Raw genomic sequence first — 72089 nt, forward strand, 5'->3', positions numbered from 1 at the left:
GACCTCAATGGTATTGGACGAAAACGATATATTGATACTGTGGATTATTGACAGCATTGGCTAGCATTTAATTTTTTCATTTCAGAAATATTTTACAGTGCCTTGACATACATTCTTTTAATTTCTCGGCAAAGCTTTTTGGGTTTTTTTTTAATTAAGGATAATTGTTGTTAGTGTTTCAAGTATCATTCCTGAAAATGCTCTTGTGCCCAAAGGGGTGGGGGGACACTTGCACAGAAGCACACAACCAGATGCACATCTGGATGCGAATTTGCGTTGTGCTTTACAGTGTTCATCAAGTCCCCACTGAACTGCTTGGATCTACTTTTTGAAGTCAAAGGATATATGCCACACTGTTCTGGGCCCCAGTAGATTTTCATTGTGACTTATTGCTCATAACTAGCACTGGATTAGAGCCTGTTTTGTAACCTGACTCCAGGTTTGGAATGATGTGGATATTTCATTGTATGTATTAGCCACTGATTAATATCATTGGCCTTGTTTCAGTCCCCTGCTTTTCCAGATAGGGCTAACAATCACAATCAGTGTAGACAATAGTGAGACAGATGGACCAATGGTCTGACTCCATGTAAGGCAGGTTCTTATTACCTACCAGGCTAAGTTTAAGGTGCTGATTCTGGTGTATAAAGCTCTATACAGCTTGGGACTGGGATACCTAAAAGATTGTCTCATTCCTTATATATCCAGTAGATCACCGCGCTCTGCAGAACAGGGCCTCCTTCAGAGACCATCTTATCTGGAGGTCAATTCCATACAATATAATTATAAGGTGTTTACTGTTGTGGCACCTACCTTTTGGAATTCCCTCCTTTTAAATATTAGACAGGCCCTGTCTCTGTTGTCTTTTTGGTGACTACTGATTACCTTCCTCTTTCAAAGAGCCTTTAAAATGGAGACACACACCCCCAGTCTGCATCTGTATTGCAGTTGTTTTAGATGTTTTTAATGGTTTTATTGCTTATGTGTTTACAAAGGGTGGGATAGAAATTTAATAAATAATGATGATGATTATAATGATGCTCCTAAATCAGAAAAGTGAAAGCTACTGGGACTGCAAAATGAATTGTGGTGCCATAGCCTGTTCTTTGAAATGGCATGTAGCATATTATATAATCGTTTATTTTGAAAAGGAAACACATTCTATTTTAGCTCTGCATCGTCCCACTTCTTTCATTTTTGATGGTGACAGTACTCATCGTTGTTTCAGAAACTAGGAGGAAATAGGTTGCAAAAAAAGAACAACTCTCAGATTAAGAGAAACACATGGGTCCTGCTGAGAAATCATGTTTTTAACTATAGGATGAAAAAAAAAAGAGTTTGCTTTTTTAGATGATTTGCTAAAAATACCTGATTTTTTTCTTCCCCCAAGCAAGCATTTTCTGCTCATTGCCTGTTGTTAATTTCCCAAGGCCCCCAAATAACAAGTCTAATGTAAGGTCAAAAGTGATGCTGAAGGGCTAATAAAAACTCTTTGGTAACGCTATACTTGGTGTATAATGAAAATGAGTCATTATTTCAAGGTCAAGCAACTATAAAAGCTTGTTAAACTGTGCAAAGTACTTAAGCATTTGGCCATTTGGTCTTATGTTAAGCAGGAGAATTGTAACATGATGGAAGAGTCATGCCTTTTTAATGCCCGGTGAATTGCTGCTTCTGGATATAAGGTGGATGGGTTATAAAGACTTTTGCAACCTACGCTTATTTGGGCATTTGCTTTTGTCTATCATGCTATGCAATGAATGGCTGGATCAGGAAGAAATCACAGAGAACATGAAGAGATGACACACATATGCTGTCACACAATATGTTATTTCTGAGTAGCTTCCAGTTTATTGTCACAACCTCCTCTGGGTGCCTACTTCGAGGGAAGCTCGGAGGATGGAAACAAGGGAGAGGGCCTTCTCAGTGGTGGCCCCCAAATTATGGAATGATCTCTTTGACGAAGTGCGCCTAGCGCCAACACTGTTATCTTTTTGGTGCCAGGTCAAGCCTTTCCTCTTCTCCCAGGCATTTTAGCATGTGTTTTTAAATAGTTTTTTAAAAAAATTAAGCATTGTGTTTTTAAATTTTTTGTGTTTTAAAATTTGTATATTTGTTTTTAATGTTTTTAATTGTTATAAACTGCCCAGAGAGCTTTGGCTATGGGGCAGTATATAAATGTAATAAATAAATAAACCAGGCAGGTGACGCTGAACTTTTTGTTTCTTGTTCAGTTTTATTGTCTTGTGAAATTTTACTCTGCTGTTTCTGTATCTATATTTCCTGTTCACTGTTTTGATATTTTTCTTATGATTGAGTGGTCTACAAATGTGTACATATAAATAGGTCTTTACAGCTGAGTGGGATTTAAGGTGTGTATGTGTTTTCCTGGCCCAAATTCAACACTTTGATTTATTTTTATTTACCTTATTATTACATATATATAACACCTTTCCCAACCCTAAGGAGCTCAAGATGGCATACATGGTTCTCCTCCTGATTCCATCTTCACAACAACCTTATGAGGTAGGTTAGACTGAGAGACAGTGATTGGCCCAAGGTACCCAGCTTCATGGCTGGGTTGGTATTTGAGACCTCAGCTGTGTGCACACGAACCTGTTTGTAGCTGGACATACAATGAGCAATGGATAATGCAACGAACTTTTATTTTTGGAATGAAACCAGTTTCTCAAGAAGCGCTTTTCAGGGGCAAAAAATATGCAATAGTTCTAGATTGGGTGTGGACTACATGGGGAAAAACACTCAGTCTTCATTGATTCTAGAATAAAATGTCATGCGTACGCAGCCCTGGTCTCCCAGGTCCTAGTCCAGCATTTCAAACCATTATACCACTGGCTTACCATGCTACTTGCTGGTATTCTTGAAGACACCACATTTACTGTACATGGAAACAGGAAACCCAGAGCTACTGTCCTTCCCGCAGATTTACCTGGAGAGGTAAGCACATGCTTCTCGGTCTTGGCATGGAGGTGTAAGGGTAGCAGTGCTTAAGGGTTGGCACTCCCTGTGCATGTCCCATATTGGAAGTGCCTGGTTGCTGGAGAGCGACAGATGAACATTGGGAGCATAGAAGACAATCCTTGCAGATGGCCTGGGAACTACAACAAAATGTCCTAGGAAATAAATAAAGAGATCCTCAATTTACTTTTACTCCATGGTTCAGAAGTTTATGGGATTCAGTACCAGCTACAGTACAAGGTCAGATATAAAGACCTAACCTAGGAGCTGCTGCAGCAACATCCTTTATCACTATAGTGCCTCTGTTCATTTCTTCAGAGATGAGGAACCTGTGGCCCTCCAGATGTTGGACTCCATCTGCCCCAGACAGCCTGCCCAATGGTGTAGTCCTGGGGGACCACAAAATATCTCAAGGACCACAGCATTCCCACCTTTGGCTTTCCAGCACACTTGTGAACAGGAATCATTCCTATGGCCCTAAGGAACTGGTGCCAATCTGCATTACACTGAGTGCTGCATTTTCAATTGATCCATAAGGACTGAAATGGTACTAGTCCTCAAGATTTCCAGTTTGAACTGAATGTTTAGCTGAAAAGAAAAATAGTATTTTCCCCCCATCTCTTATGTAAGGAGTCCAATCTATGACTCACCATATACATCTTAAAGATCATTATTACATTCTTTTAAACAAATGAGCTGTAATTAGACTCATCTTATATAGAAAGAGTCTGCAGTTTCACTTAAGTATACACAGCAAAGTGTTTCCTATAAAAAACTGAACCCTTTAAAAAGAAAGAAAAGAAGTTATACTCCCACATGGTTTGTTTTAAAAATATCTTTAAATACTATTAAAGAACAATCATTGTGTACATTTATTTCATATGACTGGGAAGCCGAAACTGTCAATGTTTCATATTCTTCTTGCAACTACAACAAAGGTACAGACAACTCCAGTAATAACATAACAAAACAGAACATTTGCCTTTCATGATGTCTTTTCCAATTAAACCTCCAGCAGTGAGGTACCTTTTCTTTCCTGGCAACTATGAATGTGATTCCATTGGAATTTCCCCCCATTTCTGGGATGGTGTGCTAGAGTCAAACTAGAAGAAATTCATCTCACAAAAGCTGATACAATGCATGGAGAACCTCAGTTCAACAATGCACTTTGGAAGATGAGAAGGTGAGTAAAATGTTTATTATATATAGTCATAAGAACATAAGAGCCCTGTTGGATCAGCTGAAGGCCCATCCAGTCCAGCATCCTGTTCACGCAGTAGTCAACCACATGCCTGTTTGAAGCACAAAAGGAACCCAGCAAGCTGCCTTATACTGAATCAGATCCTTGATCCACCTAGCTCAGTATTGTCTTCACTGACTGGCAGTGGCTCTCCAAGTTTTTGGACAGAGGACATTCCCAGCCCTATTTACTACAGGGCCAAGTTCAAGGTTCTAGTTTTGGTGTACAAAGCCCTATACAGCTTGGGACCAGGATACCTGAAAGACCATCTTATCCCTTATATACCCAGCCAATCACTGTGCTCTGCAGGTGAGGGCCTCCTGCAGATACCATCTTATCAGGAGGCCCATTCTGCACAACATAGGAAATGGACCTTTAGTGTGGCGGCACCTACTCTGTGGAATTCTCTCCCCTTAAATACTAGACAGGTGCCATCTCTGTTGTCTTTTTGGCGCCTGTTGAAGACTTTCCTCTTTCAACAAGCCTTTTAAGTTGAGACCTTATCCCAGTCTGCATCTGTGTTGGAATTGCTTTTTAATATGTTCTTAAATCTTTTAAAAATGTTTTTAATCTTAGATGTTTTGAAAGCTTAAGTAATGTTTTTGAAGATGTTTTGTTTTAATGTGTTTTAAAGTTTGTTTTTATGATGTTTTAACGTTTTTGATGCTTTTGTTTGTCGCCCTGGGCTCCTACTGGGAGGAAGGGCAGGATATAAATCAAATAATAATGATAATAATAATATATCCGGAGATGCCAGGGATTGAACCTAGGACCTTCTGCATGCAAAGCAGATACGCTACCGCTGAGCGATGACCCCTCTGCAGATTGTGAGTGCAACAGCGCTCTCCCCACTTGTGATTTCCAGCAACTGTCCATTGGATTTCATCTCTCTCATTATTTGGAACATACTCTCTATGGATCAAATTAGATGCGACGTTTGTCACAGAAGCTGCTGTTGTTTAACAGATTATGATTATGATTCCACTTGGGGGGGGCTGTGTTGACTATTGATGCTTTATTTTATTTTATTTTGAAAAAATCAATAGTCACCACAGGGCTCCCCATTTAGAACCATAATCACAGCATGGGGGGTGGGGGCTTTAACCATTTACCCGTCGTGATCCTGATTGGAATTGCCCCCATGCTTACCATTTTGCTTATGAGGGAAGCTCTCATTGACGTCAATGGGAGCTTTCTTTCCATTGTGTGTGATTCCGATCAGGAGTGTGGTGGGGGCAAAGGGGCAAAGCCCCACCTCCATTCCACAGTTCCAATCCAGTTTCTCACACCCAAATCCCAGCTGTTGGTTAAAAGAAAACCAAGTATGCAAACTATATGACAAATCCCACATCTAATTTGGCCGTATACCAGTGTAAATTTATATTATGAGGTCCTTGAGGCAGAGACATTTCTTTTTCTCTCATTACTCTCCAAAGTGTCAAGCCTATATTTTCAAACATACTGGGATCACTACTTTCAGTGCATATCTGTCCATGATGGCAATCTAGGTAGTAGACTCATGGACTTATGTGCTTTTAGACGGTACCTTGGGGCCAATTTTAGCGCTGCAAGTGTTAAGTTGGAAATGTAGATTGTGATGGTTATTGTTATTTAACTCTTGTAAATTGTTTTTTGTTAATCGTATTGCTTTATTGTTTTATTCATGTATTCTTATATTGTAATTTGATATTTGTGTCTCCTGTAAGCCGCCTTGAGGGCCTTGGGCCGAAAGGCGGGGTATAAATAAATAATAATAATAATCTCCATATTCCACTCTTTGGCTTAACAGGACATAAAGAAGTGACGAAGATCCAAATATGTCATTTTCCCAAGTTCAGTCACCTAGTAGAGAAGGTCAGTTCTCCACATTTCCTCATCAATTTGTGATTTTTTCAAGTCCTCATGAAAATTCATCAGTATTTTAGTGTGAATTTCTGCTAATATATTTATTTCTGTATGCAGTTTTGACTGATATGCACATTTCTGCAAAGCAGTTTGCCTAATGTAATGCATGTTGTATGTTAATTCTCAGGAATGTATCCATTTGTATTGTTGCATGTTAATTCTCAGGAATGTATCCATTTTTATGCACACTTTAGTATATGCATCATTGTGCACCTTACCCGGCTGGAGAACCACATTGCAAAATTCGGAGAAGTGCAAATTTTGAAGGATGGTTGGTTTTCAGTTCGCATATTGTTTTAGAATTAGGCCAGTTCACCTTTAAATGCAAACTGAACTGAATTTCTCCTAGTTGAGACCAAAGTGAAATGAGACTGTATCCCAGAACTCTCTGCGCTGTTACAACAGATCCTGGAACACACTCTCAGTTCGAGCAAGAGCACGGGAACATAGGAAGCTGTCTTATATCAAGTCAATTGATTAGTTTAGTATTGTCTACACTGACTGGCAGAGGCACTCCAGGGTTTCAGACAGGAGTCCTTCCTAGCCATATTTGGAGATGCCAGGGACTGAACCTGGAACCTTTTGCATGCAAAGCATGTCCTCTGCCACAGAGCTACAGCTCTTCCCCTACCACATACTCACATGGTGGGTCCTTATCCCAGGCATCTGCCAAGTCTGCCTTATCAGAGAGCTTGTCCCTCATCTAATTTGTAGTTCAATGGAAACTCTAACGCTTCTGGGGATTTCTGATAGGCCTTTGAAACCATTTAGTCAAAACAGGAAAAGCCAACAAGGGAAGAGAAATTATTTTAAGGATATCCTAATTATATTATCGGGTATCATCTGGTTCTTAATGATACTTCAAAGTTATACCCTGCCTGAGTTTTGCTGAGTGCTTTGGAGGAGGAAAAAATCTAGTGGAATATCTGAAGAGTTCATTCTTCAATTAATGAGTGCTTCACCTTGGCCTGTCTGAACTTGCACAATCTGACCAGTATTTCATTTACAATAACAGCAATGTTTTGGGGGTTGTTTGGTGTGTTTTTTCCCTTTTCATTTTGATCCTGAAAATCTGTAGCCATGTCATCAGTCCCCTTTTTAATTATACCATATTCTTTACATCTGTCCTGCTAAATAACTCTAATTGAAATAGCACCGGCGTGAATTTTTGTAATGTTCCCCCCAAGACATCCCGAAAGTGACTCACACGAGAAAACAGACTGAAGTCACAGCTGGAAGCACGTCAAGGATCATTTCCATTTTTACATGATTAATTTGAATTTAATATCTTAAATCAAAACCTGATTAATTTAAATAAAATTTTGATGGTGCCCTGCTTCTAATATACATTGCAGTAATTAGATTGGGCTTAATGTGATTTTTTTTTTACATAATTAAAAAAAAAGAGCAAGTCAAGTGTAACAATGCAGTGTGTGTACAATGCTTTGAAGTGGGGGCTAAGAAATGATGGCTCCAGACGTTACTTAGCTTCAGAAAGGGTCATAAATGAGAAGATATGCTAAAGATCGAGATAAAACACACACACACACCAGTCACAGGTCAAATGGAATAAAGTAAGGCTCACATGTGCATTCTATACTTGTGAAGTATATACTGCTTATGGGCTTCTGGTTGGCCATTGTGAGAACAGGATACTGAACTAGATAGGCCTTTGGCCTGATCCAGAAGTTCTTTTTTCTGTTCTTAGGTGGCAAATAAGGGTATGCTTGCTTGCTTATTTGTTTGTTTGCTTATTTGTTTGTTTGTTTGTTTGTATACCACCCCATAGCCGAAGCTCTCTGGGTGGTTTACAGAAACTAAAAACATTAAAAACAAATATAAAAATTTAAAACAGATCTTTTAAAAACAATTTAAAACACAATTTAAAACAATTTAAAAACACATGCTAAAATGCCTGGAAGAGGAGGAAAGTGTTGACCTGGCGCCGAAAAGATAACAGTGATGGCGCCAGGTGCACCATGTCAGGGAGATCATTCCATAATTTGGGGGCCACCACTGAGAAGGCCCTCTCCCCTGTTGCCACCCTCCGAGCTTCCCTTGGAATAGACACCCGGAGGAGGGCCTTTGGTCTTGAACATAGTGTATGGGTGGGTTCGTATCGGGAGAGGCGTTCCATCAGGTATAGTGGTGCCAAGCCATGTAAGGCTTTATAGGTCGAAACCAGCACCTTGAATTGAGCTCAGAAACATACAGGCAGCCAGAATCGGTTTTATATGTTCAGACCGTTTGGTCCCTGTTACCAGTCTGGCTGCTGCATTTTGCACAAGCTACAGTTTCTGAACTGTCTTCAAAGGCAGCCCCACATAGAGTGTATTGCAGTAATCTAACTTGGAGATTACCAGAGTATGGACAACTGAAGCCAGGTTATCCTTGTCCAGATAAGGGCACAGCTGGGCCACCAACTGAAGTTGGTAGAAGGCACTCCGTGCCACCAAGGCTACCTGAGCCTCAAGTGACAGAGATGGTTCTAGGAGAACCCCCAAGCTATGAACCTGCTTCTTCAGGGGGAGTGCAACCCCATCCAGGACAGGTTGGACATCCACCATCTGGTCAGAAGAACCACCCACTAGCGGCATCTCAGTCTTGTCTGGATTGAGCCTCAGTTTATTAGCCCTCATCCAGTCCATTGTCACAGCCAGGCACCCGTTCAGCACATTGACAGCCTCACCTGAAGAAGATGAAAAGGAGAAATAGAGCTGTGTGTCATCAGCGTACTGATGGCAACGCACTCCAAAGCTCCGAATGACTGAACCCAACGGTTTCATGTAGATGTTGAACAGAACTGACCCCTGCAGAACCCCATACTGGAGAGTCCAGGGTGCCGAGCAATGTTCCCCAAGCACCACCTTCTGGAGCCGACCTGCCAAGTAGGAGCGGAACCACCACCATGCAGTCCCTCCCACTCCCAACACAGCCAGTCTTCCCAGAAGGATACCATGGTCAATGGTATCGAAAGCCGCTGACAGATCAAGAAGAATCAACAGAGTCACACACACCCGTCTCTCTCCCGACAAAGGTCATCATACAGGGCGACCAAGGCTGTTTCCGTGCCAACACCAGGCCTTAAACCCGACTGAAATGGATCCAGATAATCGGTCTCATCCAAGAGTGTCTGGAGCCGGCCAGCAACCACTCGTTCCAGGACCTTGCCCAGGAATGGAACATTTGCTACTGGCCTATAATTAAGATTTTCTGGGTCCAAGGAGGGTCTCTTCAAGAGTGGTCTTACTACTGCCTCTTTCAGGCAGCCAGGGACCACCCGCTCTCGCAGAGAGGCATTAATCACTTCCCTGGCCCAGCCGGCCGTTCCATCCCTGCTAGCTTTTATTAGCCAAGAAGGGCAAGGATCCAGCACAGAAGTGGTTGCACGAACCTGTCCAAGCACCTTGTCAATGTCCTCAAGCTGTACCAACTGAAACTCAGCCAAGAAATCAGAACAAGGCTGAGCTCTGGATACCCCGCTTGATTCACCTGTTATAACACTGGAGTCTAAGTCCTGGGGGATGCTAAAGATTTTAGCCTGGAAGTGCCTAGCAAATTCATTACACTTGGCTTCAGATGGTTCTACCATGTCCCTGAGCCCAGAGTGTAATAGCCCCTGGACAATTCTGAAGAGCTCCGCTGGGCAGCAGAGTGATGATTTGATAGTGGCAGCAAATTATTGTTTTTTTTGCTACCCTCACTGCCCCTAAATACAGCTTACCATAGGCACTTACCAGTGCATAATTGCATCCACTAGGAGTTCGTCTCCATCTGCACTCAAGCCATCTCCTATATTGTTTCATCGCTCTCAGCTCTGGGGTATACCACAGAGCCGTATGAGCTCTACACAGGAGAGGGAGCTCAGGAGCAATCATGTCAACTGCCCAGGTCATTTCTGTATTCCACAGTTCAACAAGGGTTTCAATGGGAGTGCCAGCCCTATCAGCCGGAAAACTTCCCAGAGCCCTTTGGAAACCATCCGGATCCATTAGTCTCTGGGGGCAGACCAACTTAATAGGTCCCCCACCCTTGCAGAGGGGAAAAGCCGCTGTAAATCTAAACTTCAGCAAGCAGTGATCTGTCCATGACAGAGGGACTGATGCAAGGCCCCCCACACTCAGATCACCAACTCCAAGTCCAGTTGCAAAAACGAAATCTAGAGTATGCCCTGCTACATGTGTTGGTCCAATGGCATATTGGGACAGTCCCATGGTTGTCATGGAGACCATGAAATCCTGAGCCACCCCGGATAAGGTGGCCTCAGCATGGATGTTGACATCCCCCAGAACCAACAGTCTGGGGGATCTCAACAGTACACCGGAGACCACCTCCATCAGCTCAGCTAGGGAGTCTGTTGGGCAGCGGGGTGGGCGGTACACCAACAGAATCCCCAGTCTGTTCCGCTGACCCAACATAAGGTGCAAACACTCCAGACCAGTAGTCACATGAACAGGGTGCTTGCAGAGGGAGATGGAGCTCCTATCAACCACAGCAGCCCCCCTCCTCGGACCTCAGGTCTACCCTGATGCTGGACCAGGTACCCTGGCGGGCATAGGTGGGAGAGGCTGACTTCCCCCTGCTCACCCTCCCAGGTCTCAGTTATACATGCCAGATCGGCTGCCTCATCCACAATTAAATCGTGAATGAGGGAGATCTTATTATGCACTGATCTGGCGTTTAGGAACAGCATCTGGAGGTCTGAGAGCTGGCTGATAGGGCAACTAACAAACCTGTGGGTATGGGGAGGACCGGAACAAGGCACAGTCATTAAGTGTCTGGGCCGCATTCCCCTTACCTGACAAGTCCTCCTCACATCGCCATATCTCCCTCTACCCGTCACTACACTAATTGGGGCCCCCTCAGGTCTCCCCACTTGGCTCTGAGTCCTCTCTCCCAGGCACATGACTCAAGACCCGCAAAAAGCCAGGCAATCTGCAAGGCAGCAGCCACCTCAGCCAGCCAGCTTATGTATCTCCTCCAGGGAAGGGACAGGTGGAAGAAATCAGCCACAGCTGGCTGAGTACCTGGGGCCTGGTCCTGCAAGGCGTGACACCTGCCGAACAGAAGTCCAACAGGGAGAGGGTGGTGGTGGTGGTGGTAGCCGAGCAGCAAGCCAGCAGGCAGGCAGGTAGGCTGGCAGACAGCAGCAGCAAACGGCTCTCCTTCCCTGGACAGCAATGGTCTCCTTCCTCCTGCAGGCACTGGGTCTCCAGTAGGAGAGATTCTCCAGTTTTAAACTGAACCAGAGACACAGGAGAAGTTCACTCAACCAAGAAAGTGTGGGGTGCTAAAGAGTTGTGGATCACCTCGGCGCTCACCAAGGATGTGAGGAGATGATGTGAGGAATCATATGCAAAAGGCCATTTGCTGTGGTAGGCTAGACTATAACTAGAGAGATAGGAATTAATACTATCTGTTAGGGGTGCAGTCGCTGTTTGTATGGGCCAAATAACAAGTTGAATCAGGGTGATTTGGCATGTTGTCCCCCTCCCTGAGTCAAAATGTGATATCAAGGCACATACCCCTCTGGAATCAGATCAGGGCCCCCACAAAGTATTGTAACACTTTTTTAATAATACTTTTCTGCACCGTATAGCTCTGTTTTCCTACATCTCTATTTTCTCTAGATCCATGGATTTTGTAAGAAGTGAGGCATCATCTTCACTTTTTGCCTGCAGAGCACTGAAGAGCTCTAGGGGTTTGGTTGGCTGGTTGGCTATTGATGCATGGGATTTTTTATTTTTTTTAAAAAAGCTTCATTTAAGCTTTTTCAAAAATCCTATATTGCTCTGTTTTAACAAAACTAAACACCTCCCAGTGCTTTTCAGAACTCTGCAAGCAATATTGTAGACAGCCTCATGGTGTGGGGCCTATAAGAGGAAACAAACAAGCACTGGAAAGACCAGTGTGAAGCTATGGAGCTTTTGTAAAAAAGGTACAAGCAAGAATACACACCACTAAGTCACCTCTTAATTATTTTAAAGTAAGAAAGAGCAAAAGGAAACCCCGTTCTCCCCTTGAAAATATGAAACTAATATGGATTTTGGAATTTTAATTGGCCTAATAAAGGTATTGTTCTAATACAGATTATGGAGGAAAGTAAATCACTTTTCTTCCTCTGCAAAAGCCCCTAGACCTGCAATCTGGTAGCCTTAATCCACTCTGGAGGGGCTCCTGTCCCTGCAAATTTCATCCAGATTACCCAGAATAGTTAATAGGGGATGCAAGAGCTACATCTATACAGAATACAGAATACAGAACCTGAATTACAGATCCAAGAGAAGAAAGCAAAAAGGGATTCAAAAAGAAATCCAAAGTTTCAAAAATTCACAAACGCAAAGTGAATCACCCCTACTGTCTGTGCTAAAGTAATTCCTTTCGCTTCTTTCCTATATTTTTCACAGGTATTCTCCATCATTTTGTTGACCATTGAACCACACTGTCACTGAGTGTTTTTCCATCAAGTCTGAAAGTGTGGAAATCTGTAGCTAAGAGAAGTTATGTCTTTGCCCAGTCTGGGAATGGATAGCCAAGGCCGTTGTCATGGCAGCATCAAGATAGACTGGGAGAGTTCTAGCAGTTATCTGTGTTGAGCTGTGTCTTCTGTGTAATGTCTTTGAACTGAGAACTTCTCTCCTAGAGGGGGGGATCTTAAAGCCTTAAGCCATAATGTCTTAATAAAAGACTCTTAACCTGATCTAATGCATCTGATAAGTTTCTTGAGCAATTTAACTCCAACGTAACATATGCTGTTTCACGCAACAACGCACACACTTCAACAGGGGTTATGGGCCCAGATCCACAGCGCATTACACGGGAGTAAGTTGCTGGTCTGAACGGCAGACGGAGTTCCAGAGGGCAGCTTGATTGATTGTACCAGACAGAGGTGAGCAACATGGCTGTAAACCTGTCTGGGGGAGGCTTGCCAATGGAAAGATTGACGGAAAAGAATTATGGCAGCTGGAAGCCGAGGATGCGGGCTTTGCTGATAAAAGAGGATTTATGGGACATTATAGATGGACCACCTCCGGCGGTACTGACCGCGGCCTGGTCGCGTAGAGATCAGAAGGCGCAGGCTTTTATACTTCTGGCTCTATCTGACTCTCAACTGCTACACGTGAGAGATGTTACAAACGCCAAACAGATGTGGGACATGTTGGAAGGCATTCATGTGCAACAGACTGCGGGATCTAGATTGTGTTTGGCACGGAAGCTTTACCAGATGCGCTTCACGGGTGAGTGCGAAATGAGTGAGCATCTCACGGAATTCAGACGTTTGTTTGCTGAGCTGACGGACCGAGGCGTCGAACACTCTGAACTTCAGAAGACCTATTTGATCCTGGCTTCACTCGATGGGACTTGGAATAATATGGTCATGGCTTTCGAAGCCATGCCTGATGGAGGTCTGAACGTTGCGTTTATTGAGGAAAAGCTGACCCAGGAATGGCAGCGGAGACAAGAGGCGAAAAGTGCTGAGGAAAAGCAAAGAGCCAAGCTGAAAGAAGAAAGCAGCAGCAGACAGGAAAACAAGCAAGAACAGCAACGGCTGAAGGCTTGTTATGCCTGTGGGGCTCGTGGGCATCTCCAGAAAGACTGTGCAGTCAAGCGAAACTCCAGGGACGGAGGCTTGAAGCAGGGAAGTGTGAACTTTGTTTGTAAACAGAAGTCTCAAGATTTAGCACCTGTTAACTGGATTGTTGACAGCGGGGCAAGCCATATATTAATTAAAGACAGGAGTTTGTTTTACACGTCTACAAATGAGCAGGACTTTGTTTTACTTGCGGATGGATCGCAGAAGAGCATGGAAGCCCGAGGACTGGTGAGATTTGATAAACCGGGAATACTTTCAGAATGTTTGTTTGTTCCAGAATTAGATCATAACATGTTGTCTGTGAGAAAACTGGTGAGTTGTCAATTTTCAGTCTTGTTTGACAGAGGAAAATGTTTTGTGCAGAGAAGAGGCAAAGTTGTCTGCCAGGGATTCATGACACAGGGGCAGTTTAGAATGACCATGGGTGTGAAATGTGCTGATGCTTTGAGTTTAATGGGGCGGAAAGGGAATGGCCGCCAGAGCTGTAAAAAGACAGCTGTAAAAGGCACACAGTCAGTATTTACTGCTCACATGGAATCTTCATGTAATGCAATCAGGTTAATGCCTAAGAGAGTGCAAAGCAGCCAGGTACACATTCCACAGAGAAAAAGAAGAGTCAAGCTTGCACCCAGAGAACAACAAGAATTTGTTTGGTGTCCAGAAACACAGCAGTTAATTCTGAGCAGAAGCATTAAAGTCTCAGAAAAACCTTGGGATCAAAGGGAAACAGTCATTCTTACAGGGTCAGATGACACACAATCACAAATATTTAAGCCAAATCCAGACATAAAGGTGGAGGGCACACATATTCCTCTCAGGGATGCGTTAAATGAGCTCATTTGTGGGAAACGAAGATCAAAGAAACGTAAGGCTGAGGAAATGGAATCTCCTGCTCAGGCTGTGCCAAGCACAAGCACAGATGGGGGGGCAGAGAGAGCAGAAACCCTAGTGCCATTAAGACGTTCTACAAGAGTAAACATAGGGAAACCGCCAGAAAGATATACTGTGGGGGTAATTACCAGTCCTGGAATGCATAAACTGGTGGACATGGATCCTGACACTTTGTATTTGACATGTGTACAGCCAAAGTTTGATTGAATAAAGTTTTAGCTAAATGTGCAGAGATGTTCTGAACTGTACTGAAATGTAAGCTGTATTGCAAGATGTATTGTAGAAATGTATTATTGTAATTGTTGTAATGAATTACAGACATGATGGGAAAAAGGGGGGGTTGTTGACCATTGAACCACACTGTCACTGAGTGTTTTTCCATCAAGTCTGAAAGTGTGGAAATCTGTAGCTAAGAGAAGTTATGTCTTTGCCCAGTCTGGGAACGGATAGCCAAGGCCGTTGTCATGGCAGCATCAAGATAGACTGGGAGAGTTCTAGCAGTTATCTGTGTTGAGCTGTGTCTTCTGTGTAATGTCTTTGAACTGAGAACTTCTCTCCTAGAGGGGGGGATCTTAAAGCCTTAAGCCATAATGTCTTAATAAAAGACTCTTAACCTGATCTAATGCATCTGAGAAGTTTCTTGAGCAACTTAACTCCAACGTAACGTATGCTGTTTCACGCAACAACGCACACACTTCAACACATTTAACACGTGAATCTACTGTTATCATGCGTATATAACTTGCATGTATCTCCTCACATCATCTTAAACACAATGCCAGTGTGATGCAACACACAAGAGCCAGTGTGGTATAGTGATTAGAGTGTCTAACTGTGACCTCACTGGGTGACTTTTGGCCAGTCTCTTTCTCTCAACCTAACCTATCTCACAGGGTTGTTGTGAAGATAAAATCAGGAGAAGAACCACCATGCTTGTACGCCACCTTGAGTTCCTTGGAAGAAAGGTCGGATATAAATGTGGTAGCAAATAAATATTAAATGCTTGTTAATGGACATTGTACACACATTCAGCTGCCAGTCCAGAGTACAGAAATGGCATATTCACACACAGGTGAACCAAACCCTTCTGCCCTTAAAGTTTAGGAATCCTGCATCCTACTACTCTTTTGGCCAGCAAAGCTAAAGAAAATGTCTGTAGACCTCTGTGACCTTTTGCAAGGAAAATGTGTAAATCTCAGTAAAATTAATGAGTTGGGTTTTGACTACCCAGTCCTTCACATCCTATCGCTGATGGATCTTGTTGACAGAAGCCAGACAACTTGAATATAAATTCCAAGAAAGCCACTTATTTATAATTCATCACACACACCCATAAAAAAGCCACGTTTCATCTGACAGTCAAGACTCATGACAATAAAGGGTGTAATTTCCCCACCACCACCAACTCTAAATTTAGGTTTTCCCCTGTACAAAGTCTACATTTTTGTCTAAAAATAGCTGCTATCTTTGGGGGGGGCACTTTGGCACTAACATTGTTGTTCCATAGTTAAAGTCAAAACAAAATTAATCAGGAAGGGTTATCTATAATGAATCACTATTTATTTCTGGGGAGGAAAGGAAGGGGGGGATACCTTTCACAGCAGCTGAACGAAAGTACTTTCATGGAGTTACATTAAACTATGGCCTCTAAGGAGAAGATTACAGATCTTCCGTATTCAGCAACATGAATGGAAACTCTTAGGAGCTTGTCTAACTTACTCCCCCCACCCTCCAACTCCTTTTGCCCCAAAGCAGCAGGGATTGCTTTTTGTATAGGCAATGATGTAGATGGCTAATTGAAAGTAAGCAGTGGTGAGCAGTTTCCTCGGTAAAATATTACCAAGACAATCTTATCTGAGTTTACAGAGTCATTTCCAATTTGTAAATGCTGTATTCATTTCTAGCAGATAAAACACCTTTAAAAAAATCCTACACTGGGCCAGTGCATGGATTGCTGTTATAACTACACATTGCCCATTTCCCCTTCCTCACCCTCTTCTTATCACTTGCATAAACTATAGACTCACGATTGAATAATTCTGCTGCAAAAATATATATATCTCCCATCATTTTGCAAATAAAATTAATGATTTTTTCCTGAATCCTGATAACTTGCCACAGTTGCAGTTGTTACTAGTTATCTGCCCTACTGAGAATCATCCTCCTTCAGGGCCTACAATTCTTTTAAGAACATCACCTTTGCAAATTCATCCCTTACCTATAATATCCACCGCCACCCTCAACATCCCAGCTTTTGCTCCTCCATTATAATAGATGTAAATTAATGTTTTGCCATTGTTTGTTGCTGTAATCATAGAGGCAAGTATATGCTTCTAACAGCTATCTTATTTTCAATTTGCAAAGCATACTGTGCTTAATCCCATGTGGCAGCCTGTGGTTCTAGATATGAATTTTAAAAGGTAATTAGACCAACTCAGGAGGCTCTCTCTGAAACAGAGAAAGCAGACTCCTGCCAGGTCCAGGGGGGTCTCTTAGAGGTCCCAGGCTACTTTCAGTTCTCATCCGAGCTTATTACTCTTCTCCACTGTGCCAAACAGCTTATTTGGTCATGAAAATTTAAATCATGTTGGTACTAGAAATATTATTTTAAGACTTAAAAAAGGGTCACAGAGTTGCCATGATTCTTGTTTTGTACTTTGGGTGGCTCGCCCAAAGTCTGATCTTGCACACACACAATGATATTTTGTACAAATAGCTGGTAAAGGTGATGTCCATTCATAAACACCACAATGGATCTCCAGCAGCTGCTAGTAAGCGTGCAAATATCAAGCAAATAATCATCTAATCAGCTAAGTAAATGGCAACATCCTTGGGGAAATGATCTGTGTTTTAAGTAAAGCTCAATATATATGATGGAATGTCATTGGTATTATTGAAAACCACTACTGTTATTGTATGTGCATTTGAATAAGGGTCAGAAATGTGGCATTTGCTAGCATTTCCTAAGACTTTATGAAGCGAATGGCAAATTTTAGAAAATTCGGACATTTACCAGTTTATTTATTTATTTATTGTATTTATATACCGCCCCATAGCCGAAGCTCTCTGGGCGGTTTACAGTAACTAAAAACATTAAAAACAAATATACAAATTTAAAACACATCTTTTAAAAACAATTTAAAACACATTCTAAAATGCCTGGGAGAAGAGGAAAGCCTTGACCTGGCACCGAAAAGATAACTGTGTTGGCACCAGGTGCACCTCATCAGGGAGATCATTCCATAATTTGGGGGCCACCACTGAGAAGGCCCTCTCCCTTGTTGCCAGACTCCCAGCTTCCCTCGCAGTAGGCACCCAGAGGATGGCCTTTGATGTTGAGCATAGTGTATGGGTGGGTTCGTATCAGGAGAGACATTCCATCAGGTATTGTGGTCCCAAGCCATGTAAGGCTTTATAGGTTAAAACCAGCACCTTGAATTGAACTTGGAAACATACAGGCAGCCAATGCAAGCAGGCACTTAATCCCAAAGCAAAACAATTCCTGATAGCAAATTACTAAATACAATTCATTTACTGGTAAAAGATGACATTTGCCACTGCTAGTTTCACCATTGTAAACTGCTGAGAGGTTCTTTTGTAAACCACTTAGAAATGCTATTTACAATAAAGTGGTATATAAATTATGTTGAATTTTTTAAAAAAGTATTTTGTATTTTGGAACCTCCTGACATAATTTGCTGACATTTACTAGTAAATCCAAACATCAACTGAGTGATTAAATTTTGTATTCCCATCATTTATTGATGACAGTTATAAATGGGACCAGCCAGTTCACAGTAGGGCTGGGATCCACTTGTTGGAGCTGATCTGATCTACTTCTTCAGGCCATTCTGTTCCATGTTGTTTTCTGCTATCTCCTGCTTTACACAGTTTGATTCCCCTCCCATGATAACATTATTGCCAAGGTAATTTTTAATGTTCCCACAGCGGCAGGGAGAGCAGCTGAAAGAGAGAGAGAGAGAGAGAGAGAGAGAGAGAGAAGTATCAAAAATTAAATGAGTGGGGAGGGAAAAGGAAAGAAAATCTTTAGAGGACGATCTTGTGGTTTGGGGATCCTGGTCTTCCTAGGATGGTGGAAGGCCATTTAACGGGTTAATACTACAGAGATTAAAAAGCAAATTTAGAAAGGCTCCTCAACTTGGCCACTAACTCAATGCCCATGTTAAGATTTTCTAGGCTTGCTTTTGAATCTCTGTAGCATTAACCATTTAAATGCTGTACCTACAAGTTGGGGATTTTTTTCCTAGCTGAGAGGCTAGGCTTGGCTTGCTCCTTCCCCGCTTGGAGCTTGGATTGCTTGGATTATTCGAGTTGAAGATGGCACACACAATGAGAAAAACCTGCATAAATGACTGCTGTGTTGTGAGTAAAATCAACTTTGTTGTCAGATAGATTTTTTAAAATAATCTGGTGTTGGGGGAAACTACTGAAGTTCACATCAAACATGATCACTTCGCCAAGATAGTAAACTTGGGGATTGCTGAAAAATCTGGTACCAAATGCAACTTCAGTGGAATTCTCCCCATCCCAAGTTCACAGAGACTTTGGTGCAGGGAACAAACAACAGAGAAAGTTTATTGCCTTCATTCCTTGTTTTAAGCTTCATAGTCATATCTAGCCACAACTGGAATCAATTGTGCTTATTTCCCATGATACCAGGAATGGTCAGTGAGGAGGAACACCACTGTGAACTTCGTCTCCCAGCAGCTGTGGTTTGGGGCATGGTGGTGGTGAGGTTGGGGGCAGTCTGGGCACACTGGTGGGCACACTGGATTGGCTCTGCTTGTGCACCTGCAGTTCTTTAACCTTGCTACTGCTCTGTTCCAACCCTGCAACCTCCTGGTACATGGCAGCAACATTGCTGCTAGGGGAACCAGTCTGTTACACCCTTCCCCACTCCTGCATGACATGTATGTAAATGCAAAAAAACAAGTCTGTTGTGCAGTCCTTTCTTAGTTTTACTAGTATGTCTCAAGAAATACTCTCAGTGTGTGTGTGCGTGTGTGTTTTAAATTATCATCATAGTTTATTTGTATGCCACCTTTCCATAGTAGTCTATGATCAAGGAGGCTCACAACATGAAAAAAGTTACATGTCACTGTTACACTACAAAATCCAATAATCAAGCAATAACTTTTTAAAAAAACATCTCATTAAGAAATATACCATAAATTGAAATAGTACCCTTATAATTCATAAAAAGGTTCAACAATAAAATACAAAAATATAATAGCAAAAATAACTGACCTCCAAAATTAGATTTTGGCCCAAACAAAAGCCCCTAAACAATATCCCATAGCAGGGCCGGCTCCAGACATGCTGGGGCTCTTGGGCACCAGCTCGCCCCGGGCCCTGGTGCGCATGTGTGCTCACACACACATGCACGCGTGCACACACACACGCACCTACCTGTTCATTGGCTCCATCTCTCCTGTCTTTTGCGGCTGTGTGGGCTGCTACACATGTGCATCACTGCCATCAATCAAGATGGCACCGGAGACTTCGGCCCCTTAGGGAAACCTCAAACACCATCTTGGTTAATGGCATTCCTGCGCACGCAGCCCACTCAGCCTCAAAAGATAGGGGAGATGGGTGGGCAGAAGAAACTCCCTCTCTGCAATCTGCGGCAGCTACTCTGCCACGAATCGCAGAAAAGGAGCGCTACTCCTCCTCCATCCTATTGAGAGGCCCCTCAGAGGCCTCTGTGGCTCCAGGGGCCCTCGGCCAGGGCCTGACCTGGCCTCCCTTTGGGACCAGCCCTGCCCCATAGTCAAGATGTGTCTGGCATCTTCAGATAGTAGCAGCTTTTATAGCTACAGTCACTTTAGGGCCTCACCTTCTCAGGCAGGTGAAAAGAGGCTAGCAATCAGGGAGAGGGTCTTGCAGCAGTAACAGTCAAGGTGATCTCTGGTATAGTCTGGTTGTTCTAGTTTCATTATCCTCATTTCTATACTCATAAATACTTGCACTTGCCAGTATGGGGGTATTTTGAAAATTTACTGCCATCTTTTACAAAGCACACACTTTTTAGAGGCAGGAAAACTACCTCAATCCTTCCATTCTTGGGATGGCCAACAGATGCTTGCACAAATCTATAACATTTTATGGTGCCATACAGGGGTTCCCAAACTGTGGTCTGCAAACCACCAGTGGTCAGTGAGCTTCATTGAAGTGGTGCGTGGCATGTGGATTTGTGGCTGAAGATGGGAGATGGCACATCCATTGCATTCAATATTCATAAATATTCATATTGATTTTTAATTGTGTTTTATTGATTTCTTTCAGACTTTGTATTTTATTGTATTGTATTTTGATTTCTATGGAAAAGTACAATACGTAAGAAATAAAAGAGGGAATAAAAATATAATTGAAAATCATACAGCATCTAAGACAGCATAGTACAACTTTTACAACAAGCAGGAAAAAAACCATTACGTGATCCTCCAAGACCCTCAGCAATTTGCAAGTGTTCCATGGTGGGAAAAGTTTGGGAACCACCAATGTAATATTATAACCACAAGATTTACCTGAGTGCTAAAAAAGACAAGCAACAGCAACATCCCATTCTGATGGAGCAAACAAATCCATAAGAAGAGAGTGTTCCTCTCTGTGTTGCTCGTATGTGTGCATGCAATATTAATGCATCTTGGTGTACGGTAAAGAGCCAGCGACGCAGTCCTGGGATCGCTTATTCATAACGCTGTAATACTGCAGTTATTCTGCCTAGCTCTTGCTTCACAGTGCTACTAGAATTCTTTTAGTAAAGCAATACCCAGTTGTGCCAATAGAGTAAAAAGGGCTTGTCACTGTTTCCTGTGTAAAACTGCTTCCTTATGGGTTTTCAGACCAGGGCTTTTCATATCCAAAATAGTCTGGAGCAGTCATCCAGAACTTGAGTGCAGATTTGGATTGTCTACACTCCTGCATCAACAAACAAAGCATCTTGCTTGACTTCCAAGGAAAGGCAAGACGTGGTTTCCCTAGTACGTGCAGCGATCTTTGAACTTTATTTGAACTTAACATTATTGTCCGGCATATTGAAAACAACTTACAGACTGGCCAACTACCTGTCCATAGACCACGGAACAAGCAGTATATAAATATTTTGCATAAATAAATATATGTGTGCAGTCATGTTGTTAGGGGGTGGCCCCAAGAGAATCAAGTCCTGGGACTTTGGGGCTGGGCTAGACTCTGCATCACCTGCACCTTTTTGTTTTATTCATTTGCCTTGCTTTGCTTACAGGGCTGCTGGGCACACTCCAAAGCACAGTGCTGATGAGAGCCCCAGCTAGCCGCCATCTTAATTTGCTCAGAGACCTAAATTTGCATCTGTATCAGCATTACTATGTTCTGATCTGCACAGTAATCTTAACTGATGAAAGCATTTTTGTTTTGTTGTCATTTGTGGATATTTTGTCACTATGATAACATGTGAACTGGATCCTTGAATTTTGCCAGTTGTTTATTTTCAGTTATATTTTGGATTATTATAGGATGACAGCGGACATGGTGGTACATTTGTCATTTCTATGGTTATAAACCACCTTGGGTACAGTAATGTAAAAAGGTGGTGTACAAATTAGAAATGAAATGAAATGAAAAATGAAAGTGTGAATCAAGTCAGTTCATATCTGAATTAGCACAGAAAAAATTCCTCAAGCATCCCTAGTTGTCCCCTAAAGACAGGGCCTAGCCTATCAGGGATGATGTATTCTCAGGTCTCAATGCCCTCTTCAGTCATTGAAGGGAAATAGAGAAGTGAATCAGGAAAATCTGGCTTTTCTTGAATTTCTTGACTCTTTCACCTTCACTTCATCTTTTAATCCATTTTATCAAATCCATGGCTACTCAGCCTGTGGCAGCCAAAACACTAGGAATTTATGGCATGCGTAGGCAGGGATAGGACAGCACATAGCTTCAGATATACACTCTTGCCTGCCTTTTCTCCAGCACTGCACACCTTCTTCCAGCTCAGCAGACAAGATACTTCACGGCACACAGCAGAGTTGCACATATACTCTAGTGCACACTGATACAGCAAGATGTCATGTTTTGAACTTTACTTGCTGTACATTTGTTACCAAACAAGATCTAAACAAATCAAAATCTATGTGACTTTAGAGGTTGTTATCCTCAAGTATCTGAAGTTTTAACATGCTTGAGAGAGGAGGTCTAGAGATATTACCCAGAAGAAAGCCAGAATAATTCCTGATTAACTAGTGATTGCACTGTATGTCCTCCAGCCAAGCATCTCACAAGGATGAAATGTTATCTGGTAAGCTCCCAGCTGATTGTCAGTTCCCACACACGTAACAGTTGAATTTGGTTTCAATTAGTAATCATGTTGCTTGTTATTTGAGCTAAAATGTAGCCATAAAGTACATGGCTTGGGTGGTATTATGGTTTTAATTCTTCTAACTAAAATGGAAGGAAGACAACTAAATTTTCTGAAAGGGTATTGGAAAGCTTGATGTTACTGAAGAAGGTAGGGCTTGATCTATCCAGGTCATATGGTAACATCAATAAAAAGATGTCAAGGTTTGAGGTCTGACATCTTCTTTAGCAGCTTGAGAAATGGAGAAGGATCAAGGGTGGGAAGAGACCAAACTATGTTTATTGTAAAAAAGTGAAACTTTATGAAACTATCATTTTTTAAAAAAACCAAAATAAACAACAATACATTAGGGACTGTCTAAGTACCATAAGGCCTTCTGGAGAAATCTTTCCCCAAAATTAATCCAAGACAGCTCCCAAAATTACAGTAATCATACTTGCTGCACTAAAAACCTTGGTTTTTTAGTATACTAACTGTTTAGAAATAATATGCATGTGTCTTGTTTACTCTTGTATGTTACTTCATTGAAAACAGTTAAAATTACTAGTTCTAGATATATATCATGTCTGGATGATGAGAAAGCCTTGGGTAGGGACGGAAAGATATGTCAATTTCTATTCTCTGAGTTCTAATTTTTCCAATCAGAAATTCAGTTCTCTACATTTCTGTAGTGTCTTGCAATTAAAAAAAAATCCTCAGAAAAATTCTTCAGCATTTTAGTGAAAATTTCTCTGAATAAACATATTTTTATGCAGTTTTGACAAATGTACACATTTTTGCAAGCATTTTTCTTAGTCTTGTACCAATCCTGTACCATTTGCATTTAAATGTGAACTGAATCGAACTTCTCCACCATCCCTAGCCTCAGACTGGTACAAATCTTTAGCCCAGGGACTCTGTGTGCATGCATTCATATGTGCACACACACAAACACACACACAACTAGTAGTGCAGTGCAGACTCAGCAAGAATAACTCAGAACTGCATATCAAATTCAACATGCCTGCCCTGTAACGTGTAGGATCATTTCCCCCCATGTCATCATCATATGTTGCATGTCCCTACCCTACTGGCAGCAGCCAATGGCGTAGGACAAGGGCAGGGTAAGTATAAGTAAGCCAATAGAATGGGAAGGAGAGCTCAGTATGGAGATGCCATTTTTGGCAGTGGCCCCATGTGGTGTGTAATGTGTAGTTCTGCTTGTCGTGCTCCACAGTTGTAGCTCAACACCTCACTGACAAAGTGCATGCCTTCTATTTAAGGAGCTATGCCATTTTTCATTTAAAAAAAGCATCTCTGGTAACAAAGGTGGGAACTACTTTTTCCTATAACCCTGTAGCCTGCCCTGGATCACAAGCAAAGCATGGCTTACATCAAAGATGCAGAACCCTTTCCAGCTTCATAGGCAGCCTTCTCGGGGTGGCATGCCTGCAGTAGGCAGAGCCAGAAACAAAAATTGTTGGAGCAACAGTTAGCACAGTTCAACGACACATCCCAGCCAAGGAACAAGCACTCAAGGAGGGCCTAAGAAGAAAGGCTGTGGTTTGGGGAGGTGGCATTGCCTGGGGAGAGTCCGAAGGGCTGGATAGATAGGCCTGGAGGGCCACCTTAGAGCCCTGGGCCTAAGGTTCCCACTCCTGGCGTACAGCGTATCAATAAAAAATAGCACTGTACAGTCACATTTGAGGATGTCCACCTTGAGATACAGTGAAAAGCAAATTCATGCTTGATCTTTATTCTTGGGCCATTTGCTTACTCTACTAAGAATTGAGCTTTAAAAAAAAAAAGATAATAAGCACAAGACAACATCCGTTCTCATTTTGATTTCCTGGAAGGTAAGTGCGGTTAGGCAGATGGTCCTTTTTTTGTTTCGTTTTACCAAACCTAGTGATCAAATGTACATAATACCGACAGTGTACACACATCTATGTGCCCTGATGTTATAAATTTTACTTCCAGGTGCTGCTGCTAATATATGGGACTTTCTCCCTTGTTTATTTCTTCCTAACACCTTGCTCCAGTTCAGATTATGAATTATCCCTGTGGTTACTATAACTTACTACAAGTGGTAATGATTACCTACTACTGGTAGTAATAATATTACTATGAGTGGTGAAGATTTTGTTAACATCTAGAGCATGCTAGGCAATACACAGATAACAGGAATGACTTAGATCTGGTGAAGGTTCTTGCCTGGATGACAGCAGTCTCTACATGATTGATGTGCAGGAGTGTCCTCTTCCTTGCACTGCCCACATTTATTTATTAAATTTATATACCACCCTTCGTCAAGAGATAGTTTACACATAAAACATAACAAACAATATATGTCAATATTTAACATCATGCAATACAAAAAAAGTACAGCAGTTATAATAAGAAGAAATTCATAATAAAATATAAAGTCATACAACATAAGTTATTACTCACTTTTCCCAGGTACAGCTATAAAACTTATATATAACAGCAACAACCAAAAAAATAAGAGAGGGGGAAATTGGGAGCAGGATATATAACCATACAAAAACAATGTACAAGTATACAATCTACTCTATACAAAAGTAGCTCTTAATTCCTCGCTTCCGCCCCCACAGAAAATGACAGACGCTTCCAACTCTCACCTGAGAGCTTTCATTTCCTCTCCCTGGGAGATCTCCACTTCCTTGCCTCTCACACAGGGTCATTCCTCCCTCTGCCACTTTGATGTGGGTGAAGCCTTTGCCCCCCCCCATGGCATCCCAGAAAAGTCACCACTGCAGTGACCCCTCACTTTCATTGGCACATCACTGGACAGCCTGCCACCTGCAGCATGACCATCTTTTCCCTGTCTTGAAAAGTACTCTCATGGTGGATAGAGTCACAAAGTGCCATAGAATAGTAGAGTTCGAAGGGGCCTATAACACCACAGAGTCCAACCTGCTGCTCAATGCACGAATCCAACTTAAAGCAACTGCCTGCCGTTATGCAGCAGCAGCTAATCAACACATGAGGCACCCAATTGCACAGACACCTGATTTGTCCAAGGCCCTCTCTTATTCGAAGGGAGAAAGCAAAAAGAACAGCTATGGAATTTCCTGCCACAAGATGTGGTGACAACCCCAACTTGGAAGTCTTTAAGAGGGGATTCGACAAATGCAAGGAGAATGAAACTCAATGGCTACAAGACACAATGGCTATATGCTGTCTCCAGGATCAAAGGCAGCATGCCTTTGAATACCAGTTACTGTGGAAAAGCAGCAGGAGATGATATTGCCTTCTTTTGATTAGCCTCTATGAGAAACAGGATGTTGGACTAGATAGGCCTTTAGACTAATCCAGCAGGAGTCTACTTATGTTCTTCATTGCACAAATCAGGTGCCCATGTCAAGCACCCTCCTGTGTCCTGCATGGCACTGTCTTCTTGATGGTGGTGATGGGTCAACATCAGTTAATGCTGGAGCTGGACAAAAACATCTGCTCAGAGGGTCTACAATCTATGGATGCAATCCAAAGAAGTTACGTATGTCACTGTAGCCTCACTATCTCCACCCTGTAGTTGTACAGTCTAGTTGTACAATGGTGCAGTCATGCGCATGCACATTGCCATGAGCAGGCCTGACAGTTTGCACAGAGAAACAGACAAATCAGCTTGGAATGTATTTTGCAAGTGTTGTCAGACCTTTCTGTTTTGTGTAGCTACTGGTAAACTTCTGATTGGACTTAAAGAAAGTAATTGGATTTTATTTTTATTTATTTTTAAAAAAGGCTCCCAAAGTTGCTTAAAATTAAAATCCATACATAGGCATTGCAACATAACTAGGAATCCATCAGGGCATTAATGCCATTTTTATGCAGCCCAGATTCCTGGCTCTTTTCTCTAGAAACTGTGGATGGACTTGGGGATTTGCTGATGGCACATCTAATTTTGTTTTGTGCTTCTTAACGCTGCAGTCTTGGGGTTTGAGAAGGGAAAAAAGTCAGGTCCAAGTAAATAAAGGATCTCAGATTCCAGAAAAGCATCTGACAGGTGTGGCAAAATCTCAGAGAAAAAACGCTCATTTTCTCCAAATATGAAAAAGAAAAGATGGGAACTGAGGCAAATGAATAGAAACTCCAAAGCAGCCATTTCACTACCTCAGATGGCAACTTTGCTAAAGTATGACTTTTCTGTATATCCAGCTCTGCTGCAAGGCTTCTGCCCCATGCTTTGACTGTACAGGCAGAGCTCCAGAAAAAGAGAGAGATTTGGGCTGTTGCTACATGCTGAAGACAGGAAGTGAGGCTGAGGTGCGGAAAGGGCAAGAAAAGCATTTGACAGAGGAGGGGCTTGTCAGAAGAAGTTTCTGCTAATTAGCAATGGGAGAGAAATTTGATCTGTTCACATATAAAGCTGAAACTATCAAATTAGCACTTTGTGAAACAACATGAGGACCAAAACACAGCCCTCCTTTGAAATTCGCACTTTTGAAATTCCAGATTTTCCAATGCAGTTCTCCAATGAAATGGGAAACGGAGAGTAAGGGGGAACATTACAGAGTTGTATAAAATTATGCACAAGGTGGAGACAGTGGATAGAGATAATTTTTTAAATCTCTTGCACCAGGATAGAACCTTTTCCTGTCCATGGGAGCCCCAGAGATCAAGATTGTTTGTTCCTTTTTTCCACTTGATTTATTTCCCATATTCCTATTCCCAGTGGAGGCCGGTGACTCCAATGTGAGCGGGGCAGTGGATCTGTTCAGACCTTGGACAGCTCCTCGAACATTTGGACTAAAACCCAGAACAGATTCACTGCCCCACTCACATTGGAGCCACCAGGCTCTGCTGCACATTCTACTTTTCCCATCCATATATGCATGCCCCGAGTGGATTACAGTTCAAATGCCTAAATATACAGTTCAAACTTCCTTAAATACACAGTAAACTACATCAGCAATCACATTAAAAAGGACCAGATCAATCTCTGCTTGTTCTTCAGGCAATAGGAATGTATTAGCAGTGTGATCTTGTATGTGCCTACTTAGAAGTAGACCCTTTTATTATTGATTGATTGATTGATTAGATTTATATCCCGCCCTTTCTCCCAGCAGAAGCCCACTTTGGAATGCAATGGGGCTTACTCTGGAGTAAGGATGGGGAAGAAATCAATTCCCTTTGCATTTTAATACACAGCCACACTGCCCAACCCAATATGCATACCGAAACATAGTTCAACTTTTTTAGCACTGCAGCTCTCCAACCAAAGAATGCATATGAAGATCTGTAAATGAGTAAAAAGAAAAAAGTGCATATATTAGTGAAAATAACATACAAAATGCATTCTGTTAGGGGGAAATTGCGTGCAAAATTTCATATATTAGGAGAAATGCACATGACAATGCATTCAAATTTTCATATGGAATCCACAGACATATGCAGACATGGGACAAACTTAAGACTGGAAACATGAGAAACTGAAATTAATAGATTTACTCCCAGGTAAGTGTTGTACAGAGTTGCGGCCCAAATTATCTGCCAGCAAACAAAACCCTTTCTGAACAGCTTGGTTTACCCTCCTTTGAAGGACAGAAAAGGACTGGTTTGGTAGATGTTCGGAGGGAGCTCCATAGCTGTGCTACTGCCATTACTGAAAACAAATATTCTGCTTTATAAGCCTTTGCCGTCTCATATTCGACTAAGGAAGTTGGGAGAAGGATCCCAGGTCCAGCAAAGCTGGGGGTATCTGTTGATGTTTACTGGAGTTTTATGAGAAAATAGCTGCTGAACAAATATACACAGATCTCCGTGGCAGTTCTTAAACTTGTTGAAATGGACAGACCTGAACATCCTGCAGCACTGGAATGCTAGAAACCTCACATCTGATTTTCCTTTCTCTTAAAAGGTTCTACTTTATCATGCAAAATCATTTTTTCTTTCTTTGGTGAACAGACCCAGACTACCACTGTTCTTTGCTGCTGGAGCTAATGTAGATATCAAGCCAGTAATGGCTTTCATCATGTGCCGTTAAGACTTCAGATTCAATTTTTATTTTACTGTGCTAGCACACAATATCTCACAGCATAGTTCTGGGTTGTCTCCATAGGTATGAAAGGAGTTAAAGAATAAGGAAAAGCATCCTCATTTCCTCTCCTGACTTTATTTTGTATTACAAACAACAGCAATAAGCCTCTAGTAATATACTTAATGGCCCACAATAGTAAGTAAGTAAAATTTAATATTTGTGTCGCCTATCTGGCCGAAGCCACTCTAGGCGACGTACACATTAAAATTAATAAAATACAATATAACTACAGAATAAAATACAATGCAGTCAACCATAACCATTTTAAATAGCAGCAGTATAAAACAATGTAGGGCAATCAATAAACAATTTAAAACAATCATAGAAAAATTAGCCCACCCCGGAGATCCCGAAGGCCTGTCCAAACAGCCAAGTTTTTAAGGCTCGGCGAAATGTATCCAGGGAAGGGGCATGACGGAGATCGAACGGGAGGGAGTTCCAGAGAGTGGGGGCCGCCACTGAGAATGCCCTCTCTCTAGTCCCCACCAACCTAGCTGTTTTCGTTGGTGGGACTGAGAGAAGGCCCTGTGTGGCTGATCTAGTCGGGCGGCTTAATTGGTGGTACTGGAGGTGCTCCTTCAGGTAAACTGGGCCGAGACCGTATAGGGATTTAAAGGTTAACACCAACACCTTGAATTGAGCCTGGAAAACAACTGGAAGCCAATGTAGATGAAATAACATTGGCGTGATATGATCACGGCGGCAGCTGTTTGTAAGCAAACAAGCCGCCGCATTCTGCACCAGTTGTAGTTTCCGGACTGTTTTCAAGGGTAGCCCCACGTAGAGTTGTAACCTGGCAACCCCCAGCTGGTCTATCCTGATAAATCAGTGAGAACCCTAACTTGGGCACAGTATGTAAACAGAATCCCATGTCCTGAAACATACTTCATTTGCACAATACAGTTCATAGAGTCAAAGGACTGCAATTTTTGCATGCAATATTGCTCCTCTCCAGCCTTTAAAGGTTTAACTTTAAATGCAAATTGAACTGGGTTTCTCCATCCACCCTTAGTGGGAAAGCAGTTGCCCTTGGGCCCAGAAACTTTTATCCTATATAGCACTGTGCAGTAGAGGTGGGACAGAGCAGTCGTGTCCCTGTGGCTCACCTTTTGAGGTGAGAAAGAGATGAAAGGCACAGACAAGGAAGGGTCATGGCTCAGTGGTAGAGCATCTGCCTTGCATGCACAAGGTCCCAAGTTCAATCCCTGGCATCTCCAGGTAGAGAACCCTGCCCGAATGCTGGAGAGCTACTTCCAGCTAGAGTAGACAATACTGAGCTAGAGCAATGGTCTGATTCGATATAAAGCAACTTCCTATGCTCCTTATCAGAGAGTTGACTGATCCAGCACACTGAGCCAGGGAAGTGTTACCCACATAAGAAGACAATGGAGGCTCTCCCAGCTTTCGCATCAGTTTACAGGGTGCCCCCATGGCATGAGAGTTTGAAAATCTTAGGTATATTGATGCTAATGCAGATCCTTTTGAGCTGTAAAGTTGTGGCACTTTAACCCAATTACTCTCTTCATCCCACAGTGTGTGTGTGTGTAAATGATCAATCTTTGCTTTTGGGGACTTGATGTCTTTAAAGTATTTTGCATCATACCAAAGCTCTTGTGATCTTTTCAGGGAGAGGGCAGCATAGGATGAACTGATTTTTCTCTCTCTAAGTCTGTTCCTCTTTGCAGCTTCAAAATTTACCTGCCCAGCAGTTAAGAGCCGAAAGAACAAGCATAGCTCTTTGCATTAGCAAAAATGCATGGTCATCTTTTTCGTTTCCACCCTCCCCCTGCTCTCTCCAAGCTGCTTTTTCCTCTTAGTGTGACTTTCAGTAACTCGCTTTGTGGTCTCCCAGACAGTTTGACAAGCTATCTTCCTGGTGCTTCACACAGAAGGTTGCCCAGCAGCGGTTAGCTTGCTTTGAGCAAAGCTGAGCTCCACTTGTTCAACTGATGGTTGAGATAGGAAGATGAGGTCAGCGAAGCCGCTTACATAAGCATAGCTGCAGCTGTGTGTGCACTGTGCCAAGAAGAAATAATAACTATAACTTAAATATTATATCTCACCGTGACAGGGAAGACTGTGCCCAGGTGACCTATGTGTCTTCTTTGCTGTCCAGGTGCTGGCTGTCAATGTGCAACTTCAAGGCCACTGTTCTCCTTTCTTATAGTTCTTTATCTTTAAACCAGAATTGGACTAGACAGCCTTCAAACCCACAGTTGGACAGGTTGGGCACTGGACAGCCATGGCAAACCACAATTTTCCTGGTCACCTCACTCAGAATGCCTGGTTCTGACAAAAAGGACCCCCGTGGCCCTTTCTCAGGGCTCAGGTGCCAAGGGAAATGGTGGTGGAGCTGCTGGTGCCAGTGCCACTATTGTGCTGGTGAAGAACGTTTTTAAAAAGTAGGGGAGGGGAGGATTGGTGCTGCTGTCCCTGCAAAGAGGGGGATCAGTGGCGGTGGCAGAGGGAGGATTGGTGGCTGCAAAGGTTCATCATCAGTGTGTGGGGGGGATAGGCATTGGACAGACCATGCCAAGGACTTCCCTGAAGTCTTCTCTGACCAGCTTTCAGACAGAGCACACATGGCCACTCTAAGATGTGGGATACTTGGCTTAGCAATACTACATGCATGAAAGGTCTTTGAACTGGTTGTCGATCATAAGCTGTACACGAGCCAACGGTGTGATGTGGCTGCAAAAAAGGCAAATGCTTTTAGGGTGCATTTACAGAAGTATAGTTTCAAAATCGCCTGAAATACTGCTTCCCCTCTATTCAGCACTGGTTAGGCCTGATCTCAAATACTGCATCCACTTCTGAACACTGCACTTTAAGAAGGATGCAGACAAACTGGAACGGGTTCAGAGGAAGGCAACAAGGATGATCAGGGGGCTGGAAACAAGCCCTGTGAGGAGAAACTGAAAGAACTGGGCATGTTTAGCCTTGAGAAGAAGAGACTGAGGGGAAATAGGATAGCACTCAAGTGCTTGAAAGGGTGTCACATGTAAGAGGGCCAGGATCTGTTCTCAATCATCCCAGAGTACAGGACACAGAATGGGTTTGAGTTACAGGAAACCAAATTTTGACTGAACACCAGAAAAAACTTCCTAACTATTAGAATGGCATGACAATGGAACCAATTACCTCGGGAGGTGGTGGGCTCTCCAACACTGGAGGCATTCACGAGGCAGCTGGACAGCCATCTGTCAGGTATGCTTAAAGTTGGATTCCTGCATGGAGCAGGGGGTTGGACTTGATGCCCTTATAGACCCCTTCCAACTCTACTATTCTATGAATCTAAGTAGCTGTTGCTCAATCTCTTCTTGAAGTCTAGCAGGGCTCTGGATTGGTCTTCGGCCTTTACCTGGTTAGCAGATCTTGGGCTTCCACCTTCTCCAAATTCCAGTTCAGCCTACCCTCAAGGATCCTGATCTGGAGAACACATTTGTGATCATTATCTTGGCTTGGCCATGACAGGAAGTTCTGGTTTTGTGATCAATATTAAAAAAAAAGCAATTTTTGTATCGGGTTTTTGTTGTCCTGTTTTCTAGTTGTTTTAATTCAAGGTATACTTGGTTTCGTCTGCAGCTGTAAAGGCTACAAATGTGCCTTTCCTTTTTTAGATCAGAAGTGAACTTCTGGTGGTCAGATTTTATGTGAAAAGCTTCTGAGGTTGTGTTTATACAGTAGCCCTATAGGTGTATAGCAGAAATATTGGCCAGAATATGATGAAGAAAGCTGTGTTTCCTGGTGTGTGTTTAAATATAAATTGATCAAACTAATCAAAAAAGTGTAATCAAATAAATGTAACTGTGGATTTCCAAGCAGTAATAGATAACCTTCCAAAGGTTCCTGGTAATTGAAGTTACTTTACATTATATATTACCATTGATACACATAAAGCTTCATTTTCTGCAATAGGAGGTAGGGTGGACAGTTTTTTATTATTACAATATAAATAAATCAAGCAGAATAATGATAAATAGAAACAAAATGCACATTACATATAAAAACAAATGTACCATATACAAATTCATAGTTTTCTTTTCCTGTAATATTTTATCAAAGGAAAATATGTTGTAATCTTTATTACAATGCATAGAAATATATAATACTATATCAGCACACTATGTCAGCAATTAACTGGGTCTATAGCTTCTCAAAGTTTTGTCTTTTTTGTCTTCCCACCTTCAAAATTGGTCATTTTAGCCAAATTTAACATTTCTGTCTCAATGCGTCTACTGGAGGGAAATCCCCCCCGACCCAGCCAAGTACCCTAGGGTAATGCTTCTTTGAGGCAATTAGGACTTTGACTGCTGTTAAAAATATATCTACCAGATTAAAGTGGTCAGACTGTGCATTATCTTTGAGACAACCAAACAATATATTCAAAGGTCTCAAGTGAGGCGCTTATTAATAAGAATAAAAGAAGAGCCTGCTGGATCAGGCTAAAGGTCCATCTAGTCCAATGTCCTGTTCTTACAGTGTCCAACCAGCACTCTCCCCATTTGTGATTCCAAGCAATGGGCATTCAGAGGCACACTGCTTCCCACAGTGGAGGAAGGACATAGCCATCAGGCAGAGCTTGGAAAAGTTACTTATTTGAACTACAGCTCCCGTCAGCCCAATCCAGTGGCCATGCTGGCTGGGGCTGATGGGAGTTGTAGTTCTAAAAAATAACTTTTCCAAGCTCTGCCATCAGGGCTTTAAGCTATTGTTAACCTTATTCTCCATGAATTTGTCTAACTCTCTTTTCAAGCCATCCAGGTTGGTAGCTATCACTCCCCCTTGTGAGAGCAAACCACATCATTTAATCATGTGCTGTTTGAGCAAGTACTTTCTTTTGTCTATCTGGAATCTTCTTATGGTAGACCATGAAAAGAGTGCAGGCCTGTAGTCACAGAAGCAATTATGCCATTCTTTCCCTGTGTTGCCCAACATAGGCCTGGGGAAATGCCATAAGTGGGTGGATGGAGCTGCACATTACTTTAAAACCTTTATCCAATGTTGTGGGTCAAAACCCTACGGCCGGCACAGCTTTAATTGTGCAATTTACACATAAGTAGCCCTACAGGGTAGTCTTTCTAGACATTGTCACAAATTGTCACCCGTACAACATCCCCAAATTTCAGCCAGTTACCACTTACCGTTATCCTTCTGGAAACAAAAAAACACATTTGGCATTAAATGTCTCAGAAATGCATTGGGGTGTATTTACTACCCCAACCAATAGTAGTGTATTGGGATAGTAAAACTACCCCAGTTTTGTCGTAGAAAAATGGTCAGATCAACAACAGGACTGGAGTCCAATGGACAGAAACATCCTACTTCCTCTGAATAAGTGTTTTCTAGCTCTGGTTGTTTGGGTGTTGTCAAGCACACCTCTTCTGACACCACAGACCTAAATATTATCTGGGGTCAAGATATCAGCGCACCATACATTGGGGTAGAATATATACCCCAAACATTCTTGACATTGGATGAAGGTTTTTTAAAAGCCCTAGCAATAGTGGTGATGTGATGATGGCAGAATTTGATGTGGTGGGCAAACCTGCACTCCATGTTCACCCACAAGCCCATTTCATCCTGTTTCATCATTAAACTGTGAGGAGTACCATTTGCAAGCTAGGCGTAACATTGGCATAGCCACCTACCTGCATAGAGACCAATGTAGGTTGCCTAAACTATGCAATATATATGTCACCAAATCAAAGGGTTCAGAACATTGGCAACACAACTGTGTTCAATAGGGCTTAGTCCCAGGTGAGGGATTGTAGCCTGAGTTTGGGATCTATACTCAATGGGCTCTATGTGCTTACATCACTGTTTAAACAAGATGCCCAGTGCCTGGATAGCAGAGGGACCTGAGAGATAGAATGCTGGAGGGGGAGAGGAGCATGCTGGGAGGATCCAGCTGTATGTTTAAATGAACAACTGCCTAGGGCCAAGTCAGCCCATCCAGTAAACAGTAAGAGAAGCTTTGCTTCTTATTTCTCCTGTCTTCAGGGGGGCAGGGATCAGGAGAAATGCTGGTGAAATTCATGGAGTCAACTTCCATTCCTGTAATGTGGAAGCACTGATTGACTCTGCAATAAATTGTCACAGAAATGACAGCATGTTTTCTAAATGGCAGGTGATCTATACATTCTTTCCAATTTGTCTTCACACCACAACATAATTAGAAAAATATATACAGAACCTTACATCACATCTATACATAAATCTAGGGGAGGCAATGAGAGAGAAAGAGAGAGAGAAATCAGGATCATCACCCCCTTCATCTGCCAGCAGGGTACTGTAATTCAGAAGAACAAGACATTTTTGGTATAGAGGAGGTTCCAGCTATAATCCTTGGTATCATCAAGGCTCTCAGATAGCAGTGCTAGGAAATATATCTGCCTGGAGACTTGAACAGCTGTTGCCAGCAGTCCAGCCATCCCCAATCTGACACCCACCAGATGTTGTTGGACTCCAGCTCCCATCAGCTCTAGCCAACATGGCCAATGGTCAGGCCTGGTGGAACTTGTAGTCCAAGAATATCTGAAGGGCACCATGTAATATTCTGTAAATCAGTTATATGCAGTGCAGATATGGCAAATGAAAAGGTGATCAGGGCTTCTGTACCTTTAACTGTTGTGAAGAAGGGGATTTTGTAGAAGCAGTTTTCATGCAGTGTAAGAAAACAGCCTGTACCACTTCAAATTCTTCATTTAAAACAGGGGTGGGAAAACATTTTCAGCCTGAGGGCCATATCCCCTTGTAGGCAACCTTCTGAGAGACACCCCAGTGGTGAGCAGAGCCAGGGCAAAAAGGGAGTGGAGCAACAGATGTGACTGACTTTTGTATAGGAGGCTACATTGTAGTCACACAAAAACAGAAGTTTATACACACACACACACCTCTTCATCCTCCACCAAGCTTAAGCACTATAGGAGGGTGCAGATGAGGGTTAGTGAGAGCTGCAGTCCTGGGGACAGAGTGTAGTCTGGGAGAAGGCATGGCCTCAGGAGAGTCTCAGGGACCAGACAGGGAGGCCTGGAGTACAGGTCTGAGGTTCCCTCCTCTGATTTCAGTGAACAGGGATTCTGCCCTCCTTTGCATTCATCCACCCAGAGTGTAGGAGTTCTGATAAGCACCATGTTCTAAACTGATCAGAGGGCCAGAACATTGGAAGAACACTGGCAAAGTCTTCCTCAAAACATTTCATATTTTTTTCTTGCGTCACTGGGGCCTCTGCAGAAACACAGTGCAGAAATAGTTTTGATCCTGTTAATGCTGTCTGTCTAAGTTCTCAGCAGTGCAGATCTGGTGTCCAGATGCAAAGGAGGACAAGGCTCTGATGGCTTGATGGAATTCAACTGCTAATATCAGTGTTGCAGCTTCCATATAATTCCATCACTAGGAAGTTGCCTTATACCAGGTAAGTCGATTTGCCCATCTAGCCCAGTATTGTAATCTTCCACAATCTGGTGCTCTCCAGATGTTTTCGACTACAACTCCCATCAGCCCTAGTCAATACGGTTGTGCTGGCTATAGGAATGGGGGAGGAGAGAGAAATTTGTTTGTTTGCATTTAAAGGGGAACCTACCTCTTTAGCGCTTCCCAAATCAATAAGCAAACCAAACGTGCCCATCCTTCAAAACTGGTGCTTCTCTGAATTTTGTAGTGCACGTCTCCAGCCAAGTAACATACAAAAATGCATATACTGGGGTAAGTTGCATAAAAATGGATATATATTGCAGATGAGAACTTTTTTAAAAAATCACAAATTTTTGATGTGAAAATGTGAAGAACTGAACTGAAGACTGGGAAAATGAGAAATGAAGAGCAATCAGAATTGACACCTATCTCTGACTAGATGGGGCTGGTGGAAGTTGTAGTCCAAAGCATCTAGAGGGCACCAGGTTGTGGAAGCCTGGCTTACTGTGACTATAAGCAGTGCTCCAGGTCTTCCAGCAGACCCCTTGCTATCTGGGATCTTTTTAACACGGATAATTCTGGGATCATCTGTGCAAAGCATAAGTGCTGTCCCACTGAGCTGTGGTCCCTTCTCCCAGTGTTTTCTGAAAGTTTTATAACCATGGAGTCACATAAGTAAATGCTAATAGTACTGGGTAACTGCAAGAGGGGAGTGATAGAGATCAAAAAGAGGGGCATGTGATACAGTGAAATGTGTCATTTTCTGCAGCACAGGTAGTTAAGATGTACATATAGTTAGAGGCTAAGAGACTGAGCTACAAATGAGGAAGTCTCTGGTTTATCTTTCCTGAACTGACTAGGTGTCCTTAGGCAAGCCACATCCTCTCGGCCTTAGCCTCCTATTTGCAACATGGGAATTATAATAGTGACCTACCTCACAGGATCGTGGTAGCAATATGTATGCAACGTGCTTTGAACATTCTAAATCACAGTATAATTGTGAAGAGGAGGAGGAGGAGGAGGGTGGTGGTGGTGGTGACAATGAATTTTACATATAGTTGAGGTGCTGGCTAAACAAAGACACAGAGAAAGATAGTGCTAGCCACTTAAAATTTAATAACTAGGTGAGATCATTTTTTCAGTTTTTAGGGCAGATAATTTATATTACATAATTTCATTCCTGAATTAGATTATATCTGGCCTTGGAGATTTTTGCCACTCAGGCATGCCGGTTAGACAATTTATGAGAGACGAGATAATGTATGTACATAATTTCTAACAATAACCCTTTCACTGCGGCATCCTTTGCCAGAAACATTTCATGGTTCACTCATCAAGTGATTTGAAACATGCCTTTGCATTATGGGCTTCTCCTGTGGTACAAACCAACAACCCAGTAACAACTGTTCTTGGTTACAGGTGTTAACAAGGATGTATAAAACAGAGCAATGCTAAGATGCAGCTTACATCTCTTTGATAAAGAAAAGACATCAATGCTTCGTTTTGTTTTTTTACAAAAAAACCCTAAGCAAAACCACAAAGTGACACAAAATGCAATGGAAAATAATTCAAGGATAAAAAGTGTCTTTGATCAGAAAAGTGTGTGGGGGGGAGGAGGATGGGGAGGTTAACCCTCTCCCTGCCAGCCATTTTCTCAGCAAATGCTTCCCCAAGCTGATTCCCACCCACCCCTATAGCGCTGTAAACTCAGGAGGCAAACCTGTAATGCAAATGTTGTTGCCGGAGAAGGTATCTGAGGCTGTGATCTGGAAGGAAAATGGCCTTTCAAAAGGAGAGCCATTCCTTCCATCCAAAGCTTCTCCGTCCACATTGGGACTTGTGGGGAGCTGCTTCTCTTCTGAAAATGCAACAATTTAGGCTGCATTCCACACGTTTGTGTGTAATATGTAGTTTGCCCTGAGGGAGTCCCGAGGGCCAGGACTCTACCTCCTTATATTTTTTTTAAAAAACCAGTCTGGAAGAGACTGGTAGTGCGGAGGGCGTACGGCACATGTGTCGTTCCTGCACAGGGAGAGAGCCTGTGCAGTGAACTGAATGACAGGAGAAAGTCACCAGATGCCTTCAGAGTGAGAGCCTGCAATTGGCAAAAGGCTGCCCTTCCCTGGGAGTGAGATGGGGGAGAGTAGATGTGCTCTGTATGAAAGATATTGAGTGGGTCTGGTTGTTCCCAATTCTCTTAGAGGCATACTGGGATAACTGGTTCAGGTAGGTTTTGCTGGTGGGCTCTTCTTGTGTCCTTGTCATGTGTTTAGAAGGAGTCTTGGTAAGGACATGGGTGATGCCATCCCAGTCTCAGTGATCATGGGTAGAGGGAGGTATAGCCATGGGGAGGTGGTGAGCTAGGCTATCTATCCTCACTCCTACTCCTCCCATGGACAGGTTTCTGGTTGCTCATCTGCTGTGCCCCCTGGCCTGTGTGTGCTGTTGTTTAGCACCAGATCATACACAATAGGACCATGATTTGCTCATGGATGAGGGTGCCAATTTGGTGTGCGTTACTGAGACCTGGGTGAGTGAGTTGGGAGGAGTTGATCTGATGCAGCTTTGCCCACCTGGCTACTCGGTGCAACACCAGCACAGGCTGCAGGGACGAAGGAAAGAGGTTGCTGTAGTCCATAGAATTTCCATCTCTGTCACCAGGAAACCACTCTGTCTTAGAGATGGTTGTGAAGGCTTGCACCTGGTGTCAGGCCAAGGAGACAGTAAACTAGGGTTGCTGCTGGTGTACCATCCACCCTGCTATCTAGCAGCTTCTCTGACCAAGCTGGCGGAGGCCATCTTGGCTGTGGTATTGGAGGAGCACAGCACAATAGTCCTGGGTGATTTCAATGTCCATGCTAAGGCTGCCTCTAGTATTCCAGCTCATGACTTCATGACCTCCATGACAACCATGGGGCTGTCTCAGGTTGTCACTGGCCCAATGCATAGGGCAGGGCACACTATCTTGGCTTTTACTCCAGATGGAGGAAGGGGTGGTCTGGAGATAGAGAGATGGATGTCACCCCATTGTTGTGGTCAGACCACTTCCTGTTGAAGTTTAGACTTACAGCTATGATCCACCCCTGCAGGGGTAGTGGACAGATTAAGATGGTCTGCCTCCAGAATCTAATGGAATCCATAGGATTCCTGAATGCCCTGGGGGAATTCCCAGTAGAAAAACCAGGTGATTCTGTTGAACCTCTTGCCACACTGTGGAACAATGAGAATTGTTGGGCTTTTAACATGGTTGCCCCTGAGAGCCCTCTCCAGCATTGTGGAGCCCAGTTTGCACCTTTATACATCAGTGAACGAAGGGCAATGAAATAGGCTGGAGAACGGCTAGAGTGCACGAGGTAAAAGACATGCTGTGAGGCTGATCAGGCAGTAGTAAAACATAACCATGCCTACTGTCTGGTGGTGAGGGCAGTGAAGAAGGCCCACTTCTCTGCCTCTATTGCATCCCGTAGTAGCCATCCAGTGGAGCTTTTCCATATTGTCAGGGGCAGAGCTTGGAAAAGTTACTTTTTTGAACTACAACTCCCATCAGCCCAATCCAGTGGCCATGGTGGCTGGGGCTGATGGGAGTTGTAGTTTAAAAAAGTAACTTTTCCAAGCTCTGGTCAGGGGTCTGTTGACAACTCCAGGAAATGGAGTTTTAGACCTTTCAGAGGCCCACTGTGAATTGTTTGCAAGGCACTTTTAAGGTAAAGTTGCTCGCCTCCATAGCAATCTTGATGCCCCATCTACATTTACTGTAGACCCCAGTGAGGTGTTCCCTGCAATGTCTGCTGTAACTTCTTGGGATCAATTTCAGTTGATGCGGTCTGATGATGTAGACAAGGCTTCTGACAATGTGACCAGCAACGTGTCCTCTCGACCCTTGTGCTTCTTGACTTATTAAAGCTTGCCGAGGGGGTATGACAGAGTGGATCCAAGGTGTGGTCAATATGTCATTGTGGGGGGGAGTTGTCCCAGCTGCCCTGAAAGAGGCATTGATCCGACCGCTCCTGAAAAAGCCCACCCTGGACCCATTGGTTTGTGACAACTACTGACTGGTTGCAAATACCTTCTTTTTAGGGAAGTTGATTGAGAGGGTTGTGGCGCAACAATTGCAAGTACTCTTTGATGAAACAGATTATCTTGACCCATTCCAATCTGGGTTCAGGCCTGGTTATGGGACTGAATTGTCCTCGGTTACCCTAATGGATTACGTTTATTGGGAGAAGGACAGGGGGAGTGCAGCCCTGTTATTCTATTTGATCTCTCAGCTGCTTTTGATACTATTGACCATGGTATCCATCTGGACCAACTGTTTTACAGTGGCTCAGATCCTACCTGCGGGGTCATTTTCAGAGAATAGTATTGGGAGATTGTCTTTTGGCCCCCTGGCAGTTGTGCTGTGGGGTGTTGCAGGGTACCATCTTGTCCCCAATGTTGTTTAACATCTGTATGAAGTCCTTGGGAGTGGTCATCAGGAGATTTGGGGCAAGGTGTCAGCAGTACGCTGACAATACCCAGCTCTATTTCTCTGTAGTATCTGAATCAGGAGAGGCCGTGCAATCCCTGGACCACTGCCTGGACTCGGTGGTGGGCTGTGTGAGGGCCAATAAACTGAGTCTGAATCCCAGCAAGATGGATGCACTGTGGGTTGGTGGTTCCCAAGTTCAGATAATTGGTCAGTTGCCTGCTTTGGATGGAGTTGTACTGCCTGTGAAAGAGCAGGTCTGTAGTTTGGGGGTGCTCCTGGATTGTCTTTGTTGCTAGAGGCCCAGGTGACCTCAGAGGCTAGGAGTGCCTTTTACCAGCTTCGGCTGGTAAGACAGCTGCAGCTGTTCCTGGACCGGGATAGCGTGACCACCATTGTCCATGCACTGGTAACCTCCAGCCTGGATTACTGTAATGCGCTCCATGTTGGGCAGCCCTTGAGGTTGGTTTGGAAGCTGAAGCTGGTGCAAAATGCAGCAGCATGACTGCTCACTGGGGCAGGGTGTCGCCAACAAGTCACCCTGCAGCGTAGTGTTATGTTCTGCACCACATGGCCAGCGGCCCTTTAGCATAGTAGCACCTCCCCTTTGGAATTCCCTCCCCTTAAATATTAGACAGGCACCATCTCCGTTATCTTTTCAGGCCTACTGAAGACTTTCCTTTTTCAACAAGCCTTTTATGTAGAGACTTTATCCCAGTCTATGTCGGCGTTGGAATTAGTTTTTAAGATGTTTTTAAAGACGTTTTTAAGCTTTTTTTAAAAAAAGATGTTTTTAAAGATGTTTTGTGTTAATGTTTTTAAGGATGTCTTGTTTCAATATATTTTAAAGTCTGTTTTTAAGGTGTTTTTGAGTGTTTTTAGTGTGTTTGTTTGCCGCCCTGGGCTCCTTCTGGAAGGAAGGGTGGGATAATTGCTTTTAATATGTTTTCTTTAATAATATGTTTTTAATCCTTTTTAAAGATGTTTTTAAAGCTTTTTTAAAAAATGTTTTTGTTGTTTCGTTTTAATGTATTTTAAGGTCTTTTTATGATGTTTTAAAGTGTTTTTAGCATTTCTGTTTGCCGCCCTGGGCTCCTGCTGGGAAGAAGGGCGGGATATAAATCAAATAATAAATAAAATAAATAAATAAAATGTAAATTTAATAAATAAATAAATAAACTCTGGAACAGTAGAAAAAAAATTCGATCCATCCTCTGTGTCAGAGGCTTTGAAACTGTGGTCTGCAAACATCTTTCTGGTGGTCTGTGGCCTCTCCATATAAAATATTCATATTGATTTTAATTGTATTTTTATTTATTATATTGCAGTTGTTGTATTAAAGTTGGGGGCATTCGAGTGCAAATTTTAACATAAGCAATATAAATACAATTAAAAATAGTACAGCACCTGGCAGAGTGCATTGCCATTGCTAAAACAGGAAGAAAAAAGCAATCCACCAAGAGGATCAGCAATTTTCAAGTGGTTCATTGGGGGAAAAGTTTGGGAACCACTGATCTGTGTGACAGCTCTTCAGTTATTTGAAGATGGCTATCATGTTGCGTCTTCATTGCCTCTTCATGCAAAACATACCTATCTCCTTCAACCTTCCTCAGAGGACTTGGTCTTCAGACCCTTAAGCATTTTCATTGTCCTCCTTTGGTTCATGCTGGAAAGTGAGGAACTTGGGATATCTTGGCCCCAAGTTTTAGGACACTAAAGATCAAAACCAGCGCCTTGAATCTGACTTTCCCTGGGCTTGGTAATATTGCCTCATTCCTTTTCTACACCCTTAGGAAGCTGCCTTATACTGAGTCAGACCATTGGCTCACCTAGCTCAGAACTGTCTACACTGATTAGCATTGGCTCTCCAGGTTTTCAGGCCAAGGCCTCTCAAAGCCCTAGCTGGAGGTGCCAGGGATTGAAGTTGGGACCTTCTCCATGCAAAGCAGTTGCTCTGCTACTGAGCTATGGCCCTTCCCCCTTTAAAGAGAAACCTAGCTCCCCAGAACTACAGGAGTCTGGCAACTGCCCAAACTCTCTTTGTGCCTGGATTGGACAATGGCCAAGTTAAAGTTAAAAATGCACTGTACTGGGAGCAGAACTCTGCAACAGGATTCTCATTGATCCCTGAGAGGTCAGTGCTCAGGACAAAAGACCCATCCAGTTGGCAGAACACATTACTGAGACCTATAAAGACCTGGAAGTGTGAGGCTTTTCCTAATCTGATTCACCTGCCTCCCTGATGTTACATAAAATGTGAAGCTACTCAGATGCAGTCCGAACCACGCTTACTTACGGGAGGCCTGTAGGGCATGGTCCACTACATCTCACTACATTTAATTTAGAAACAACAGGTTTGAAATAGGGTTAAAAGAGGGAAAGTTCATAAATCAACCAAATTTGGCCTTGAAGAGAATTAGATGGGTAATGCTCCACACAAACATTATAGGGAAACAAAATGAGATTGTGGCTCTCTTGAATTAGGTAGAACCTTGTGCAAAATGGCCCTCCAGAATTCTTCACTCTATTTGTGGGCAGGGAAATTAGGGAGAACCATTTCACTGATTTTCTGCAGGCAGAGGAGACGTTCTAAAGCAGTTTTTTCACAAGTGGCAGCAGCAGTAGCACAGCTCCCCTCCCCAAAGGTTTTCTCATTATCCCCAGCCAGCGCGGCCAATAGTCAGGGATGATGGGACATCTGGAGGGCCATGGATTCCTTACCACTGCCCAAGACCAAGAGAGCCACAATCTCATTTGTTCCCCTATTGCAATGTCCTTGTGCCGCCACTGTGGATGATTTCTCTGCAACTCTTACTCATGTCGATGAATCTTAGAAACATCTTTGGCTGCTCCCAGAGACCAAATACAAGATTAGATATTCAGACCCAGTAAGAAACATCCTAGAAATTCTTGCTTTCAAGAAATAAGTACTGGCAAGTCATTTTTCTTTTTCTTTCTTTCTTTCTTTCTTTCTTTCTTTCTTTCTTTCTTTCTTTCTTTCTTTCTTTCTTTCTTTCTTTCTTTTTCTTTCTTTCTTTCTTTCTTTCTTTCTTTCTTTCTTTCTTTCTTTCTTTCTTTTTTGGGGGGGATTAACATGAAATACTATAATCCAGCTGATGTCCACCAAAGACTGATAAAGTAAAGCTAGCAACTTTGGTTAGTGTAGATCAGACTCTGGTGTGATGTAATAGACAGTGAATGAAATTAAAGTGAGAAGACATTTACTAGCAGTGTCTTTCTCTAGGTAGTAGAGGAAGCACTTAATTGTGTAACGTCTTTCTTGTTAGCCAAGTTTCTCATTCAAAATCTTTCCTGCCAAATAACTAGCAAGTTCTTTATTTTTTTTAACTCAGAAGAATATGATTACCCTTTCAACTATATTCTACATTTCAGGTTTCTTTTTTAAAAAAACTGTAAAAGTTGTTCGTTGTCCAATTTTTTTCTGAAGTAATATTAAATTGATATATCTAGAGCTTCTGTCATTGTAATATGACATTAGGAGGATAGTCAAACACTAGCTTTGACTCTAAGTGTCCTACTAAAGTAGTAGTCTACTGCAGAGTGCTTTTTGATGCATCAAAGAAATGGTACTATCTTTCAAACAGCATTCATATTTTCACCTCCTATAATCGTTGCAAAGTAATAGCAGGACTCTAGCGTGATACTTTTTTTTTTTACAGCTTCTAGAAGTCAGTTCTATGAGGGATTGCCTAGGCTTGTATTAGATATTCAGGTTTAAATGAACCACTATCTCAGCTCTCCAATCTGCAAAATGCATTCATTAGCTTTTTGTCCTTTTACTCTTCTTTCAGTTTAATCTCTCCTCTTCATCCCTGTAGCCCTTGCTATGGCTTTGTTAATAGCAGCCTCTGGCTTATGTCTCACCAAAACGGAAAAGTTCCACAGTAGCTTCCTGCTGTAAAGTTTCTGCATCAGGTTTTCTCACCAGAGGCAGACCAGCAAATGCCACTGCTCCCACACAATGCCCATGCCATGATAATAGTGGTGTGTGTGGTGGGGCAAAGGGACTCTCCTGATTCCAGTTGGCCACTGTGAGAACAGGATGGGGGACTAGATGGGCCACTGGCCTGATCCAGCAGGCTCTTCTTATGTTCTTATGAAATTAGTAGATACTGTATCTCAGAGGTAGAGCATCTGCTTTGCATGCAAAAGGCCTCAGGTTCAATCCCTGGCATCTCCAGGTAGGGAGATGGGAGAGAACCCAGTTTCAAACCCTGGAAAGCCACTGCCAGTCATTGTAGACAATACTGAGCTGGATGGACCAATGGGCTTACTCAGTATAAGGCACCTTCCTATGGTGTCACTGCAGTTTACCCGGACAGGGCTGGATTGGGGTGGCAGTGAGGTCAGGTTACTGGTCCAGTAAGGCTCTTATCCTCTTATATTCATACCAACTCTGTGTGTAGCAATATTTTTTGAAGAACTTCCTTGAAATGCTTTATTAATTATCACAAAACACCCACACGGACTATAAAACAAGCAAGCAACACCCTTTCCAATTAAGCAAGAACATGCAGTCATCTACTCAGCCCTAACCCTATGCCTATTAACTTGGAAGTACTTCTTACATAGTTCAATGGGGCTTACTTCCAAGTAAGAGTGCACAGTATTGTCTCCTAAGATGTGCTAATTGGTGTTTTTGTTTATTCCCCTGGTTCAGAGCAATCGTTGGAAACCTTGATAGAATTCATGTCCTGCCGTGTTTCCCTAATTCAATACAAAATGAAGATCTGAGACTCAGTTGTAAAGACCGACGGAAACGTCCAGTTGGTTAGGGACCGAGAAGCATCTCTCGGCTTGCAAGTTTAAATGATCCCAGATGAGCTTGTGCCTACAGTCTCCGTCCTGCTGTTTTTCAACTAATCATTTGCAAAATTGAAAAAAAGAAAGAAAGAAAAAGCAGGAAGACTTCTGGTAGGTGAGCCACAGCAGGGCAATTAAGATGATGTGGCAAAGGTACACATCTGCTCTTAGACAGATACAGTTTCACTGATTCTATCTATAGTAGCAGTCCTTCAGAGAGATAAACACCCTGCGAGAGAGCGACACGCCGGAGGAAGTGCCACACTGAGAAAGTGGTGATCGGAGTGGAGCCTTGCAGCCCCTGTGGTCTGAGAGGAGGGAGGGAGGGAAGGAGAATGGAACAGCCAGGCAAGCGACAGAAGTTATCATGAGACAGATGTGAATCAGAAGAGCGGTGGGTGAGAGCTGGCATTTGAGGGAGGTGGGAGTCTAGCAAGCGTGAACAACACAGTGAAAACCAAAAGTGGGGGTGGGTGGAGGGGGAGAACCTCTTCTCCGAACTCTTTAGGAACAGTTACAATTTTATTTCTTTGTTTATTTATTCCTCACATTTGAACCAATCTGGGGAAAGAATAGTTATACGCAGACAATATTTTTTCCCACCCTGGTGCATCCCACAATCAACATAAAACAGGGATGGGGAACCTTAAGCCCCGGGGCCAAATGCGGCCCTCCAGGCCTCTCTGTCTGGCCCTTGAGACTCTCCCCAAGCCACACGCCCTTTCCCACCCTTACCCTCCTTGAGACTTTTTCATTTTTGGCTGGGCCGTGTCCTTGAATTCTGATCATGCTTTGCTTTCCTGGAGGGAGGGATGTGGGAGTGTGTGTAGAAACCAGCCTTCTGTACAAAGGGAAATGTTACATTCATTGCTCTGCCCACTTTTGCCACTGGCGCCATCCGCCACTGGCCTGTGGCCTGTGGAAGGATGCCCAGAAGGAAATATGGTCCTTGGGCTGAAAATGGTTCCCCACCCCAACATAGAACATCGGAAATTGCCTTATGTTGAGTCACAGCATTGGTCCATCTAGTTCAGCCTTTCCCAACTAGTGGGCCACCAGATGTTGTTGGACCACAACTCCCATCCGCCTCAGCCAGCATTGCCAATGGTCAGGAAAGATGGAAATTGTGGTCCAACAACATCTGGTGGCCCAGTAGTTGGGAAAGGCTGATCTAGTTGAATACTACCTACACTGACTGGCATCAGCTTTCCACAATTTCAGACAGGGCTCTCTCCCAGACCTATTGGGAGATGCCGGGGATTGAACATGGGACCTCCTGCATGGAAACAAGATGCTCTGCTACTGAGCCATGGCCCTTTTCCAAATTCACAGTGCAATCAGATGAATGTTTACTCAGGAATAAGGTCCACTGTGTTCAGTGAGGATCAATCTCAGTGTGCATAGGACTGCAGCCTCAGGGAAGTCTGTCCTTTTGGTCTTTCAGAGTTGCAGTCAGTCTCTGGTTAGTTCTGGACAAATATCTGTTGGAAGCTCAGCTTGGCTCAGGAAAATATCCCAGTGGCTCTGTTGTGTGATATTGTTTATAATCAGGGGTGTGCATACTTTGAGTTTGGAAACAAAAGAAAAAAATTGTACCAAGGTAATCTAAATTCTGCACCAAGACAGTGGCATTCTCCACCCCATATTTTGTCCCAAAATAATCATAGTTGCATTTGTTGCATAATATATTTCATTTGTGGTGCTGAGGACATATGTAACATATGTAAACCATATGTTCTAGCTGCCTCTATTTACCAGGTACAGTCACTGTTTTACAGTTCCTGATTAGACACTGTCCCAACTTTTTCTATCTTTGCCTTTTGGGAAGAAGTAAGTCCACTGAATTTCATGTGATGTACTCCAGGGTAAAGCCCACCTTTGTCGTAAACTTCCTGATTTAATAGAGTGCCCATACTGTAGGACTTCTACACTACTTTAGAGGGCAGTCCTCTGTTTGAAAAAATTCTCTGCCTGAAGGGCTCTTCAGTCCAGGTCAAAGTCCAATTTAAAGATGAAGAAATCTAAGAAGGGAGAATAGGAAGGGCCTTGAAGTCGCCCATCCGCTGCTTAATACCTGGACAGCAGACTGAGTAGGCGCACAGGTTATCAGTTTACTAACTATGAACTTGAACTGTGGTTAAAGTTGGTCAACAAGCTAACATTTGTGCCATAGTGCTGGGTATTGAATGTAACGAGGGAATGTGGTTTAAACAGAGCAGTATCAGAGCACCAAAGTCAGTGCATGAAGTGAGGAGGAGAGGGGGAGTGTGCAGACTTGGCGCTTGTTCCTGGCTTCATAAACTATGGTTTGTTTAGCCGGGAATGTTATGTCAGAAAAGGCCTTTGGGGTTTATAAGGCTGCAGATATGATTATGCATCTTGGGGTAAAAGGAAATTGATACACCTCCTCTTCTGTCTAAGGTTGCAATCCTGTGTGCACTTATTCTTGAGTAATAATCTTCTTGCAAGTCTTATGGCTTAATGGTTAACCTGTTGTTGTTTTTTCTACTGGAGAAATCTAAACTCGGAATCAAAACAAAACCATGAATACAAATAACTGTTCTTTGCTCATGTTTGCTTGGCTTCCTCTTAGAAATCTAGGTATTATATGGTGCTGCGGTTGAAGTGTCATTTACTCTAAAGGAATGTCTGTATTCTGAAATATTCCTGGAGTTTTTTTTAAAAAATGCTGGGTTTTTTTAAAAAAATAATTAGACTCCAAATAATGCCCCCATATTTATGAAACTTTTATCTGCTCCCCTCCCTTGGCACAAACTAATCAGAGGTAACACATACATTGGAGTATATACTGTTTGATGCTAGTTCATTGAGCTGCTTTCAGGAGGCTGCATTTCATCAGGACTGCACTTCTTTTCACAGTGACTTGAAAGGGTGCCCTTCTTCTACCTCCACTTCGCTCTGCAAGCCTTTTCATCTTTTCTACCTTGCTGGAGGCATGATTAGGGCACTTCACCTTTGACCAGATGGGCAGACAAGCATCCGTCCTCTGGAGCCACAACTAGGGCTCTTCAGTAGAATAGCTCTTCAGTGGTACTGAACTGTGACCTTGTCTGCTGTTCAAAGACTAAATACATAAACTCAAGTTTCCGTTGGGCCTGGCCTGGGAACCCAAGTTATCCCTTAATCCCAGGTCTCCCGGTCAGCAGTACAATGGATAGATAGCCCACCATGCTAGCTGATCAGCTAAAGAAAAGAAAACATCTTTGTTTCCTTGACAAATTGGCTCTTATTTGGGCTGCTCAGTCTTCTCAACCTGCCCAAACATTAGTGCTTTTCCTATCAACTTTCCTTTCTTTTCATTTTGATAATTACCTTTGTCAACAATTGCAATAAATTGTGACTTTCTATCTATCTATCTATCTATCTATCTATCTATCTATCTATCTATCTATCTATCTATCTATCTATCTGTCTATCTATCTATCTATCTATCTATCTATCTATCTATCTATCTATCTATCTATCTATCTATCTATCTATCTATCTATCTGTCTGTCTGTCTGTCTGTCTGTCTGTCTGTTATTTATACATTTTTATCCAATCTTTCCTCCCAAAGGAGCCCATTTATTCAATTTAAAGTTAAAGTTAAAAACATTTAGTTCAGCAGCCCATCCTAAGATGGCATGTCCTACACTTAACACAGGCTGTTTAATTTAATTTAATTTAATTTAATTTAAAAACATATATCCTGCATTTTCTCCAAAAGGGAAGCTCAGCATGGCTTACAGTAATAAAATATCCACACAACACAACCAGATCCACAAGATGCATTAGAAAATACCAACATCATAAAACAAAAACAAAAAATAGGAACCCATATTCAACAAAAACAGCAAAGCCATAAAACTAAAAAGAAAAAAGGGGGAAGGCTCAAAGAAAGTAAAATGGCCTTAACATATTCACAACAGGGGAAGAAGCTTTTTTCTGCTAAATGTCTTCCTAAACAACCAGTTTGGGGCCAAATGTCTAAAACCATAAAGTGTTGGAAGTAGGTGAACCTCATCCAGGAGGACATTCCATAGTGCTGGTGCAGCCACTAAAAAGGCTCTACTCCACACTGCCATCCACCAGGCCTCAGATGGCTGAGGAATATGGAGCAGGGGCCGCTACCATCATTTTGTCATTTCAAAAAGAGTACATTTGGCTTCGATAAGTGAAAAGTAAGAGTATGCTGTTGCACCATCTCAAAAAGAGTATATGTACTCTTAAAAAAGTGCGGTTGGTAACCCTAGCAGGGGCTCATATAATGAATGGAGCATGAGAGGAGGAACATATGTAAAAACAAATCTCTAAAGAGCACGATTCGATCACCTTGCCAAACTTAGAGAATTTCCCCTAAAGATTAGTCTTTTTATAATACAAATTGGCCCCAACTCTGAGAAGGTTAATCACACTTAAATCCAATTGAAATCTAACCTAGGACAATTTAGACCTTGCCTATTCTGGAGCAGAACCATTATTGTCCAGCCACTTTATAATACCATGAAGGAAATATTTACCCTCATCTTTGGAGCACATCTCCTTTTTACATCAATCTACACTATTGGGGATTGTGCCAAAAATCCCAAGTTGTTTGGGGTTCATGTAGGACTTGAACCAGGGACCCTTTGCTTGGTATAACTTATGCTCCTTGAAGTTAGACTAGAAAGAGTCTTTGCTAATTTTGACATAATCTTTACTTCAATATTTTTTAGACATTTCACCTAGGACTGATCCAAGGACTTTTCTGACAAATGTTTGAAAATATTTCAGGCCCCTGATGAACTGCTGGAGAATTTCCATCTCCCTCTGAAGAATATTTGGCAAAATGGCCTTCCCAGTTTTACAATCCATAAATGTTGGGTGCAACTATGGGTATAATGTTAACGGTGCTTAGTATTAGTTTAATATTGTCAAAGGAAACAACAGGCCTGGCCTGTCTCTCCCTGGTCCTCCTCTCTTAGCCCACTGCTTCCTTTGTCCACCATCCTGAACTAACAAAAGAGTTTCACTTCAAAATAAAGTGAGCTGAAATTTCTCAGTAAAGAATTTCTGACAAATTTGGGGGAATGTTTGTGAAGCAACTGCTTATTATTTAGAATTAGTATCCTGCCCTTCCTGCCAAAGGACCCCAGGATGGCAAAATGTCCCCTCTAATTTCACACACACCCTGCACAGCATTGCAGATGTTGTGAGGCTGCTTTTATTAGCCCTAGTTCCACCTGAGGACAGACTTGCAAATGCGCCTTGGATTTTCTCTGTAGGTGAAATTCAATCGCGACTCTCAAGGATCATATCCTTTCCAGGCTCAAGATTTGCCCCCAAATCGCTTACTTGTTCTCCTTGACCTGCCTTGAATATAAATGTTTCCAGGTGACATCTGGGGCACAGCAAGTTTCTGCTGTTCTTACCACTTCATTGCCTCCATCTAAGTTCATATGTCTGGTTTGCTTTTTCTTTATTCTACCTGCCTGCCTGTTTCCTTTTTAAAAATCTGTCTGCTGTTTCTCTATCAGCTGCCTAGTTTCCTTTCAAAACATCCCTTAGCTCAGGCCCTGGCCTGAGATCATTATGGCATCTGGATTGACCATCTTGCACAAAATCAGTGGGGACTTACTTTGAAGAGGTCCAGAATCTTGGGATGTGTACGGTGTGTGTGTGTGGGGGGGTTGCACACATGCGCACGCCAGTTGTTTTGTTATAAAAAAAATTATCCATGTCATAATTTGTTAACATTTCATTTGGTTCCTTACAGTTTCCAGAGGAATAGGTGTGTTAGCCTGCTGCACCGAAAGCAACAAAGAATCTTGTGGCACCATAAAGACTAACCATAAATAATAAAGATTTATTATTGCATAGTCTTTCATGGAACTAGAATTTATTTCATCACATCTATGAAGGATAATACTTTTGCTAATCACAATATTGAGAATGAACTGGACTGGAATTTCTTTTGTGCATATGTTTACGAAAAGTGGTCAAGTTAGTGTCATATACTGTATGCGTATACATGTTAAAGGGTTTTTTATATGTACATGTTATAGTTGTGTGTATGTAAAACTATGATATAACTTTTATACCAGAGTAATGCCCATTTTAGATTTTGAAATAATCTCTGTAGAAAATGATATTAGTAATATAATAGTGTGGCTTGCTTTTATTTTTATTTTATTTTTTTTTAAAAAAAAACACTACCCTTTTTTGGAGTTGTTACTTTTCTCTTCCTTTTCTTTTCTTTTTTTAAAAAAACCCAGTGGGATTCTTATACCAGGCATTCTGCTTGGCTGACATCCACTGGGAAAGCGATGACACCATTAAATATTTAAAGGTTTGAAAACCACAAGAACTACTGTATATAACCAGATTGGATCGACTTTTTAACTCTTTTGATTAATAATGAATAAAGCCTCGGATATGTGAATTGGTTGAGTGCTAACCTGTTAACAAAAGGAGTATAAGACATGAATGCTAACATGTCTCATGAGTTATTTGACTTAACACATCGTCCAAACAACACACACACACACAGAATAATCGTCTTCAATCTCATCTATTCCAGATTCCATTAATGATTGATGACTACCTAATGTTTCTCTGTATCTTGATATAGATACATATTTTGATCATCTGTCTTTCTGACACCAATATTTCCCCTGTTATCTGGGTCCCTCTTGCCCAGGGAGGGGGAAGGAGGGACGACCAATGCAACATCCTGCTTCCCTGTCTTTTTATTTCAATGTCACTAAATATTTATAGATTGCACTCTAGGTCAGAAAAGGGTAGTCGGTCATTTAATCCGACCCCAACAAATGATAACTCTTGCCTACCTACTAATTTCTTTAAAAGAAACTACTAGGATTTACAAATATGATTGTTCAGTGTGCCAGGAGGATCTTGCAGTGGTAAAGAAAGACAGTAGATGGAAACAGAGTTATTGTTATTGTTGTTGTTTTCTGAATTTATATCCTGTTCTTCCTCCCAAAGGAGACATACCTGCAGCTGGCTGGTTACCACTCTCTTGATCACCTTGCCCAGTAAAGGAATGTTAGAGACTGGATGGCAGTTTTCTAAAAGCTCTGGATTAAGGGAGGTCTTCAGGAGGGGCCACACCACCAGTTCAGAATTCTTTCCTGTAGTGAGACATTGACCACTCCCTGGACCCACCCATCAATCCCCTCCTACTAGATTTCATCAGCCATGATGGGCAAGGATTCAGAGGGCATGTAGTCAGCCTCACCACCACAAGCATCCTGTCTACATCCATGGGTGACATGGTATGTCATTTTTGCCCCCAACAAAGCAGCAAAATGTGAAAAGCCATCAGAAAGCATCCACTCCTATAGTCAGATAGCTAATGTAAGACTGCCATGGGCAGGAGAGGGCTCATTCCTCTGTACTAGTTAAGGCTGCTAGATTCAGTATCAGCTCGGACCCTTGTGACTTTAAAGGCTGGACAAAGAAGGGGTGTTCACACATCACATTCAACAAGTGCACAGCCTGCTCATCTGTGCACACAATAGTCGGGCTGTACCCTCACACAGCTATTAACATGTAATGTTCAACAAGTGTACAGTCTGTGTACCTGTGTACACAATATAAATCAATAAGTGTATACTCTTTCATACAAACACTTGTATGAAACAGTAAATAGTGTGCTTGATGGCAGTATTGACACACACACAAAAGTACTTGTGATGACTGCCTAAAGAGGCAACAGATCACAGGTTCCTATTTCTGACTCTGACAGATCTGGGCGTAATATGCTCAATGAAGAGCTGGGGTTAAATAAACCTGAATGAATTTGTCTCTGCACCCTTCTGTGGAATATTTTTGCATTCCTTTTGGAAGCCTCCCTTTTGCTAGACCAGAGGCAACTCTTGTCAGTTTGGGGTGGCTGAAGGCTGAAAAGGGTTAGAATCCTCCCTTTGATCAGGAAACCTGATTATACAAGGGTCCTGATTGCAGGTTAGACCTGAACACAGTTAGAATCCTCCTTCAGACCTCTGAGCTGGACACGCCAAGGGAGTCAGTGTTTGCAAGCACACTGGGGATGTGGCTTGCATGTATGCCATGCCTTCCCCACTTTAAGCCCACACACTTTCTTTTGTATATCTAAAGAGGGCTTTATTTAACTTCATATTCTGCTTCCCAGCCCACAAGGTCTGTCACAGTAACTCACAATCTTTTAAAAATAACAACAAACTGTGAAAAAGAAAGAAAAGAGTGAATAAAAGCAATTGCAGGCAGAAGAAAAGAATGAAACAAAGGCCCTCAAGAACAAGCCCAGCTAAAACCAGCCTACCATCATCTACCAGTGGTACAAATGCTTGCCTAAATGGAAAGGACTTTTAACCAGTTCCTAAAAGTCAGTAGCGAGGTGGCCAGGCTGATTTTCCTTGGCAAAGCATTATGCAGAGACAGTGCTAGTGGTGAGAAAGTGCTGGATGGTCCAGATGTTGCTGGACTACAGATCTCATCATCCCTGAGCACTGGCCATGCTGGATGGGGCTGATGAGAGTTGGAGTCCAACAACATCTGGAGGGCCACAGGTTTTCCCCTACCCAATCTAGATCAAGTAGCCAGATGCTGAATCTAGTGAGTAAGGGAGAGTAACATAAACTGAGATTTCTAAAATGATACATGGCGTAGAGAATGTGGACTGAGAGAAGGCTTGCTCCCTCTGTTATAACACTACATTATTTTATTGTTGTTGTTGTTATTTATACCCCATCTTCTGGCCAAAGGCCCTCAAGGCAGCTTACAGAAAGCACAAATATAAAAATACAATATAAAATACATCAATAAAATAATACAATTTACAAAATACAATTTACAAAAGTTAAATAACTGCTCTTAGGCTAACAATGTAAGATGCACGACACATGAGGGAAAAGTGCCCAGGAAGAACAAAGAGAAAAGCATGCTCAGGCACCAGTTCTTAAATTACAGGTCTTATCATGAGCAGCTGGAATGGAAGCAGGTAGCCTGATAGCACGGTGGCTACTAGGGAGGGCAAGGACAGCTAGCCGCTCGGCAGAGGCGATGAAACAGCTCACGGATGGATCAGCTTTGGCATGGAAACAAAACACATCTTTGCTGCTGAAGCCACGAGGCATCCTGGTGAGCACGTTGTGCAGCGCCCTCCACCCCCGCACTCTGCCCCTCTCGTTTGCCTATCGCTCGGGTTCCTTAGCCGCCATGGGGCTACGGAGATGCTGGATATGCTTGGGGTCAGTGGGGGCTGGCCGGCTCGACTCCGGGTACATGTCCCAGCAGAGCAACTGCTGCGCCCAGGGGTCCCTCGCTGATGGCCCAAAGCGCAACGCAGGAAACTCTTGTACTTGGCCAGGTTGTTGAAGCAGGGCGTGACCGGGTAAGGCATGCGGGTAAGGCGTGCATTCCAAGTAGCGTCCAGGTAAGGCATGCAGGTAAGGCGTGCGCTCCGAGTACAGCGCCAGCAGGGGGCAGACTTGAGATACTGAGAATACTACGCCGTGGCTGTCAGCCACCACCGCTTCTCCTCCTCCTCCTCCTCCTCCTCCGCGCCGCCGAGGCCCGTGAGGAGAGTGTGTGAGGCCTCCCGCCTGCTATAAGCTAGGAACACTTCATGAAGTCATGAAGTGACCCTGGCAGGAAACTCAGATCAGACAAAAAGCAGTACTGATTCAAACAGCATTTGGTTCACTCGTGGGATTTGCTACCAGAAGATGGTTTCTAGCATAGTTGACTTTTAAAAGGGGTCACAGGCACAGAGAATAAGGCTATCAATGGCTGCAAGTTATCGTGTCTGTATGCTAAGTCCAGTTTCATAAGCAATATGCTTCTGAAGCCCATTTGCTGGGGAACAACAGTGAGAGAGTTCTGCTTCTGGGCTTCCTCAAAGACATCTGGTAGGCTACTGTGGAAAGCAGGATTCTGGACAAGACAGGCCACTGGTCTGATATAGCAGTACTCTTCTTATGTACATCACCTTGGATGCTGCAGACCATCCATATGCTCTACACACTCTCAACTGCCTTTCAGTCCAATATGAATCTTTCAGTCCAATCCTCTTACTGACAGTTCCTGTGATAAGCTGTGGTTATTTTACCATGTGGCAGTGTGAGATCCATAAAGCCACTGGCCATGCTTCTGCTCCCCTGGCAACACTGCACGCAGTAGACAATCACTTCCATCCAGATGTTGCAATGTAGCATTAGCAAAAATCCCACTGATGGTGTGAAAAAAGCATCAGTCTAAATCCAACATAATTAGAGGCGCAGTCCACAACTCTCTATTTTCATTTCTTTTTTTTGTCAGAATGTCTCAAGAACTGGTCTTCCCTATTATGCTATCTTCAACTGTCATTAAAAAAGAGAGGAAGGGGGGAGGGAAAAGGAAGGAAGGAGGGTGAGGGTGCTATCTTCAACTGTCATTAAAAAAGAGAGGAAGGGGGAGGGAAAAGGAAGGAAGGAGGGTGAGGGCATTTGTTTTCTTTTCCATCTGGGATTATGTGACAAAATTATCTCCTGCCTCTAATCAATTATTTTTCCATCCCTATCTTTTGCATTTTTCTGCAGAACCATTTGCAAGTATAAGCGAGAGATCCTTCAGAGATAATCTGGTGATTATTACAAATTCAACCTCGGACGCTGCAGGCATTAAAAGATGAAAATTGCCTAAAGTCCACTGTTGTACAACAAATCCATACCTCTGGACTCCTGTCCTGAGGTGAAAATGCAATCAGGAGAGATATTTAGAGTCATTCTGACAGTTCATAAAATTAAGCAGGGATTAGGGAGCCTTTTCTAAAAAAAAAATGCCATAGGGCCCACACAATGTTAATCACATCTCCCTGCAACAGGTAATGCTGCAACACACCATTTGGAACTGGAAGAAAGGAGAAAAGAAAAGTTTCTGCCCAAACTTCCTACATATGGCAGTGAGAACTGTGATTTCAAGACAAAGCTGATTTGAATATCTGAATAGTGGAACAAATTATGGCAGAGGTGAGCAGAAGGGAGATTGGGAATCTACTGGTAGATCTCTGAGTGATTTGCAATAGATTGGCAAGGTCTCTGGCACCCAATTGTTTATCAATGGCAACAAAAAAATGACTTTTTGCACTTACAGTATATGAGGCTGCTGAAATGAAGGGAGTTTAGGATTAAACAAGGAATGGATTATTCTGTGAAAGAACTGTGAATTCAGTTCCATTCCAGTGCTGAGAAGCAATTCCTTGGCTCAAAATGTGCTCAGAAGCACCCTCTTCTTTCATTTTCACTGTCTGTCTTTCACATCTGGCTCTAGGGTTCTAGTTTTTAAAAAAGCCCAAAGTAGATCAGACAAGCTTGAAGTCTGTCCACTCCTGGTGTATGAAATGTCCTTATCTGCTATATCAAGGTGGGGACCCAAGCCTCTCCGTATGTGGCTGGAATACAACTCCCATCAGCCACAAGCAGCACAGCCATTGATCGGTGATGATGAGAGCTGTAGTCCAACAATATCTGGAAGGACATAGATTCCGCACCCATGTGAAATGTAAATACATGCTATGCATAAGAAGAGAGGAAGAGGTCTGCTGGAGTGGGCCATTTGGGACTCTTGGGACTGCAATGACTAGATCAGAGAGAGCCAAAGATTGTCAGCCAGTTGCTTCCTTCCTCCTCCATCTTCCCTCCCAGCCTGTTGCAGAGTAAAGAATTTGATGGCCTTTAACAAATTGCTCAGTGGAGCTGTACTGTCATTCATTGTGGTGATGGTCATACCTGAATCGCAAAGGAAACATCAAAGTATATTGGGGGTCTTTTGGTGTTTGCTTTCCTTTACTGACAAACTAAGTTGGCAGCCACCTTTGTTGTTGTTTTTCTCCAAATTGCAGAAGGGTACAAAGGTGCTATCACCCAAATTATTGTTTTACGTCATGCTCTACCATGATATATGTCCAAAAAGGGCCAAAACCACCATGAAACACTGGGTGGACCATCATTTGCCATTAATTAAACAGATGAAGTTCTGTAACTAGGCTACTTATACCCAAGAGGAAGGTAATGAGAAACTGGAGGGGCAGATATCTAACTGTGTGAGAATGCGGACAGAAACACCAGATTCCATCATCAGGATGCAGGAATCTCTCCAGCACAGCTTCCTTCCTGTGCCACCACAGCTACTGAACGAGAGAAGCTTTGCACTACATGGGAAGAAGCCCACACTGTGATTCATCCCCATACAAGTGTCACCCATTGTGAAACCAGAGTAGTGCTAACATGTGCAAGAAGGACTAATGCCATGGGTTCCTCTCAAGTGGCTTGACATTATCCTAGGAGTGAGAAAAAGAGCTCTACCGAAAAATAATAATTATTTATTTGTTTGTTTGTTTATTTATTTATTTATTTATTGCACTTGTATACCGCCCCATAGCCGAAGTTCTCTGGGCGGTTTACAGCAATCAAAAACATTAAAACAAATATACAATTTAAAACACATATTTTAAAAACAATTTAAAACACAATTTTAAAATTTAAAACAATATAAAAACAATTTAAAACACATGTTAAAATGCCTGGGAGAAGAGGAAAGTCTTGACCTGGTGGTGAAAAGATAACAGTTTTCTCGCCAGGCGCACCTCATCAAAGAGATCATTCCATACTTTGGTGGCCACCACTGAGAAGGCCCTCTCCCTTGCTGCCACCCTCCGAGCTTCCCTTGGAGTAGGCACACGGAGGAGGACCTTTGATCTTGAACTTAGTGTATGGGTGGGTTCGTATCGGGAGAGGCGTTCCATCAGGTATTGTGGTCCCAAGCTGTGTAAGGGTTTATAGGTCAAAACCAGCACCTTGAATCGAGCTCGGAAACACAGGCAGCCAATGCAAGCAGGCCAGAAACGGTTTTATATGTTCGGACCATCTGGTCCCTGTTACCAATCTGGCCACTGCATTTTGCACAAATAAATAAATATAAAGTTCTTGGGTGATTAGAATGGGCCAAAAGAGAAGAAATTGATGGATAGTAAGTGAGTTGTTGCAACCTCCTTTTAAAGAAACAGGCACATATATCTCAACAGATTCAGAACGGCTAAAGTTAGATAATTATTATTCTTCCACTTCTGTTCATACTGGAGAACTTGAAAGGGCTGCTGCTATAAATGTGGGCAAAACATGTTTTATGGGGAAGTTTCTTTTCCCTTTTAATGGTCAATGTCAATAATATATCCAGCATCATTCTTAGGGCTTTAAGCAAATTCATCTGTGCTATGAATAATTACTATTGCCAGGCAATTAGTAAGTCATTAATCAAACACTTTCAAAAGCACAAATAATATTTCTTTCACAAAGCAGAAATGTGAATTTATCTTCCTGGTCCATTTCTAAAAGTCTACTCAAATCACCAATTAACAATTCATTCATGTGTACCATTATCACATGGGAGTCCACCTCTAATCTGACAACTATCATCTGCATGTGAGGGATACAAAACCACCAAGGGATGAAGCCTTCAATGTGAAAGATAATTGTGGTTACTATGTGAGTAAAACAGCAGTGTGAATTAAATTTGATTCAGTTCACATTTATAGGCGAACCTATCTAATTCACACTTTCTAAAACAATATGCGAACTCAAACACAGCAATTCTCACTTCTCTGAATTTTGCAAATCAGTTCTTTAGCCAAGTAATATGTACACAAATGCATACGCTAGGGTAAAGTATGGAAAAAATACATATATTGGTGAAAATGGCATACAAAAATACATTAAGAGAACATTGCTTTGCAAAAGTTGCATTGTACATTGTTTATTTATTTATTTATTTATTGCACTTGTATATCGCCCCATAGCCGAAGCTCTCTGGGCGGTTTACAGCAATCAAAAACATTAAAACAAATACACAATTTAAAAACATATTTTAAAAACAATTTAAAACACAATTTTAAAATTCAAAACAATATAAAACAATTTAAAAACACATGCTAAAATGCCTGGGAGAACAGGAAAGTCTTGACCTAGCGCCGAAAAGATAACAGTGTTGGCGCCAGGCATAATTGAATACATAATTGTATATTATGAGAAATGCGCACCAAAATCCTGCTGAATTTTCATGACTACTTTTGGCTGTTTTTTTTTTTTAAATAAAAATCACAGACTGATGTGGAAATGCAAAGATGTGAACTTCAGAATCAAAATTTGTAAAACAGAGAAACCAAAATTGTCAGATTTATCCATCAACCTGAGGATCCTTTCTCTCTTCTGTTTGAGAGTTTGTTAGATTGCATCCAACTGACTGTGATATGCTTTCATCCTATGAGACAGCTGTTGACTACAATTTGCATTAAGCAGCAGTGGTACCCGTAGGGAAGGCTTGGGGGCAGAGGTCCAGGGCTGAGCTCAGCAGAATAAGCAGGATGGTCCCCATATGTAGCAGGGCAGGCTTTTCGCATTTAGTGAAGTAAGGCACAATGTGAACTAGTAAAGAGAGCCCCTCCCAGAAGACCCTGAAGTCCAGAGTCTAAAATCAGCTAAGTACAACACTGTAAAGTAATGGACTGCTTCCTCACTGGAGAAGGGTTGATAGGAGCATACCTGCACTTTTCATCAGCTTCCATGCTGGACTACTAGCCATCTTTAGATGTACCCCGATTGCATGTAGAGGGAGTGGGATCCCATTCTTGAAAACTGCATACATTCAGTGTAGTAGTGTGTGTATACAGATTTGATATGTGTCCAAATTGCAAATGCATCCACATTATCTGGCAGCATGTGTTTGCAGGGCTCCTGTGCATACAGCCTACCAATGTGATAGATAAATAAATAAATAAATGAATACATTCCATGATGTGGATATATTTCTATATATATCACAGTTTGGTGTCTGGGCTGTCCAGAAAAATCCTCCCAGTTCAGAAAGCAGTGAGCCATTACAACAGGGCTGTGAAGTTTTTCATAGGTAACCTTCCAGGGGCCACCTGTCAGTGGTGGGAGGGGTGGCGGCTGGTGGCTGCATGTCAGTGAGGCAGTGGAATCTGCTCCAGGTTTTAGTCCAAACTGAAGCACCTTGGATAGCTCCTTGAATATTTGGATTAAAACCCAGAGTGGATTCCATTGCCCCACTTACATGGAGCCACCAGCTCCCACTGGGTGGGAGAGATAAGAGACAAAAGTGGGTGGAGCAACAGACATGACTCTCGCCTTGGTACAGTAGACTAGTTTCTACATACACTCTCACACACCTCTCTGTATCTTCCATCCAGATAAGCAAGAAGCATTATCAGAGTGCAAAGACACATTCCAGCCAGGCAAAAACATTTGGGCTGCAAAGCAGGGCTGGTGGGGGGTTCTGGGGAGGCTGCGTTTGGCCTGAGGTTCTCCACCCCTGGATTAAATTGATCCAAAGATGGTCAACCTAGCTGTTGCATCACTGTCAACTTTGATATATGTGAAAAGAGACTCACAGCTTGAACTTCTTTAACTGTAGGACAGTCTGGGTGAACCAGAAGCTGTGACATCATGAGGACTCAGGGGGTGCTCAGCGTATAAACCAGATTGATGCACTGAGCTGACACAGGGAGGGTATATGGAAAATAAACTGCCCAATCATTTTGGACATAACAACTTACTAGCTCTGGATTTTATACTGTAAAGCTGGTAGTGGCAACTTCAGAGGTAGTCAATCAAACTGCCAGCAGCAGGAGCTGTCGGAATTAGGAGGCTCTTGAGATGAGACAGAGGACAGAAGCTGCTCCTTGTAGATAGTTCCCTTATACTCATCCCTCTCTCCATTTAATTTATATCCTTGTCATTATGACTTTTATGAAACTGCCTTACTTGCATCTGGGCAGCAGGTTTATAGAGCAATTAACAGGACAATCAAAAAGGTCTCCTTCAGTAACAGCCAGAGTTCCCCATTGTGGAAGCTGAGTGGAGACACCAGAAAGTGTTGTTGACTTCTGTGCAGCTGCATGGCAAGGGGTGAGGGGTGCCCGAGAGAGAGAGGGAGAGGGAAGAAATCTTACTTTTCCGAAGAAAAATGCAGAGTCTCTGAATAATTAATCAGTTCTCTCCAACAGTATATTAACACTATTAATAATACAATAATTGGTGCAGCTTCGGTTGGAGAAGAAAACCATGATCGAAATCAATTGAATGGTGCTGGTCGAATTTCCAAATTAAATGCAGAAGACTTGTGGTTAATGACATGCCCACACTAATATGATGGCTGTGCTCTGCCACCCTAGTCAGAGGCAGCATGCTTCTGAAAACCAGTTGCCGGAAGCCTCAGGAGGGGAGAGTGTCCTTGCACTCGGGTCTGCTTGCGGGCTTCCCCCAGGCACCTGGTTGGCCACTGTGAGAACAGGATGCTGGACTAGATGGGCCACTGGCCTGATCCAGCAGGACTCTTCTTATGTTCTTATAGCCACAATTCATCCACAAGAACATAAAAGGAGGCCTTCTTGGTCCAAACGCCCATCAGGTCCAGCATCCTGCTCTCAGAGTGGCCATCCAGATGCCTGTGAGAAGCCCATAAGTAGGCTTGAGTGCAAGAGCATTCTCCCCAGTTGTGATTCCAAGAAACAGGCACTCCAAGGCATGTTGCCTCTGACAAAGACGTCATGGCCAGTAACCATTGATAGCCTTATCCTCTGTGAACATATGTGAACAAGAATAAGACCCATTTATTTCTTCCGTGGATGAGACTGAAGCATGTGTTCAAATAAAATATAGAAAATAATTTGAACTGAGGAGGTGATCCAGCCATGCCTTTAGGATATGTTCCTTGAACATTTCTTTCAGAAACCTATGATAGAGTTGAATGGAATGTGGTGGTGGTGGTGAATTTAAGCAAATTCCTTTGGTGGTGGTGTTGAACTTAAACACTGCCCAGCTGATGGGAGCTGTAGTCCAAAACATATGGAGCGTCCTACAAACTAGCAGAGCCTTTAGGACTACATTTGATCATGGGACCCAGTAGCCCATTTGGCTCTGACAAATTAAACTCAGCTGTTTGCATGAGTGAAAGCCTTGACAGAGACCTTAACCAGGGTAAAAGCTCTTAGGCTACTTTAAATGGGATCTCCGTTTCATTTCCAATGAATTATTCAGCAGACCATTAAAGCTTCAGGTTTGGTTACAGTACCAGCTAAAACAATAAACTCTACACATGTCAATGATGACAATCCCACAGATCAGTGGAAAATTAAGATTGCAACCAAATACCACAACAATGATCTCATCCTTGTGGTGCAGCAATTGCAAGTACTCTTGGATGAAACAGATTATCTTGACCCATTCCAGTCTGGGTTCAGGCCTGGTTATGGAACTGAATTGGCCTTAGTCGCCCTGATGGATGGCCTTTATTGGGAGAAGGACAGGGGGAGTGCGACCCTATTACTCTTACTTGATCTCTCAACGGCATTTGATACCATTCACCATGGTATCCTTCTGGGCCGACTTGGTAAGATGGGTATTGGAGGCAGTGTTTTAGAGTGGTTCCCATCCTATATCCAAGGTCATTTTCAGAGAATAGCATTGGGTGATTGTCTTTCATCCCCCTAGCAGTTGTGTTGTGGAGTGCCGCAGGGAACCATCTTGTCCCCCATGCTGTTTAACATCTATATGAAGCCCTTGGGAGTGGTCATCAAGAGATTTGGGGTGAGGTGTCAGCAGAACACTAATGATACCCAGCTCTATTTCTCTGGAACATCTGAATCGGAAGAGGCCGTGCAAGCCCTTGACCTCTGCCTGGACTCGGTGGTGGGCTGGATGAGGGCCAATAAACTGAGTCTCAATCCTAGCAAGACAGAGGCACTGTGGGTTGGTGGTTCCCGAGTTCAGATAATTGGTCAGTTGCCTGCTTTGGATGGGGTTGTACTCCCTCTGAAAGAGCAGGTCCATAGTCTGGGGATGCTCCTGGATCCATCTTTGTCGCTAGAGGCCCAGGTGACCTCTGTGGCTAGGAGTGCCTTTTACCAGCTTTGGCTGGTAAGACAGCTGCAGCCGTTTCTGGACCGGGATAGCCTGACCACTGTTGTCCACACACTGGTAACCTCTAGACTCGATTACTGTAATGCGCTCTATGTGGGGCTGTCCTTGAGGTTGGTCCAGAAGCTGCAGCTGGTGCAAAATGCAGTGGCAAGACTACTCACTGGGGCAGGATAACGCCAACATGTCACCCTGCTGCTGAAAGAATTGCACTGGCTGCCCATTTGCTACCTGGCCAAGTTCAAGGTTCTAGTTTTGGTGTACAAAGCCCTATACAGTTTGGGACCAGGATACATGAAAGACCATCTTATCCCTTATATATCCACTGCACTCTGCAGGTGAGGGCCTCCTGCAGATACCATCTTATCAGGAAGTCAGTTCTGCACAACATAGGAAACAAACCTTTAGTGTGGCGGCACTTACCCTTTGGAATTCCCTCCCCTTAAATATTAGACAGGTGCCATCTCTGCTGTCTTTTTTGTGCGTATTGAAGACCTTCCTCTTTCAACAAGCCTTTTAAGTAGAGACCTTATCCCAGTCTGCATCTGTGTTGGAATTGCTCTTTAACATGTTTTTAAACCTTTTTTAAAAAAAGAAAAAACAATATGTTTTTAGCCTTTTCTTTTTAAGATGTCTTGAAAGCTTTTTAAAAAAAGTTTTTAAAGATGTTTTGTTTTAATGTATTTTAAACTCTGTTTTTACGTTGTTTTAAAGTGTTTTTAGTGCTTTGTTATTATTATGTAGTCTGCCGAGACCATCAGCAATTTTCAAGTGGTCCGTGGAGGGGGGAAAGTTTGGCAACCACTGATGTAGCCATTTCTGCTCATGCTGTTTTATACTGAATCAGACCATTGGTCCATCAGACCACTGGCACTGTCCACACTGACTCTCTTCAAGCCTCTAGATCGGGGTCTTTCCCAGCCTTACCTGCAGATGCAAGGGACTGAACCTTCTGCATGCAAAGCAGATGCTCTACCAGTGAGCTATGTCCCTCCCCTTGATTTTGATAAGACTGGTGACATTTCTTCTGCAGGCTCTGCACATGCCTTAAAAGGCATGATTCCAGAGGGCACTTCCGATGAAACCTTCCCAACCCACCCCCAACCCACAGTAAAAAGTGTGAGAGGAGTTGTGGAGCCCTATGGGCTAGACATACCCCAGTTGCTCATTGCAGCAATACTGTCTGTGCATTCATCCAGACTCCGTAGGGGCTCCACGTGAGCAAACCAGGGAGGATCTACATGCTTAGGGATCTTCCACGCAAAAGGGGACCCAGACCCAATCAGGTGTTGGGGTTGTGGCTACCCTATGCAGCAGGGCAGAAGAGCTAGCCCCCGTAGCCTTGCAATACTTCATCCATGGAGGAGGGTTGTTTGAACCCCCTTCCTTGTGCATGTTTCTCAAGAGCTGAAACACAAAGGAACGCACCAGTGCTGAAATCAAGGGTGAAAAAAGAGTCAGGCCTTTAAAAGCCTAAAAGCCATAAGCCCCATCCCTTGACTCTCCCCAACTTTAGCTAAACCCCAGTTGCCCCATAGCCTCCTAAGCAACAATAGCTAATGGGTATGTCACCAAAGGTAACCCCCCCCCAGTAGCATAGAAAAAAATAGACCAAAAGGAATGATGTTTCCTTTGGAAGGTGGAAGTGTACATCACTGATCTGGTTATTCATAAATAAGAGCCCTCTTCAATCATTCAGTCAGACAACATTTCCCTCTTTCATCCCTCTTCCCCACCCCCGCCTTCCACGTGCCTTCATTTCCTCATGTCTCACATTCCCGTCCATTGTGCTCTTTTTTCTTGCCCAGTTACTTGGTTGTGTGCTCTCCCCGCCGTTCCCAATTTCCCATGCTCTACTGGCTTGGATTTGAGTGGCAGCTCGGAGTCTGTAAGCAGGTGTTGTGGAAGTGAAGCGTGCTATTCAGCCAGCACATTAGGTAAAGTAACATCCCCTCGGGAATGCTAATGCTTACAACTGCATCAGCCCCAACTGTTCCTCAGAGGAGAGGAAGGGGACAGTCCTGACCTGCTCAGACCAGGTGTTTTGGAAGCCTGCCCATTTTTAGCAGACGTAATTGCTGTTAATTTATCAAAAGTGTAATAAGTATCAAGGAAGCAGGCTGCTTGGTTGCAAGCGAGGACTCAAAGAGAGGCAATTAGTAGTGCAGAACACAGCCTACATGCATTGGGCATCCTCATGTTATGTGTGTGATGCCATGGAATATTTCAGCTAATGTAGCCGCCATGAAAGGGGAGATCTGACTGAAACTTGACGGAAGGAATCACCCTCATTCATTGGTAAATATTCAGTGCTCAGATTGTTCTATTACATTTTATCAAAATGGACCACGAGAAAGAAGCCAGATTATAAGGAGAATTTGAAGGCCACCTTTTGGCTGAACATAGGAATGCAGGAAGCTGCCTTATACTGAGTCAGATCATGGTCCATCTAGCTCAGTAATGTCTACATTAACTGGGAGCAGCTGTCTGGGATTTCAGACAGGGGACACTCACACCTTACTTGGAGGTGTTGGGGATTGAACCTGGGACCTTCTACATGCAAATCAGATGCTCTACAGATAAGCCACACCCCTTCTCCTACGTATATTCTCTCACTGTCTTTTTTATATCTGGAAAGGTTGAGATGAATCCCCATTGAACTAGAGCAAGTGAAAAGTAGTGTGGACATCTAAGGTATTAATCATACAAGCCTTTGATTTACAAAAGCCATCATTCATCCTCCACCATTTGTGTGTGTGTGTGTGTGTGTGCATGGCCACCATTTGCTGCTCCCCAAACACACACACAATGTTCCGGAATGGCTCTAGGTCCATGGAGTTGTGATGGAGGCAAAAATGGGGATCTGGCTGCCGGTGTAGTTATAGCACTGCCTCTTTCAGCAGCAAAAGAAGCTAACAGCAATTTAGCAAAAAGAGAGAAAGAAGCTGTGGTACTGCAGATTGTGAGCCCCACCCCTGAGAAACAGCTGGAGATTTTTTCCTCCCCCTGGAGAAATGTGGGAGAAAGTTTTCTCCAATTCCTCTGGCAAAAAATGTGGAAAATCTCAAAAAGCCATTTGCACACAGCATCTAGAAAGGAAGACATTAAGCTGCGCTTTTGCTTCTTCTCCAGTTCCCTTCCAAAAGGTATTTTATCATTTATACACTCTCTTTACAACATCTGTAGAGGTAGGGGAGGCATCCGTGCGTTGCATTGGATTGATCGGATTGGAAATAAGCTGACCCACTTCTTAAACAAACTAGATAAATCAGGAAATGGCCCTCTTCCACCCAGTTCTCTCACTTTCCCAAGCAGTGAAAAGTTCCAGGGTCACTGGTGGCTTATTGGTGTTTTGCAATATTGGTTTTTATTTACACATATACAGGTTGAGCACAGGTGGAGCCAAACAATTTAAACACTGAAGCAGCAACCCTCACCGCCTTACATCATATCTTCAGAGAAAGAATGCCCCCCCACAAAGTCACTTTTCCTGCCTCTGTATGTGCGTTCCCAAAACTCTAACTGCAGTTTCTTTCATGAGTAGAGTGGCCACATATGCATCACCAAAAAAAAAAAAAAAAAAGCCAAAAGCTGGAAAAGATTTACATAAAATTTGCATGCAATCATTTATATGTACAGATGCACACTTAAAAATAATTATTGTAACTTAAATAGAAGTACAAGATGTCTCATTCTAGTGAGGAAGAGTTTGACCAGGTGACCAGTGTGCCTGTGCATACTGTTGTCCAAGCTCTCACTTAATGGACAGACTCTGGTCTCCCTCCTTCCCCCCATTCTTAGGGTTCTTTATCTTTAAATGGCCAATACAGTCTCCAATGAGAGGACTGTTCTCTGACAGCCTTAAAATAGAGAACTGTTGCCTCTAAAGTAAGACATAAGGTCATCCTGCTCACAAGTACAGATTTTAGGAACAATACAGAAAGCTACAGCCCTTCCTGGATGATGATGATGATGATGATGTGCTTACATAATCCTTAGCTGGGGATGCAGAGCATGCCCCCATTCAAAACAGAGCAGTCCAGGCCCGTCCAGAATTTTCCTAGCTGTTCTGATTGCATCTATTTGCTATGTAACCATCAATCTCCCTACCAAAGAGATAACTGGACCTGGCCAGCAGGGTTATCTAACTTTTTAAAGTCCTATCCCCATTCACTTTTTGTTACCCCCTCCCCCAACTGTGATCCAGCATTGCTTCAAGGCAAACCCACAATGATAGCCCTCTGCACAGGAATTAGGTAGCAAAACCCAGAACAGTACAATTGCATCAAGATTGCTTGGGGGGAAAGGGAGAAAAGATGGAAATGAGCTCAAGGAATTGAGAATTGTGGCACACAGCCCATCGTCCTCCAATTCTTCAATTAATTTTAGAAATTCACCTGGTTAAACTAGGCTGAAAGGCACCTTGGCCAGCTCCTTGAAGGTTCGGACAAAACCCCACAGCAGATTCCACCGGCTCACTGACAGAACCACCAGGCACTACTAGACACAGGAATGTATTTGTGGTGTGGCCCAGGGGGCTGTGTTCTCATTTGCACTGGGTCGTGGATCTGTTTTCCCTTCCTCTTTTTTAAAATATATACACATAGGTTGCAGGGCAACTAGGCACACTGCAAGAGATCCCAACCATCCACCATCTTAATTTGTCTAGACAAACCTGTGTCATAGATAGGGATGTCAGAGAATTCTGATGAGAATGCAAACAGGGACACAAATTGCCAGCATTTGCTTATTCATCCCATGTCCAGAACAGAAAGCAATCCAGCAAATATGATCAGTCTTTGTTGCTGTTGTTGCTCTCAGTCCGCAAATGATACATAATTGATTACACACACACCCCATTTGCATTGTGTTCTGTTTCTTTGCACTGAAATGAATGGGGTGGAATAACAAAATGTCAATGTGACTTACGTAATTTACCTAATTAATTACATAAATTACATGATACGTAATTCCACCACAGTGGACAGCAAGACAAAATAATGAAGTTTTGGGGAGAAGATCAACTGCAGCAGAATAGAAACAGCGATGTGTGGGATGAATAGAGGGTGGAACAGAAAACAATGCCTTCTTACATCTCTAGTTGTGGGCCTGTACCCCAAGACTTTTGAGTACCTAGCAACATCCCTGTGTATACCCCCCATTATTGTGGGTTTGAAGGAAAAGACCAATTACCTTGAACTGAGGCTAGAGAATTCGTGAACAGCTATTGTTCTTGGAAGAAATGTTTTCCAAAATATGAATGCTCCATTTTCTTGTTCATCAGCGCTTCTCTCTTAGACACACACACACACACACACACACACACACACACACGGTATTCATACCAGCTTAAAGGAATGAGAGTAGCTTGCCAGCTTTCCTAACTTAAAAAAAGTTCAAAATAGAAGTGTTTGTTCTCATTATAATTTCAAAGCACTGGGATGACTATCAACTGATGTTCAGCTGAGATCCACAGGGTTCCTGCCAGTGGAACTGAGACAGGGTTGGCCCAAGACATTTTGCAGGCTTGAGCAGCTGCATCATGCAATCTGAGGGCCAAAAATGCATGTGATGCAAACTTGAAGTTGTTCATTATTATTGTTGTTATTATTTCCATTTATTAGTCCCTTGCCACATAAGACTCTCCAAGCAATTTACAAAACCTTAAAAAGTATAAAGCAAAACATAAAATCAGGAAAGAAAGTGAAAGCACACAGTGCGTTAAGCCAGACAATAACTCATAAAACAGGCCCCATTAAGCCGCAACAAAAACAATAGGCAGCACAATCAAGTCGTGTTACTGTTTTTTAAAACTGGGGAATAGCAAGCCACCAACTTAGATGGCTTTAAAAGAGGATTAGATAAATTAATGGAGGATAATGATATCAAAGGCTACTAGCCATGATGGCTATGCTCTGCGTCCACAGGAGAGGCAGCGTGCTTCTGAATATCAGTTGCTGGAAATCATGGGGGCGGGGGAAGAGACCTCTTGTGCTCAGGTCCTGCTTGCAGGCTTCTGATGTGTAACTGGCTAGTCACTGAGAAGAGCCTCGCAGAGCTTGGAAAAGTTGCTTTTTTGAACTACAACTCCCATCAGTCCAATCCAGTGGCCATGCTGGCTGGGGCTGATGGGAGCTGTAGTTCAAAAAAGTAACTTTTCCAAGCGCCGAGAAGAGGATGCTGGACCAGATGGGCCACTGGCCTGATCTAGCAGGGGCCCCAATCAGGCTACTCTAACAATGTCCTCCCTTCAAAGCTGGTGTGCGAAGGAAGAAGCCGGTGTCAGGCAGGCCTAGGCCTAAGGCCTGGCCTTGACTCAGCCCTGCTTAGGCTCTTGTGGGATTGCCCGAGATGGCTAGCAATCCCATGACAGCAAGCACAGGTGGGAGGAGGAATCTCCCCCCCCATTGCTCCAGGGACCACCCCCACACACAAATGCACCGTGCCAGCCACGAAGCAGTTCTTGCATGCTTGGTGCTAGTTGGACCTGTCTTCTTGGGGGTGGAAGGAGATGTAGTATGTCCTTCTTCACCTCTGACCATATTTTTTCATTTAAAACATCCCTTAGCCCACCCCCAATAACTTGGGAACTGATCCAGGGCAGGGTGGTGGACCCATCTTCAGGACAGGGTGGGCCCACAGATCAAGGCCACAGGGCAGATTGGGAGGGCTGTGCACAGCCGTAGTATAAAAACAACATAACCAAGAAATACAAAGAACTTGCTCCAACTTGAGCTTTTCCGTCCTTCGATTCAGGTGCAATTCTTTAAACCGGACTGTCAGTGACTAACAACAATATAAACTTTTGTTTTTAACTGTCAAGTGAATGATGGAACTGTGATATTCCAGCAGTGTCCAAAGTCATGAGTTCTAAATCTGTTCATCAGGGGTGGGAAACCTTTTCAGCCCAAGGGCCACAGTCCTTTCTGTGCAACCTTCTAAGGGCCACATGCCAGTGGTGGGCAGACCCAGAGGTAAAAGTGGGCAGAGGAACCAATGTAAATTTCACAAGTAAATTTTACAATAGGTTATTTTCTGCCCACAGTGACATACCCCCCTCTATCCACCATCCAGAGAGGCTAGAGTTCAAGGACACATTCCAGGCAAGCAAAATCACTCAGGGTGCAAAGCAGGCTCAGTGAGGGGTGTGGCCTGGAGAGAACTGCAAGGACCAGAGAGAGATGCCTAGAGGGCCACATTTGGCCCATGGGCCTGAGGTTCCCCACTGCCGCTGTACATAGTGGATTGTCAGATATCTACTGTGTTCTGCTTTATTTTTTGTGTAGAAACACGCTCATGGAAATTGTCATAAACCACCTGGAAATCAGTGATAAAAGGTGGTACGTTTACTGTTTTAAATAAAATGAATGAATGAATATATAAATAAAATAAACTTGCTGGTGATTCCAAGGACAGATCATATTTTCTTCCAAATTTGTTTGCCTGAAGCTGGGAAATCAGATGGGAGCACGAACTCCTCTTCCAGATTTTGTACATCCTGAATCTCCTCAGCAAGGGAAATCCATGGGGTTCCACCTTCCTTATGATGGTTTCACCATATAAACGCCCAGATCAACAAGAGAGATGAAATGAGGTTATGGTCTGAGGGCACATGATGTAACAACTGTGTGGAAGCTACTTAGCAGGTCTGGATCTGATCAGTTTTTGGATGGGAGACCTGGAGAAAGGTGCATTCTGCTTTAAACTTCCGGAAAACTCTATATTCCTTGAATTCCATGGCAAAAAGATGGGATAAAATAAATATACGAAACCCTGAAAACGTAATGAGCAAATTGGCCAACAATCTGTCTTCCCTTGTCATTTAAGAGCACCCTGTTCTGAAAATGAATATCATTTGGGAGCAATTGAAACACAGTGGCATTGTGGCACAGTTGAACAGTTTGTTTATCAACGAGTTTGCTCTTTATTCTGATAACATGAAGACAAAATTTGTTTCTTTGCTCAGAAGGAAAAGAAGAATCTGTAATTTGAGGCAGGCATTCCTTCTTTAACGGCTGCCTTCACTACATCCAGAGCATAGCTGTGCATACAAAACATCCCATATGGTTGAAGGAAGCTTGAGGGATTGCTACTAACCATATTTGAAAAAGCAGATGTTACTAATCTTCAAAATATTACACAAATGATGTCATCCTTGATTGACAATGGTCGGGGTTCATCAATCCCTTTCAAGGATCTCTCTCTCTCTCTCTCTCTCTCTCTCTCTCTCTCTCTCCCATAATACTTAAGTGAAAGCATTTTTTCCCTCTTAAACAGAGCTTGGCTCCAGAAGGACAGACCATTATTAGCACAGAATTCACTCACAAAAAATGACATATTCTGCAAGGAGACACAAACATCTGTTCTTTGCAAAGCATCTGAAAGGGCTCCTTCATAAATGGCGCAAAGAGAAAGTATCTCCTAT

The 72089-nt window shown here is 42.9% G+C and overlaps 1 long non-coding RNA gene across 1 annotated transcript; it reads left to right on the forward strand.

Moving 5' to 3' along the window:
• Positions 1-6006: 6006 nt before the first annotated feature.
• LOC133378429 (uncharacterized) lies at positions 6007-51856 on the forward strand. Its single transcript, XR_009761022.1, has 4 exons — positions 6007-6073; positions 36294-36425; positions 45571-45824; positions 51469-51856. It is a non-coding gene; the product is annotated as an uncharacterized LOC133378429 (long non-coding RNA).
• Positions 51857-72089: the final 20233 nt, after the last annotated feature.

Source organism: Rhineura floridana, chromosome 2 (assembly GCF_030035675.1).
Source record: "Rhineura floridana isolate rRhiFlo1 chromosome 2, rRhiFlo1.hap2, whole genome shotgun sequence".
Classification (NCBI taxonomy): Eukaryota; Metazoa; Chordata; class Lepidosauria; order Squamata; family Rhineuridae; genus Rhineura; species Rhineura floridana.